At 31.9% G+C, this 51,835-nt stretch overlaps 1 protein-coding gene and 1 non-coding gene across 10 annotated transcripts; both read right to left on the bottom strand.

Moving 5' to 3' along the window:
- Positions 1 to 10,353: 10,353 nt before the first annotated feature.
- LOC112534328 lies at positions 10,354 to 10,461 on the bottom strand. The gene has a single exon (XR_003078624.2). It is a non-coding gene; the product is annotated as a small nucleolar RNA R71 (small nucleolar RNA).
- A 12,743-nt stretch (positions 10,462 to 23,204) lies between these two features.
- On the bottom strand, positions 23,205 to 40,161 carry LOC8286546 (putative cyclin-B3-1). 9 transcript variants are annotated; one of them, XR_007215604.1, is made up of 28 exons: positions 40,004 to 40,161; positions 39,584 to 39,645; positions 39,435 to 39,492; positions 39,284 to 39,341; positions 39,165 to 39,194; positions 38,668 to 38,725; positions 38,491 to 38,539; positions 38,297 to 38,390; positions 37,260 to 37,317; positions 37,075 to 37,123; positions 36,875 to 36,965; positions 36,418 to 36,472; positions 35,441 to 35,492; positions 35,281 to 35,356; positions 35,083 to 35,112; positions 34,864 to 34,990; positions 34,706 to 34,754; positions 34,538 to 34,631; positions 33,993 to 34,050; positions 26,993 to 27,286; positions 26,793 to 26,915; positions 25,463 to 25,552; positions 25,176 to 25,337; positions 25,022 to 25,081; positions 24,607 to 24,705; positions 24,171 to 24,349; positions 23,652 to 23,844; positions 23,205 to 23,564 (listed from the first exon to the last, which is right to left on the bottom strand). XR_007215604.1 is itself a non-coding variant. In XM_048373308.1 (28 exons), exons 2-27 carry the CDS (start codon positions 39,596 to 39,598, stop codon positions 23,709 to 23,711), a joined length of 2,253 nt encoding a protein of 750 aa, XP_048229265.1. In that variant the 5' UTR covers positions 39,599 to 39,645; positions 40,004 to 40,160; the 3' UTR covers positions 23,205 to 23,564; positions 23,665 to 23,708. The 9 variants fall into 9 exon arrangements, 2 of the variants coding, with proteins under 2 accessions (XP_048229265.1, XP_048229264.1); XR_007215600.1 differs by having other exon boundaries at positions 35,281 to 35,365; positions 40,004 to 40,160; XR_007215605.1 differs by having other exon boundaries at positions 35,281 to 35,365; positions 38,509 to 38,539; positions 40,004 to 40,160.
- Between the last annotated feature and the right edge of the window lie 11,674 nt (positions 40,162 to 51,835).

Below are 51,835 nucleotides of genomic sequence, written 5' to 3'. Positions count from 1 at the left end.
ACACACTATTAAAAGAAAATAATATTGTCTGCGCTCCTACACATAAAAGCTTTTAGCATATCAAAATAACGAAGTTATAAATGAAAATTTTCTCTTCTAAAAACTATATAAAAAATAGTAAGATGTATATATATATATATATATATATATATATATATATATATATATATATATATTGAGTATTTGTTTATATAAATATAATATATTGTTAGCCTAGATGATTTGTCATAAGGCTTTAGTCTTTAATTTTGATCTTAACACTCAAACTGAGCCTAAAACTAATAAATTTTTAAGTGTTGTTTATATAGTAAAGATCATAGTTCAAAATCCAAGTCTATCTAAAAATTATGAGCACACCCCTCAAAGCTCAACCGCGAAAAGCTCAAGTTTAAAGATAGAAGCTATAGCATATTTAGGAAGAAAATCACGATCACACCCATAGAAGTGTAACCGTGAAAAGCAAGAGTTTTAAGGCACAGACTATTTAGTCTTTTGACGCTAGAAATCACGATCATTATCTTTAAGCGTGATCGCGAAATTCATGAAAGTTTGAAGCAGCTAATCCCTGTGTGCCACGTCAGATAGCCATTAGGGACATTTCAAGAATCACGACCGCAACTTGCACTCTGACAGTGCATTTAATGCACTATCTTAAAGCAAAAGACTAAGTGTTTTTTAGAAAATTTGTGTGACAGCTTTTTGAGGTTTTTAAGGTATAAATATCACTTAAATAATCTTAAATGGTTGATCAATAACCTCCAAAAGCCTATAGTTATTGTGCTTTAATTTTTTTTCTTCTTGCATTCAATTTTCAATCTTTGGTTCTTGTAAGAGCTTAAATGCTCATGTAAGGTTTGAGTGTTAGCCTAAATATTTAGGATTAGATTTGAGAGTTAGCCTGGAGAAGACTCTTATAAGGGTTATGTGTGAGCCATAAAACATAAATATAAAGATTTGGTGTGAGCCCTAAATATTAAGTTGGCTATGAGCTCGAAAAAACTCCATTGTAATTAAGTTAGAGTTAGTGAGATACACAATTGGAGATTGGGGAGTGGACATAAGGTTGATTAATACCCGAACCACTATAAATTATGTTTTGTTCTTTCTTATACTTCTTTTATTGTACTCCATAAAATTTTAGTTGGTAATCATTTTCATAGTCACCAATTCAACCCCTCCCCCTTATTGGTTCATAAGGGCAAATAAGTGGTATCAAAGCAAAACTCTTCATCAAGCTTAAATATGAATGTTAAAAATCAAGATGGCCAACAAAGGAATACTCCACCTTAGACCATATTTCGATGGGTCCGATTATGCCCATTGGAAGTACAAGATGAAAATCTATTTGGATAATTATATGGTGGATGTATGAGATTGTGTTAGAAAGGAATGGAGGCCACCAACTAAGTAAGGAGATTTTGTAGACATTCCTCTAGATAAAGACGAATAGGTGGATGCTCATAAGAGAGCAAATGACAATAACAAAAGGATCATGATCATTCTCCTTAGTTCATTATTTAGAGAGGAGTGAGAAAGGTTCAATATCTTCCTACCGCATATAAGATTTGAGAGATCTTAGAAAACTACCATGAGGGTACCAAAGAAGTCAAGTCCAAGAAAATCCAACTCTTGGTGACAAAATATGAGCTCTTTAAGATGAAGCCTAATGAAAGCATCACCGACATGATAAATCGACTTCACATCATCATCAACAACCTAAGAAAGTTGGTTAAGCACTATAAACTTGTTGACATCAATAACAAGATCCTTAAAGCCCTACCTCTAAGGGACTACAGTTCAAGAATGACAAATATAGAAGAGGCAAATGAGGACTTGGGAAATGTGTCAATAATGAGCTTTGAATATAAGAATTAAACGCTCAACTATCCAAAAATCCAACTTTTAAGCTTAAATCTTCAATACAAAGTACTAAAATAAAGATTTTGAGTTCTTAGGAGTAAATGCACGAATAGGAGCTTAAAATAAATGCTCTTACTTGACCTAGAACACTTAAAAATGTTGTTTAAATACTTCTAAGTAAAAATGAGTCGTTGCACCTTCATTAAATGCAAAAATAGTCGTTTCTAAAACTATTATAAATGCAGTTTCACAGCCATGAACAATCTTTCACGGTCGTGAATCATCAGCGCGAAAAACATATTTGAAAAGATGGAACCCGTCACGACTGTGAATAATTTTTCACGAGTGTGAAAGTTGCTTTCACGGTTTAGGAACTTTGGCCGTGAATTCTTTTGTGATTACTTGAAAATCTGAAGAGTCTTCAAAATTCACGGGCGTGAACATCCTCTTCACGGGCATGAACAACCTCTTCACGGCTAGGAAAATTTGTTCACGGTTGGGAAACCATGTTCACAGCTTGTGAACCTTTCCCATGAATCCTTCTATGGATTCTTTAAGTTTCGATTCACGAGTTGGGAACACTCAACATGAACCCTTATGTGGTATCTTTTATTTTTTAGTGGATGCTCAATATGACTAGGAATGCCAACCTCTTTTCACACTTAAAGAAAATTAATGGAGGAAAGGTAAGTTCTAAAAAATGCCAAAATTAAAATGATAGGCAGTAGTTCCATTAGTAAGAAAGACTCTCATTTCATTGATAATGTACTTTTAGTTGACTGTTTGAAGCATAACCTAATGAGTATGAGTCAATTGTGTGACAAAGATAACAAAGTCACTTTTGACTTTAAGGGTTACCATGTCACTTCCTTGAGGAGTGACAATGAAATCTTTAGAGGAGAAAGATTTGGTAATACCTACATAATTACTTTTGACTCTAAGGGTTACTAACGAATTTTTTGAGTGTCTTATGTCTATTAGTAAGGGGTTATGGTTGTGGCATAAGAGGCTTAGATATACAAGCAAGGAACTTCTATATAGCCTCAAGAAGGATGAGTTGGTAGTTAGCTAACCAAAAGTGAAGTTCACAAAGGATAAAACTTGTGGATCTTACCAAATTGAGAAGCAACACAAAGCATCCTTCAAATCTAAAAATTTTGTAAGTACTTATAGACCTCTTCAACTAATTCACATGAACTTATTTAGACCTACTAGAGTTGCTAGCCTATGAGAGAAATATTATGCATTTGTGCCTGTGGATGACTACTCTAGATTTACATGGGTTAGTTTCTTAGCCTATAAGAATGATGCTTTTGAAGCCTTTAAAAGTTTTGCAAGAAAATATCAAAATGAAAAAGGTTTTTGTATTTCCAAAATAAGAAGTGATCATGGAAAAGAATTTGAAAATATTATTATGATAAAAATGGAATTTCACATGATTTTACATTACCTAGAACACCTCAACAAAATGGTGTTGTAAAAAGAAAAAAAAAATATAACTTTTGTTGAGATTAATAGACTATGCTCAATGAGTATGATTTACCCATATACTTTTGGACAGAAGCCATCAATACTTCTCGTTATATAATAAATAGAGTTTTCAAAAAACCTATTTTAAACAAAACTTTTTATGAGCTATGGAATGGAAGAAAATTTAGAATTTTATATTTAACAGCATTTGGTTGCAAATGCTTTATTTTGAACACTAATGACAATCTTGTGAAATTCTCATTCAAAACGGATGAGGACATATTTCTCGGTTATTCCTCCTCTAGTAAAGCTTATAACGTATTTAATAAAAAGCCCATTATGGTAGAAGAGTCTATGAAATGTTGTCCTTGATGAATCTAGTACACCTGAACTTGTGAAAGAATTATTTGGTTATTTTGTAGGGGACTTTAAGAAACTTGATATTAATGGAGATGAACATCAAGAAGAAGGAACTTCTCAAAATTAACTACAAGATAAGGAGCCTTCTCCACCAAAAAGCTTCTCAAGAACTTTGGAATGGAAGGATGAAAGATAGCCAAGACACTAATTACCACATCAACAAATTGCACAAGGATGAAATAGGTAAGCTTATAGATGAAAAAAAAAAGTAGAGTTATGATTGGATCTCAACTTTATCTTACAGCTTTTAGACCCGATATTATGTAGTGTTTGTTTGTTTGGACGATTTCAATCTAATTATAGAGTCTCATTTGCATGTCGTAAAAAGAATTTTGAAATAAGGATACATCTTTTTACATAATCAATTTCTCTAATGCCAATTATATGAAGAGTCTCTTAAATAGGAAAAGCACTATCCAAACTTGTAATTTCTTAGGAGAATGCTTAGTATCTTGATTTGGTAAAAGCAAGTCTCGGTTGCCTTGTCCACCGCTAAAGCAGAGTATGTGGCAGTTAAATATTGTTGTACTCAAATTCATTGGATAAAGCAACAAATCAAGAATTATGGCCAAGTGCTTAATCAAATTCCAATTAAGTGTGATAACACTAGTGTAATAAACTTGTATAAGAGCCCTATTCAACACTTTAGAAGTAAACACATAGACATTAAGACTCACATTTTAAGAGATCATGTGCAAAATGATAATGTAGTGTTAGAATTTATTGACATTAATAACCAATTTGTTGATATTTTCACTAAGTCTCCTAGTGAAAAAAGTTTGAATTTTATAAAGAGAAAATACGGTATACTTGATGGAAATTATCTTGAATGATTTGTATGTGTGATTGTCTTCATGTGTTTATGTTTTGAATGGAAGTTATCTTGAATGAATTGTATGTGTGATTGCGTATTATATTTATGTAATAGGCAAAATTCCTCTTAAAAAATAAGATACTCTAAAAAAGAATTCTTTAAAACAACCTTCTTCAGTCCAACCAATTAAATCTTAGATTGACATAGTTATAGAAGATAATTAAGAAAAGGTAAAAAGCCAATTCATATCTAAAGAATTTCAAATCCAATAAGGGATGAAATCTCTATCCACCTTGCTAGAGTTACTACTAGCAATTCAAAAGCTATTACAGGCCTAGGCTGTAACAACACAATTAGGTAAAAATTCCTTCTCTAGGGAAAGGATCTTCTTTAAGAAAAGTAAACTCTTTTGTAAAGCATCTCCAACAAGCTCTTAAATCATGTTCCTGCTCTATTATAGGGAGTATATTGAAAAATTAAAACTCCAAGAGAATCCTAACTTATCCTCCTTCTTTCAAATTTTCTATGAGCCATATTTTCTCTTAAATTCAAGAGGAGAGAAAATGGCTCTTAAGAATATTTTATTATTTTGCTATTTTTTTATAAGAGCCATATTTTCTCTCATTTTTAGTGGAAAAGATTCATTATTGCCCTTAATATTCGAGTCGAGGAGTAGGTATGCCCCTCAACTAATTTTTGGTTCAAATAAATTGTAAATTAAATTTTTAGTATTATATGAGCCCCTCATTTAACTGAGGCCATAAACAATAGAAATGTTAGTTTATATGTGTTGAAGTGTCAAAAACTGGGGCCCATTTTCTCTGTCTATATGTCTTTGTTGCTTGGCTTGACTTCGACACTCTCTTCTGTTTACTATCGAAACTTTGGAAAGAAAGTCAGTTTGCAACAGAAGTCTACTTACATGAAAAGTGAAAAGCTTGATTTTTATGTTTAATTTTACAACAAAATCAAAATACCTAGAATAAACTAAGTAATTAAGCTTACTCAAGCATGTTGACTGAGCAAAAAAAAGGTAATTGATTCATTAATATCTTCACTTTCATGAACTTTGCTTAGCCGCCAAACATGATAAAGAAAACTAAGTCAAAAAATATCAAAATGCTGGTAGCACATGTAGAAAATGCAAAAAGAAAAACAAGAAAAATAAGTAAAAGATCCAAAGACTAGATTCAATACTCAAATAGAAAAGATAATAACACCCAAAGATAAAAAAATAAATACATAAAAAGTAAAATAAAATGAGCAGAACAAATAGTAAAAAAAGATCTAATGTTTGGAGGCAAAAAATAGTAAAACCTTTGGACTATTGGAAATGAAGTTACTTCCTTAGTTCAATGAATTCATCGACTACTAAATTTACCAAATGAATTGTTGTGAGAATTCTTAATTCATGAGTTATAGGGAAGGACTTATGTCACCATAAACAGAGACAAAAGCAAGTGTTGGGTTCAAGGCTGGTGTTAAAGATTATAAATTAACTTATTATACTCTTGAATATGAAACCAAAGATACTAATATCTTGAACCGAGTAGCATGGGGCATGTGGAATCCTGTGTGAACCAGCAAGGACCACCTTGCAAGGCTAAATACTCCTGGATTGACCGATAATGAAGTAGTACCGTGAGGGAAGGGTGAAAAGAACCCCATAAAAAAAAGAGGAGCAAAGAAAGAAAATTCAAAAAAAAAAATAGCCTTAAGAAATAAATAAAAAATAGATACTTGACAAAGATCTGCATTTCATGTGATAGAAAACTTTCTTTCTTTACAAGGTTAAAGTCCTAAAATTTTCCAAGAAAATATTCTCTTTTAAAAAAAAAGAGAGAAAACAAAGGAAAAAGAGAGTTTTTTTCTTCTTCTTTCCTCTCCAAAATTTTATTTATGAATGGAAAAAAATTATTTTTAATTCATAAATTTTGAAAAAAGTCGCTTATCCAATTAAATGAAATAAAATATTTATTTAAATCATTAAAAAGTATTAATTACGGATTTGAATATTCTAACTTAAGTACTTTTCATTTTTTTAATCTTACCATAAATATTTTACCATGTTGCAGGTTAATTATTGACCAAGGTATGAAATTGACATTTTATTGTCCTACCACTCACCTTAGTGGATTAGGTGCAAAATGTTATTTGCTAAGGAAGAACTGGGTATGACAATATAATTTCTACAATGGAAAAAAGAGAACATAAGAGGGTGGTAGTGCCTACAAAAGTAACCAAGCAACAACGACGAAAAGAAAGAGAAATTGGAACCTATTTATTGACACCTCAGCATATATAAACAGACATTTCTGCTATCTCAGTTAAATGAGGGTCTAATATAACACTAAAAACTTAATTTACAGTTTATTGGCCCAAAAATTAGTGAAGGGGCATATATGCTCATTGACCCAAATATTAAGGGCAAATATGAACCTGTTTCCTTTTTCTATTAATCTATATATATATATATATATATATATATATATATATATATATATATATATATTAAGACCTAATTTTTTTTGACATGTGTATTTAATTTTTTACACATATATATTTTATTTTGACATGTGTACTTATATTTAACATATGGAATTCAAGTTTATATATGATTTTATATTTCTCTATTAATCTATTAATTAATAAATTACATTTCTAATTAAATACTAACTCTAATACTAAACAATAGGACATTAATTAAATTTTAATATTATATTAACTAATAAATAATTTTTCAATCGGATAATGATATTAATTCTATTTTAAGAAATAACATATTAATTATATTTTAATATTATATTAACTAATAAATTAATTTTCTAATTGAATAATAATTCTTATTCTAAAAAATAATATTTTTAATATTATATTTAATAATAAATTATTTTTATTATATAATAAATCTTTAATCCAAAAATAGTAATGTCAATTATTGATCGTATTAATTCATATAATACTAGCATTAATTAATAATTATGTTTAGAATATTATTATACTATAGTACTAATAAAATCTTAAAGTTTTAAAAAAAAAATTAAAAGATTTAAAAATAGGCAGTTTGCTTATATTTTTAAAATATTATTAATTAATATTAAAGATTAAAATTTTTGTTAAATTGTTTCTATCAATTTCATTTTATAATCCAAATAATAATACCGGTTGCACAACGTACGGATAAATGACTAGTAAAAAGTAAATAGAAAGTAAAATAGTATATTAATCTTTTACAACTCAATAGAAAAATATACAACGAATATTATTGAAGATGCGCTTAAAATAATTTCCAATTTAGAATACAAACACAAAAGGAATATTTAAAATATTCTAACTCTATAATAGGATATAATTTTTTTCCATTTGAATTCTCTTACAGCAATTTTAAAAGTTTAATTTCCCCTAGCATTTCACCTATAGGATTTAACTAAAACCCAACCCTACTTTACAACAGTTCTTGAGGTCACAAATCACCCTCTTCAAACATTTCTACATACAAGAAAACTGTTCTGATCATACCTGAAAAAACCTTAAACATTATCCATCCAAAACAACGGGATCGTGAAAAAATAAAGCTTAAACCATCGTAGTACCTAAAGTTATTGAGACTACCAACACGTTCAAAATCACAAGAATAGCTATTCTTCTGTTAATTCTACCCAAAACTAAAGATTGATGTTTCGAATTTTTCTTTCTTAGTTTACTCAATGTTAGAGCTATTTTGGAATACTTCAAAAAATCGTAATCTGAAGTGTCTATCAAAGATAACTATGTGCTCACCCATTTTCTTATTTTGTTCAAAATTTTGGATACCTTAAGTATGCGTAAGAAATTATGAATATTATTGATCGGTCCAAATTATGTATAGATATTTAAGGGTATTTTAAAGCTTTAATGATATATTTCTATATATAAAATGGTGAAAATATGTGATTTTGCCTCACTTAATGTTAATTGTCTATTTTCAGGAATATTAGCAAAAAGAGGAAAATATATAGCTAAAAGAAGTTTAATGGGACATATTCGTGTCAATGCCCAATATTAAGACGCATGGACTGCTAATTATGAGGCCCAATGGATATTTTAGTCATTTTGTATAATTATTAGGATTTATATTAAGAGTTATTTATGAGATAGTATTTAGTGGAGATTAAGATACTTAAAGTCTTATCTATTAGATAGACTTATATTAGTATACTCATCTCTAGAGATATTTATTTAGAGGAGGACTCTCCTCTATATAAATCTCTGCAAAACCCTAAAGAAAGGAGGAAGAATGAGGGGAGTTTTCTCCTACTTACTCTCTACACCTGCCACTATTATTCTCTCCATAATTCTCTACAATTTTTCATACACTTTAGTTTTAGTTTTCATTATTCTTTGAGGATCTAAGGAGCTTTTCAAGAAGTGGAGACTGAGGACCAATCTTCTTCCTACTTGAAGAAATTCTGGATCTTGAGGGAGCTTTTTATTTTATTGTTTTATATTTTTCTATTTAATACCATGATCATTAGGTTAAATATGTTATGCTAGTTTTTATAAGTGTTTAATTTAGTCTTTTTACTTTGTATGAACCTTGTTATTTATTTATTTAATGAATGATTTCTTTACCTTCATATCTTTATTAGTTTCAGTTATTATTGTTAGTTAACCATCATAATAATTTAGCAATAGTAATTGTTATGAAAATCTTTAGGTTTAAAAGTATTAGATACATCATCTTTACTTGAATCTATGTTGGTATAAAAAACCTAAATTGCATTATTAGCTTGAGTGATTTAGAGAAAAGGCACATCACCATCTCATTCATTAGATCGGGCTTAAAGTAAAACAAGGAGATTACTAAGTAAATGGCTAGATTAAATACTATTTTTAGCATATAATTTTAGATCATAAGCATTTGCATTTGCATTGCATATTTATTTATTATTTAGTTACTTTACTTTATGACCATTATCCTCTCAAACATATGATTTAGAGTGTTTAGATTTACTTTTATTATTTTGTGTTGATAAGTAGTCTTTATAATAAGTGGCCTCATAGTTCCTTGAGAGATCGACCTCGTGGTGAACTTACCCTTACTATAGGAACGGTTCGTGCACTTGCGAGTACTAAAAAAGACACATCAAGTTTTGGCGCCGTTGCCAAGGAACTGTGTCCAAATTTATTATATTGATTGATTATCAAAAGTGTCTTGTGTTTGTTAGTTTGTTTTGTGTTTTGTGATTTATTTTGTTTATGTGTCTTTGTTTTGTTTGTTTGTTTTGTATTTTTTTTGGTTTTGTTTCTGTGTTTTTGTTTTGTTTGTAAATTTTATTTTTAATATGAAATTTTCTTTTGTTTTGTATGCCTAGCAGGAAACAACTAGAAGAAGAATCAATAGAAGAAGTTGATATCATGGCAAACCCACCAAGAGAAGTAGGAGCTGAAAGGCGAATGGCTATGAAAGATTATACACTACCTACAATTGGTAACACTACTTCATGCATAGTTTTAGGTGATACATCTAGGAATTATGAACTTAAGAACATTCATTTTAATATATTTCCTTCATTTTATGGTATACCTAGTGAGGATGCATTAACATTCATTAGAGAATTTTATGCCATAGTTCATACTTTCCCATTATCTGGACTTAATGAGGATCAACTAAGAATGAGGTGTTTCCCTTATTCATTGAAAGAAATAGCAAAGGCTTGGTTAATGACCTTGCCTCCTAATTCTTTGAGAAATTTGAATAAAATTTATCAAAAGTTTATAAGTAGATTTTATTCACAACAAAAGACAAAAGAATTAAGAGGTGAAATTTCTAATTTTTATCAAGAGAATGTTGAATCTTTTCATGAAGCATGTGATCGCTTCAAATCATTTTTATTACAATGTCCACACCATGGATTCCTACTCCCAATAACTAACCAATCATTTTATGATGGGTTGACACACCAATATCAATGTATAGTTGATAATGTAGCTGGGGGTGTTATGTTAGAAAGGACACCTAATGAGGTTTATAATATCTTTGAGATGTTAGGAGCCAATTCTCAACAAAAGAGTGTGAGGACAAAGAGAATAGAAGTAAATGAAGTGGTAGCTAATAGTGAGATGACCATGCAATTGGCTAAATTGACTAAGCAAGTTAATATGCTTACTTCAATAAAAAAAACTCACTAAATAAGGAGGTATGTGGTATTTATGGTATTTATGGTTATAGTACTAATGTTTGTTCATCTTTTAATAATTACAGAGAAAATATGTATGACCAAACAAATTTGATGGATTCTTACCAACCTATGCATCCTATGAATGATCCTTATTCCAACACATATAATACAGGTTGGAGAAACCATCCAAATTTTTCTTGGAAATACAATGACCAAAACCCACCACAATTATTAAGAAATCAAAGTCAACCTCATTACCAAGGCCAATATTCTCAATTCCAAGTTTGGAAGAAACACTTCAATCATTTATGATGGCTTCTCATGATAGGATGGAGAGGAATGAGAAAAAGACAGATTCCATTGAGGCTTCACTAAAACGTTTAGAAGCTCAAATGGAATAAATTGTTGAAGAGCTCAATAAAGAGGAACTATCAAGTCAACCTGAACAAGCCAATTCCATTACTACTATTAGAAAATGTGAGGTTGTTGATGATAATATTGCTATGGAAACTGAAAGGAATTCTTCTTCTTATGCAGGTATACCTAAAAATGATAGATTAGTGCAAATCAATAAGGAAAGCATACAAAAGGAAGAAAAAATAGAGCCTAATCTTAGGCTTGAGAAGAAAGAAAAGGAAGCATTTTCTGGACCTGAATTTCATAAGGCAGCTCAGCCTTATAGACCACCTATTTCTTTTCTAAACCAACCAAAAGATAGCAAAAAGGAAAAAATATTTTTTGAAAATATTGAGATATTTTCTAAAGTTAATACTAATTTACCTTTGTTGGATGTTATCAGGAATAAACTAATTTATGCAAAATTCTTTGAAGAGTTGAACACCAACAAAAGGCGATATGCGAACAACGAAAAAGTACAAGTAGCAAGTGTAATGCTTCAACATCAATTGCCCCTTAAGATGAAGGATCCTGTTAGCTTCACCATTAATGTTACAAAAGGTGAAAAAAAAGGATACAAAAGTCATGTTAGATTTGAGAGCAAGCATCAACTTGATGCTGCATTCGATGTATGAACTACTTGGCTTGGGAGAGTTGAAGTCTACCACTATGTCTCTACAATTTGCAGACAGATCAATAAAATATCCTAGATATATAGTGGAAGACTTGCTAGTACAAGTAGGTAAGTTAATAATTCCAGTTGATTTTGTAGTACTTGACATAGAAAATACACCACCAAGGGATAAAGAGCAAACCATACTCCTTGGTAGACCTTTCATGGCAACTACAAGAACTGTGATTAATGTGCATGATGGAAAACTTACCATGACAGTTTTAGAAGAAACTGTGGAACTTAAAGTGTTTGATTCTCTAACTTTATATCCTAAATTTACTATTGATAAGTGTTCATATAATTATTTAGATTCTCTTGTTTATGAACAATTATATAATGATATTCCATTCTTAATTGACAAGAGTTTTCATAACACTTTAGATGTTCGCATAAATAGTATGAAGCCATACTTGAAAAGAATGGCTTATGACGAAAAGGTGGAGTGCGCGGATGAACACCCACCATGAGCATAATCAGGAATGTCTAGCTACAGGCAATAAACTTAGCAATTGTATTTTTATTTTTATGCATTTAAGTTATTTTTTATTTCTATTTTTTTATTTTTTTAATTATTTATTTATTTATTATTTTTTTCTATTTTTTATTTATTTTATGTTTATCTTGTAGGCTTATATCTGATCCCCAAAAAGGCAATATGTCTCCATGACAAGCAATTAAAGCTCCAACAAAAAAAATAAAAAATTGAGCGAGCCACGTTCGCGTGAATTTTTACATGGAGCGCGGTCGCGGAACTCTCTGTGAGGAAGCCAGCCGCGGCAGCTCCAGATGCATCTTTGTCGTGAGAGGCTGCCGCGAGGAGGCCGCCACCGGGACCTCGCGGGGCCATGACCACATGCCCGCGGCAGGCGGCCCGCAGAAAGGCGCACATGCATGGGCCCGAAGCATCGGCAAGCAGCGCGCATGCACTACGAATGGGCCCGCAGCATAGACACGCAGCACGAACAAACGGGCCCACAGTGTAGGCAAACGCGGCAACAGCTTAACGACGCAACCCACGTGGCAACAGTAAAAAAAAACTTTTTTGTTTGAAAAAAATTAAAATAATTAAATCCAAGAAATTGGGATTAGTTATGAATTATTTTTAGTTAAAATACCCTCTTTTAAAATTAAATATTTATTTATCTCCTCCACATAAATAGTCATATCATTGATCTATGACTTTATTTTAAATTTTATTCTAGAATTTATATTTATTTATTAGGATCTAACTTTTAATTATCTTAGGATTTAATCTTTCTAGTATAGTTTATTATTTTTAATTCTTCATTACTTTTAAATTTTGGTTTCTTTATTTCTTTTATAATTATCAATGATGTGTGTTCAAGTGTGCTTCTAAGGTTTAGATGGTGGAGATTGGAATTCAAGTTCATGGCTTACTATGCATTGCAAAATTCCAAGGGAGTATTCTATCTTTTTACTCTTTTTTTATTCTTTATTTTTCTATATGCAATGACATTGAGGGCAATGTCAAATTTAAGTGTGGGGGAGGGAAATAGAATATTTCTTCGATTAACTTTATACGTCATATGCCATGAGAATTAGCAACTTTGATTAATCTTTTGTAAAATTTTAAATTTTTCCACTCAGCTTTTTCTTATCGTTCTATATAAGAGTCAATAAAAGAATGCTATTATGTTAAGATTCTTGAACTCTTGAGTTAGTTTTTAACATGTATAAATATAAACTCATGAGTTATTTGCACTTAAATGATATAGTGTTCATCTTTGTATATGGACATGATGAATAGTTTAGTAACATTCGACATGGATATGATTAGAAGTGTATGATTTAGATTATGATTTTCTTATTATTAAATTGGTTTGCCTAAGTTTGTGAGATATGATATGGGCAAGTTTAAAGCTCTAAGTTTAATAACTCTACTCCGCTAATTTTAGTTGCTTAGTAACCGGAGATCTTCATGACCAATGTTGATTTTCGCGTAAAAAGGAAATTAAGATTATGAGTATGCAAAGCATCTTGATGTATGTTCTGTTGAGTAACCAGGTGCATTCATTACCCATGTTTGTATTTGCGTAAAAAGACATAACATCTCAAGAAAGAAAGAAGTACCCCAAGTATCAAAAATTAAAATCCAAGGGGTATAAAGAAAAGAAAAGAAAAGAAAAGAAAAAGTATAAGAGCTTCAAAAGTAAGTAATAAATGCCTATTGATCTCTTGTTTTTGAATGAAGGTTTTGCCTTTTTGAATAGGTTATAATAATTTGGATTATGCATCATAGTTGTATCCTTTGAAGATGAGTTAGACTATTTATTGTGAAACAGGTGTGAAGGATTGGATGCTTGAGTCTTTTGATTAACAATGATTGAGTTTATATTTTTAAAGAAAATTATTATGACTCAAATGTTCTTGGGTTGACATGATCTTTGCATTAGTGAGATTCTTTTGAATAATATCTTTAAGCTGAGTAGGGATGTTTTTCATAATTTTTGCAAAAGTTAATTCTCAGCTGCTATTTACTTGAGGACAAGTAAAAGTTTAAGTGTGGGAGTATTTGATCGGTCCAAATTATGTATAGATATTTAAGGATATTTTAAAGCTTTAATGATATATTTCTATATATAAAATGGTGAAAATATGTGATTTTGCCTCACTTAAGCTTAATTGTTTATTTTCAGGAATATTAGCAAAAAGAGGAAAATATGGAGCTAAAAGAAGCTTAATGGGACATATTCGTGTCAAAGCCCAAGATTAAGACGCATGGACTGCTAATTATGAGGCCCAAGGGATATTTTAGTCATTTTGTATAATTATTAGGATTTATATTAAGAGTTATTTATGGGATAGTATTTAGTGGAGATTAAAATACTTAAAGTTTTATCTATTAGATAGACTTATATTAGTATACTTATCTCTAGTGTAACACCCGGAATTTTTATATATTTAATAATGAGTTTTTATTTAAGTTAATTTTAGCCTCATTATTATTGGGTTTAATTTAAAATGATTATATTTTGGTTATTCAAATTTTTCCAAATGCATATTTATATAAGTAAAATTATATATTGGAAATTTATTTTGGAATAAGGATTGAAAGTATAATTTTATTTTTATGGGGCTTTAATGGAAATTTGTGAGTTTGGTATTTTCGTAAATAAATATGTCGGTCAGGGGTATTTTTGTAATTGTGTATTTTCAGTAATTCTAATTTGGCCCAAATTAAATAGTTAAGGGCTTAATTGATAGGCTAAAAAGAAGTTTGGGGGTCAAATTTAAATTCTGCAGGATGAAATTGTAAGTAATTAAGAAAGTTGAGGGACCAAATTGTAATAAGGAAAAGTTCGGGGGCCTAATGTCGATATTGAAAGAAAAAGAAGTCGGGGAAGAAGAAAGGAGGAGAGAGAGAGTGCGGCGTCGGGAAGAGAGAGAAGGGGGCGTTGCAGGCGTCGGCCGTCGGCGTGGGCGTTGGGCGGCCAGGCGGCAGCGGCAGCGGCTCCAGCGGCGTGAGGCGGATTGGCGTGTGGCGGCTTCCGGCCGTTCGGCCTTTCGGCCGATCTTGGTGGCGATCGGCTCCCCTTGGAGAGCTTCCCTTTTGGCGGTAGCGGCGTCGGTTTGGTGGCCGGGAGGAGAGTTCCAGTAGTGGAGGCAGCCGCATTTTGGGCTTTTCCGTGAGCTCCGGCGGAGGATGGACAATCGGAGGACATATCCCGACTCTCCTCATCTCAAGCTTCGCGATGGCACCGGTTTCGTGGCGATCGGGCTTCGTTTGTGAATCGACGGTCGAGATCGTCCGCAAATTTCTCCGGATGGTCGGGTGTCAGATCGGAAAATCGAAATCGGGGATCGTCATCAGCGCGTCGTTGTGAGTCCGATGGTGTGTTCGGATCGTCGATCGGACTAGGGTCGGCCGAAAGCGTCTTGGTAATTTTCTTTAGCCCGTTATTTTTTTTTTAGAAATTCTTAGTTTAATTGTGTCTTTTGGTTTATATTGAGTATTTGATGATTTTTGTAAGTCAAAAATATTTGTCTGTCAGTTGCCTGCCTTGAGTTTTGTGCTGTGTGGCGGGGTCGGGAAATAGTGAAGTTTGGGGACCCGACTCCCGTTGTTTTAATTGTTGGATATTTGGAGTGTTTTTCCGGTAGGTCCTGGACCCGTTTTTACGGGGGGTAATGTTCGTGTTGTAGGGGAGGTTCACTGAATTTCGGTAGTTCCGAGTCGAGATTCTTAGGCAGTCCTAGGAATCTAGACCTAGGATCTATTGTAATTGTTTCATCGTTTTGATAAATTGTTTTCCGTGATTAGATGATCATCATTCGGCTCGCTCCTACCGAGACACCTAAGTCGAGCTAGGAGGTCGCCCTAATTCTGTGAGTTAAAGTCATATATCGTTTACGCACGTGTCATGCATAAAATTTGATTTGCTCTGTGAATATTTATTTGCAATTTCAATTTTCATTCAATTATTATTATTATCATTTGAATGATGCTTTTAATTACTATTTAAATATGTTTTTCCTTTATTACCAATTTTAATATTGCATGATGACTCGGGATGGGACGTGAGTAGAACATAGGAGTTGGATGAGTGTCCAATATAATATGAGAGAGATAAGAAAAGGGTAAAGAGGTAAAAATTTTAAGAAAGAAAGATTAGGACTGCCACGGTGAGCATCGCTCTCTGGGCTTAGTAGAGTGTGGTTAGGAGTAAAGGTCCCTGGTCGAGCATTGCTCTCGGGGCGGCTTATTTGGAAATTTAAGTGACCGGAGGTAAGGTCCCCGGTCGAGCATTGCTCTCGGGGCGCCCGATCTTATTGGATTAAGAGAGCCGAATGGCTACTAGATTTCTTATTTGGATATTTAAGTGACCCGGTGGAGGTAAGGTCCCCGGTCGAGCTTTGCTCTCGGGGGCGCCAGTCTTATTGGATAAGAGAGCCAAAAGGCTAAGGGCCGAGAGTTAAGTGACCGGAGGTAAGGTCCTAGTCGAGCTTTGCTCTCGGGGCGCCAGTCTTATTGGATAAGAGAGCCAAAAGGCTAAGGCCGAGAGTTAAGTGGACCGGAGGTAAGGTCCCCGGTCGAGCTTTGCTCTCGGGGCGCCCGATCCTATTGGAATGAGAGGTTTGAGATGATAGAGTTGAGGTTAGTTGAGACATAAGTGTTGAAATAATCGAGATTTTAGAGTTGGGATTAGAGTTCTCTGAAGTACTCATCCCGTTGCATGTGGAATAAATTTTGTTTAAGCATGGCATGACACATATGTTTTAACATGACACGTATGGTTCGCGTGATTTATTAATTATTTTAAAATTAAATGAATGTGACATTGAGATATTTGAAACTGTTTTAGATGTATGATTTTAACTCACTCTAGACCGAGTCTCCATTTATTGTTTTTCGATTGACTTAGTTCTCTCATGACTCTTATTCGATGGCAAGAACTCCTTCATCATCGGGTGAAGTATTTGATTTGGTATGTAAAATGGTAAATCTTAGATTCTCCATGAGTAGTAATTAGTATATGTATCGGTTGTAAATTTTCCGAGCTTGGGTCTCGCCTAGTATTTTCCGGTAGAATCAAGTAATTTTATAACGTGTAACTATTAAGATAATTTATGGTTTTAATAATATAAATTTGAGTTGAGATTTGTTTAAATCAGTGAGTGTCAGGCTTACTACGGGTTTCGGTGGCCTTAAGCCTACCCATTCCCTAGTGCCGGTCACGGGCCCACGGGTGGGGTCGTGACATCTAGAGATATTTATTTAGAGGAGGACTCTTCTCTATATAAATCTCTGCAAAACCCTAAAGAAAGGAGGAAGAATGAGGGGAGTTTTCTCTTACTTGCTCTCTACACCTGCCACTATTATTCTCTCCATAATTCTCTACAGTTTTTCATAAACACTTTAGTTTTAGTTTTCATTGTTCTTTGAGGATCTAAGGAGCTTTTCAAGAAGTGGAGACTGAGGACCAATCTTCCTCCTACTTGAAGAAATTCTGAATCTTGATGGAGCTTTTTATTTTATTGTTTTATGTCTTTCTATTTAATACCATGATCATTAGGTTAAATATGTTATGCTAGTTTTCATAAGTGTTTAGTTTAGTCTTTTTACTTTGTATGAACCTTGTTATTTATTTATTTAATGAATGATTTCTTTACCTTCATATCTTTATTAATTTCAGTTATTATTGTTAGTTAACCATCATATTAATTTAGCAATAGTAATTGTTATGAAAATCTTTAGGTTTAAAAGTATTAGAAACATCATCTTTACTTAAATCTATGTTGGTATAAGAAACCTAAATTGCATCATTAGCTTGAGTGATTTAGAAGAAAAGGCACATCACCATCTCATTCATTAGATCAGGCTTAAAGTAAAACAAGGAGATTACTAAGTAAACGGCTAGATTAAATACTATTTTTAGCATATAATTTTAGATCATAAGCATTTGCATTTGCATTGCATATTTATTTATTATTTAGTTACTTTACTTTATGACCATTATCCTCTTAAACATATGATTTAGAGTTTTTAGATTTACTTTTATTGTTTTGTGTTGATAAGTAGTCTTTATAATAAGTGGCCTCATAGTTCCTTGAGAGATCGACCTCGTGGTGAACTTACCCTTACTATAGGAACGGTTTGTGCAATTGCGAGTACTAAAAAAGACACATCAATTATCGAAATGACAACATTAGTCTTTCTACAAGATTCAAAATATGATGATGGGATGCATTTCAAGTCCTAAAAAAATTTCATAAAATTTATTATCTAAAGTTGTCAGGTTCATATTACGTATATAAAATTAAGCATTTTAGTAGTTTATTTATATGTTTTATATACATAATATGTAGAAATATGTGTCAAAAATAGTTTTAATTGGACTGCGGCTGTAAAAAGTTCGGAATTAAGACCGTGGACTACCAATATTAGGCCTAGCCGAATTCATCAAGGCCCACAAAGGAGAAATTAATTAGTTATGGTGTAATTAAGGATAGTTATCTTTTAGTTGTCTATTTTGTTTAGGATAATGAAGAGGATAACTATAGTAGTATTATGCTGAAAGGATTCTAAAAAGGAAATCTCTATAAGAAGTAATGGTTAATTAAACAAGATGGGGGAATCTATTATTATTCTCTCTGCGAATTCCCTACAGTTTATCTTCTACATGTAGTTAGTTTTTGCATTGTTCTTTCAAGAATTAGAGAAGTTTTTCAGGATGTGGAGAGTGAGGATCAATCTTCTTCATTTTTTGAAAAACTTTTGAATTTTGAGGGAGTTTTAATTTTTTTATTTTATATATATTATATCTTTCTATTTAATTACAATGACCATTAGATTAAATATGTCAGATTAAGTTCCATAAGTATTTAGTTTATCTTTTTATTTATGTATGAACTTTATATATTATGGGTTTAATGAATGACTTTTTGACCATCATATCAATTTAATAATAATATTTATTATGAAAATCTTATCTTTAGGTTAAAATTATTAGAAACACTATCATTACTTTAATCTATGTTGGTATAAAAAAATCTAGGTTGTATTATTAGTTTGAATGACTTAGAAAAAATGCACAACACCATCTTATTTATTAGATTTGGACTTGAGGGAAGTAAGGAAATTACTAAGTATAAACTAGACTAAATGTTATTTTATCATATAGTTTATATTAATCATTCTAGTTGCATATTTATTTTCTAGTTATTTAATTTTTTTCTTAAACTTTAAAATCATTTTCAAAAAATTGATTTAAAGTGTTTAGATTTATTTTTAATATTTTGTATGATAGTTAGTCTTTATAAAATATGCTCTACAATTTCTTGTGAGATTAACTTCGTAGTGAACTTGCATGTATTATCATTCGATTTGTAGACTTACGACTACTAACTTGAAAATATCATCTAGCCCCAAACATCCAAACCGTAAGCCCCTTTTGCATGTGTAAAATTCAAATGATTATTGCAAAATAAATGACAACCATCGATAAATCAATCATCCACTTGACTGCTTTCATATTCTACCATTAATCCCCAAAAATTGATAAAAAAAAGGAAAAAATTGAATCTGTAACTCTTGATAAGGTTAAAGATTGATTGGAACATAAGTTAACACAATACTTTCATCTCTATGCGTGGCTTGAGGGTAAATGATGGGAAAAATATTAGGATTTTATCATGTTTGGTTATTTAATATTTTGAAGGAGAAAAAATAGTAATTTCTTCATTCTCTTTAGAGGAAGTTTAAGGTGTATAAAGACTCACCATAATAAAAGAATTTAAATGTTTACGGTTTCCTAACTTTTTTCTTTTTACCCATAATTTTAGTATATATATACTAAACCTATTAAATTTGATGTATCTAACTAATTTTATTGCTATATGGAAATTTTACTAATGTCCTAAAATTAATCTCATTCATTTATAAAAAAAAAAATCTTAAAATCTAGTTATCTTTTATTTTTTAATTAAGACTCAGATGTCTTACAACTAGAATTAAATACTCCTTCCATTTATAAAAAGAAAAAATAATAATAAACATTTTCTTTCCCTTTTTAAATATACTAAAATAAAAAAAAAAATAAGTTTCTCCTTCCAATCCATTTGGTCCTTTCTCTTTTCATTGAAATATTATTCAAATGAACAAATCTTGAATAATTATCAAATTTCAAATTCCAAAACTTAAAACTCTCAAATTGACAAAAATCGGTAATCATAAAATGTTAATGGTAATAATATTTATAAATTTAGGTTTAATAATGGCAACCTAGCAAATAGAAATTTTATTGCAGAGAGTATATATTTTTGTTTTTCAAATTTTCACATCCGTACATTGGCTTTCATACCCTTAAACTCGGAAATCATCTTACAAACTTCCATGAGTTCACCCATTACTTAAATCTTCACTTTCGCATGCACATAAAGTTGTATGGGGAATTTCAATGTTTGGCATGTAATAAACAAAAATATAAAATAATTACAGAAGTACCGGTAAAAGTTACTAACAACTTAAACACCCTAAGACTTCACTTTTTCTATAAAAATACCAAATTTTAATTTCTTGAAAGAAAACTCCAGTATAAAATACAAGATTCAAGAATCAAATACCGAAAACTAGTTGCAACAATCAATTAATATAAGAAATCGACTAACATTGATTTCAAAAGAGATTCAGCATAAAATTCATTATTCACAAAGAATATTAAAAGATATAACTTTTGAATCTCTCACAAAATCTCTAGATTCAATAATACATATTTAGTTTTTGTAAAATATTGTTACATTTCAGTCAATTTTAGTCAAATTACATTAATCTATGATTTATTTTACTAATTTAAGGATTTGAAAATACGTTGGATAGATGTTGAAGAAAAACATTATATGTTTAATATACTTTTTGATAAAAACTGAAACTAAATCACATTAAATTTTATGAAATATAAATTCATTTTAAGTTATTTTGTGATATTAGTAATAAAAAATAAATAAAACATCTACAAAAATTATTTTGTAAATTTAAAAATTTGGAAATATGTTAAGAATATCATATTTAAAAAAATAAAAAATAAACTGTGACAAGGTGAAAAAGTATATATTGAATATTATATTGAAGACAAAAAAATATGTCTAGTTTGACTGAATAAAGTACATATTGATTTTTAATTATGCTTATGTTTAAATACTAATAATATGAATTATCAATTTTCTTGAATATTAAAGTTTTAAATGAATAATTTAATCAATAGTTACAATATTTTGCAAATATTTTAAAAAAGCTAAAAAGAATGTGAACATAAATAATTATAAAATATAAACAAAAATAACATTAAAAGGTATATATTCAACCCAAAATAGTATACATTATGTTAGATATCTCAAACTTGTCCAAATGAAACAGAATGCTAATTAAAAAAAATTCAACAAAAAAAGATATACATCTGCAAAATAATAATAGATTTTAGGTATTTAAAATTTTTTTAAAACGAAACAGAATGCAGTTTAGAAAATATGCTTAGTCTAATCTACACCCAAAAATTCAATCTGACATGCCCGAAATAAGACATGTCCAAATCCAAATTTTAATAGATAAATTAAATGTTCAAACATAAATCGACCTAAAATTAAAATTACCCATTCTGAAACGACTCAAACTTGAAACAGTTCGAGACCGAAGTAATCCAAAATCCGAGTGGCCTGAGATCGAAACAACTCACGCTCAAAACAATCAAAAATTAAAAATAACCCGAATCAAAATAGTCCAAACCCAAACCCAAGACTAATACTGATCCGAGATTCAATAATACCCAAAGTTATAACTGACACAATCTGATTCAACAAATTTTTATTAAAATAAAAATAACAATTTTATGACATTTAATTATCATATATAATTACTTTGACATCTAATTATCATATATAATTAATATAAAATAATATATATGATTACTTTTTATGTTAATATAAAACTTTAAATATAACAATTAAACTAATAATTTTAAACACTTTCTTTTAAAAAAATTAAGTGAATTTTTGGCGCTAAAACTACTTTAAATTTAATATTTTTTAATTTATGTAATTAAATTAATTATACTTAAAATTAATAAATTTATTTCGATTCGATACGTCCACCTACGAGACGAAAGCCAGAGACTCACCTTTGGCTTTCGTCTCGGTAGATGTATTATTCTACATTTTCTTTTTTATTTCTATCCAAAAAAAAAAATACTTTTCTTATAATCGACTTCGGGAACCTCGAGTTCCATTTCATTTCCCCGGGTTTCCTGAGTTCACTACAACAATTTCAAAAAAAACTCCGAACGAGATGTATTTCATTTATTCCAATTCTGACTATTCTCCGATCGGCTTGTTTTTTTTATATGACGCAAAATATAATCCACCTTTAGTACAAAAGAAAAAATTTGAACTCTCAATCTTCAACTAGAGAATTTTAAGAAAATTAAATATATATATATATATATATATATATATATATATATATATATATATATATATATATTGTATTGGATAAATGATAAAAAATAAAAAATTAGAAAAATTAATTTGAAAATTTAAAATAAATTGAATAATTAATCTAAAATCCGATCGAAATTCGAGACAAATCAAACTAGATTTTATCCAAACTCAATCTAGCCTGAATCCAAAATTAGGAAAACTAAATATTGCCCAAACTCGAAATTATCCAAATCTGAGAAAATTCGATCTAAAATAGCCAAAACCAAAATGATCCGAAATCCAAAACGTTCTAATCCGAAATCCAAAACGTTCTAATCCGAACCCAACTCAATCTGCACATTTGTCTAGAAATAAATATGCCAAAATTCGTTTAACAGAAAATCAGGCCAAATTGAAAAGCTAAGCAAGATTTAAAAATGTTATAATCAAATTATAACATATTGCATTTAAGGAATAAAAAGAAAAAAAAATGATACCTCGTCTCACCCAAATTATATACACACAAATATACAAATACACACTTGCCAACTAAACTAAGTTGGAAGTTTTCTCTCAGGTTTTAATTCATGAATGCGTTACGTATAGAAAGACAAGGACGTGTCGTCACATATCAACACATAAAATTCACAACTGTCCTATACCCTTCAGATGAACTGAAATTTATCACTCATTGGCTTTCTAGTAAAAACCACAAACACATAAGCAGCAGCAGAAATCTAACACTTGCTGATTTCCAGTAATAAAAAATTAACTATAGTAGATTAGTAAGATCAAGGATTGGAACCACACAGCATAACTATAGTAGATTAGTTAAAAGTTCCTGCAAAACATTGAGCACCATGGAATGCTCAGTTCGATGGGTGCCTATAATTTATAAAAACACCACGCACGAGAGGAAAAGATTTACCTGTTTCACATACCGTAATGCTTTTACATAATTGAAATATGTATCCACACGTTCAAATCAAAGAGGAAGTTTGTCCAAAGGCTTTAATGCGGCAACACTACTGAGATCAGGACTCATGTACTTCTCGTATGTTACTTTCAAACGCGAAATCCTTGCAGCTTTTTGAAATCCTAATATCATTTCTGCACAGTCCCTACACAAGTAAGGGTGAACCTTTATATTCATCGTCAACTAAAACCAACATTAGAACAGTCATGTACAAGGTAAGGGCTAGCTACTGAATAATCACATCACCCAAGTGATGATGGCTTGTCCTAATTCTGTTTTACCAGCAAGTCCCTATTAGTCAGAGAGCAATAAACAATTTCTGCAAATTTATTCCTAACTGTGCTGTGGTTCTCAATCTGAAACACAAGAATGTCTTTTTGTGGGTTGTCCACAGACCTTTGAAGAAACAATTAAAGAAAAGTCCTAAAAACAGTGTTCATGATTGGCAAGTTGAAACTTGACATATGATACCTGATTTGGGAGACCTCAAAGCGTGCATGTTTGGCAAGCAGAGGAGTCCAAGCTGGAGCTAATAGCAATGTAGACCGAGCAACATATATAGCAGATGCACATAGCATAGAAGGCTTGAAGTTCAAAGCTTCATATTCAACCAAGCAGAGCTCAAGGAGATAGAATGCCAAATGTTCAAGCTGGCAGTGACAATTCAAAAAGTAATATTTTAGATTCAAATATATTGGATGTGATCTAGATAAACATAAATTTTTTATCTCTCATATTATTGACCACCTGATTATCAAATTTTAAATAAGAATCTGATCACTCCATTATAAAGCAAGAAACAGAAATTGAATATGAATTCAAGTATCTGACAGGTGCACTCCATAGGACCCTAATCAATAATAGTTCATCAAACCAAATTTAGTAGTTAAAACCTTTCATCACATACCTTCAGGTCAGATTGAGCAGCCTTGAGAAACCTTAACATAAAGACATATGGAGTCGGTGCATTTAGACGAAACTTCAATTTCTTCAGAATAAGCTTTTCCTGGAATGCAAGCCAACATGATTTACAATCAGCCAACACCAGAAATAAACCAGCTTTCAGAAACAGAACAGAAGTTTATGCAATATGCAATAGAGCACAAGACAAATGCACAAAGAAACTTCAACAAATCTCCCTCTCCAACTCCTTCCAACCAGCCCACCACACCCCCCCAACCCCAACCCCCAACAGCAACCACCCAAGAGGAGCAAACATACAAGAGGAAGCACTCCTTAATACCAGTTCTATAATAAAATATTAGTTTTCTGGATCTAAATTCGCATGAAATGAAAAAAATAAGCAATAAAGAAACACATACCATGAGAAGCATTTGATCTCTCGTATATAACTCAGCTGAGATGCTAAGTAAATCTTTTATCTGCATTGAGCATGCAGAAAAGACGAATAAGCAAGTTATATATATGTAGATAAACCTACACATACACATTTGAAACTAGCATAACAATTTTTACCCTAGGATGCCAGAAGTCCTCATATTTTGATGCCAACAACAGTGCTGTAAGACCAACCAACTGCATTTCATTCTTCTTAATTTGGACTTGACATAGATATTGATCTAACAGTGTGACCATGAGATAAAGTGTTTCTGGCATTAACTCAAATTTAAAATGTACCTGTAACCAGAGTACAAAACAAATTATCAGCAGGTATATATGTATAGCAAGCAAACCTCAATTAAAAGAAATTCTTTTAGAAAAAAGAAAAGTATAAACAAATGAGTTCAGAGGCGGATTTATACTTCAATAAGCCAGTTGATCAATATGCCCCGCATTTGAGGAGTAATTTCTGTCTGAATTAACATGTAATTTGCTAGAGACAAGTTATGTGTCTGCAATTACAACGCACATTAAAACATGCAAAAAACATCAAGTCATTCAGGTTGAGAGTTAAATAATCAATATAGGAACTATGAAAGAGTAAAATTGCACTTTCTTAAATAACTATGAGAGATGGTGGCCAGCACCTAACCAAAATCAAAAAGTAGCAAATGAACTGGACTGCATTAAGCATGCAAGATCCCATCAAAACCAAGTATGATACAAACAAACAAAAGAGAGAGAACCACAAAGAAGTTGATAAATAGAGAATTGAAGATAAAATAATCGCAGAATGCATATATAAACACCTGAATTTTGGTTATTTAGTCACTTGAACACTTTAACTTTTAATTTAACCTAACAAACACTTTATTTTTATAATCTGTTAAACACCTTTACTTTTCAATTTAACCTAACAAATACTTGAACTTTATTTTTTGATAACATTTAAACACTTATGAGCAGTCATGTGGAAGTATTGAATGAAGCTACATGTCAAAAAAGTGTTTAAATATCACAAAAAAAAAAAAAAATAAGTTGGGATGTTTATTAGGTTATATCGAAAATTAAGGTGTTAGAACGACCAAATGGACAAAGTTCAAGTGTGCAAATATGTATGTGGCCTAAAATAATATAGTCATTGGTGCAAAATGTATGAAGTAATGAAACGAAATTGGCATTTATATATCTGCATTTGTTATGTGTATCAGATGTACATTCCAACCCAAATGACATGTTAAATTGCAATCAAAGAGACTAATCGGCTATAGCTAAGTGAACACAGCTTTCTGCTAACTGAAAAGAGCTTCCTCCTTTCCCTTGCATTGGTTGTTCAAAAAATATCCCTACCAACATTTATTAGGAAAGAATGAACTATTACGCTCCCATGTTAATCAAGAAGTATTTCTTTTTCCCTTAACTAAAACAAATAAGTTCCAAAACCAGATCCACAATGAAAAGTAACGCATATTTTATCTATTAATGACTAAAATTCTCAAATATGTTGAGCAAGATTAGAATTTGGTTGAAGGTAGACAACAAAGACTTAGTGATATATAAAGGTAGCACCCGCAATTTCAACCAAAGCTATGGAAACTCTTATTCAAAGATGTTTCAAGATCCATGGCAAAAAAATAGAATGCTAATTAGTACTCAAGAACACACATGTATATTCAAGCTGAAGCTAGCCAGAAGGGTAAAACATGATTTAAAAATTACAGACAAAATGATAAGGATAAAATAAATGAGTACCTCTGACACCCAATAAAAGTGATAGATTTCATCAACGTATTCAGCAACTTCCAGTTGATTACAGTTATCATCTATGCATGGAACATTTTCCTGCTTGACAACTTCACCATATTCCACCAATAACTGCAAATAACTGATCTAATCAAATAAATTCAACAAAAAATGAATTGAACAATGTAACATTAAAGCAAGGCCCAGACCTTTGATTTTGCCATTAATGAAGATGTATAAGATCTCCTACGATCAAATTTTCTCTGAACAATTGGATTAAATTTCTTTGTAATTAACGCGTTGTTCCTGTCAGATGGCCGTTCTTGAATGGCTTCATGAAAAATCACTACAGGAATGTGTTCCAGAAGAGAAGATTTCAGAGATTCCTTCTTTTTCATAGAAGAGATTCCAGCAATCGAAATGGATTTGCCTGTAGCTGATGTGCGCTTAGATCTTGAAGACCTATTAGCATTGGACACACTGATTGAAGTCTTTATTATGGGCTGGATCATGGAATACAGCAAAAGGGTAAAGATTGATAACTATGTAAGTATAAAAAATGTGTTTTAGCTACAGTATTTGTAAAAGTAAGAATACAACAGATAAAAGGAAAGATTTCACACACATATGAAGTAATTGCTAGTGCATGTCTTTCAAGCATAGCTAAAGCCATTATTATTGATCAAGTGTTTGTTAATGGTGCATCTAGAAGTAGCATAAGATATTACAACTGCATGGCTTTAACTGCTGATTTTTTTTTTTCATATATTCCATGGGCCTTGGTACACTCACTAGTAGCAATATAACTCAATATCAGCCAATGTAGTAATAATGTCGAGAAAGATGTGAAATCACTCAAATAAGTAGGATATTAAGATTTAATGCATACAATGAAACAAATGAATAACAGTAAAAGTGAATAAAGGTAAAGTTACATATATTTGGCCAAAAGATCGTCAAATTGTTGCAAGTTCATAAGCCAACATATGCCTCTAGTCCAGCAATGAATATCCTATCCAATAAATTAATACCGAAGCAGAACATCTAATACCATAAACTTAAGGTTCACATAAAATCTTTGGTGTCATTTTGGAGAAATTTGATCATAAATCCATTGTGATTCAGTTAAAACTTTTGGTGAGTTTTACAAGTATAGCCAATCTTTAAACTTTTGTTATCAAATGTAGCCAAACTTGGAAAGGCATATGCTAAACTCATCAAATTGTTAACCTTGCATACATCCAAGAAAATTTCAATAGTAGCATGATTCTAATATATATATAAATAAGTGTAAAATCTCAAGAAAATTATAATCATGTAAAAGAATATTTAAAAATAAAAATTAAAGAAAATGAATATCCAATCTTTCCATCAGTCTTTCTTCTCTGCTCCTCCCTACCTCCCAAAAAAGATATGGTAATGGAATGTTCTCGAGGATAAGCATTTTGAGTTTTTCCTTTAACATCTATCTAAACTTGTCTGTAATTGACACAAATTCTAAATGTCATGTTTATAATGAAGTTGAAAGTATTGGCCATAATTTTAAATTTGACGAAAAGTCTATGTAGTCACTAGCCCTCCTATTACCTATTATTTTATGAATGCAATATCCCAAGCATTTTGTCCAATATTTGCACCAGTTTAGTCCAACATATTCTTTTGCTTTGCCGAACATTTCCATTTAATAAGACTTGCTAATAAGAATAGTGTTCTTTCAAATACTAAGTATACATCAAAATAGAGTTGAATAACAAGGAAAGTCTTTTTTCAATTACTCCCTCTCAATTATTCCTACTGGTAAGAAATTTTTCATAATAATATGAGTTATGGTAGATGAAAGAAAGATAAGGGGTAGACCAAAATTACTATGAAGAAAGATGATATAAATGGTCAACTCGCCTTACATCTTTATGAAGATATAGTCCAAAATCATTCAGAATGGAGAAATATACCCCATATAGTGACACCAATTAATTTGGGATTAAAACTTAGTTAAGTTGAATTAAGTTAAGTATTGACATAATCATTCGCACTGGTATATGCATTAACAAGAGAAGACTTCAAAGAACTAGTCTGTGAAACAAATGGTAATCACCCAAACAAACAAAGTTGCTTAATCAAGTTAATGAATAATGCATTATGCAAGTTGTTAGAACTATTTCATATTTAATTAGGAGTGTACAATTATACATAATAGGAGAATAATTAAGGATTTACTTAGGAGTTAGTATTTGATTTGAATTCTTATATTAGAGATATAACTTGTATATATAGGTGTAACAATCGTTGATGAATATATAGACAGAGAATTACTTTTCACATTGAATATCTAAGTTTAAGTTCACATGGTATCAGAGCAGTGAAAGAATTATGGAATTCTTTTTTCTTCTCTTACTGCCTAATGAAGCAGCCAACACTGTATTTTTGGGTCAGCAAGCTAGGGCTTCTCGAGTCCCCTTTCTCTAGTGGTTTGTTATTCTCACCGCATGCACTAAAGGAAGTGCCAGCCGCCGATCGCCCTTCCCCTGAAGTTTCGTCACCAAAGGTCCTGTGCGTGGACCACATGCGCCGCCGAAAGCCTTCTGCCATAGATCCACACGCCGGCACGTGAAGGCGCGTCCCTTGCCGAATTTTGCTCCGATTTGTCTGAAACAGCTCGCCTCGACTTCCATGACATATTCCTCTACCTGTTTTGATCAGCATCTATTCGGTGTGGGATCTAGTTTGGGACGGGTTTGATTTCTCAAAACAAATTGCAGCTGTATTGTGGTTTTTTATTCTATTATTAGGTTGTTTTTCTAATATGGAGGAGAAAAAGTCAGTTGTTGTGTCTGATTTCGTTCCTGTGATATCTAAAATCATAGAACATAAACTCAATAGATCTAATTATTTAGATTGGAATAAATTTGCCCGGCTTTATTTGCGGAGTATTTCTATGGATAATCACTTAACTGATGACTCATATAATAATGATTCAAAAGCCTCATGGTTGCGAGATGATGCTCGTTTATTTTTGCAAATACATAATTCTATTGATAATGAGGTGGTTGGGCTAATTAATCATTGTAAATTTGTGAAAGAATTGATGAATTATTTGGAGTTTGTGTATTCTGACAAGGGAAATATCAAACGCATTTATGAGGTATGTCAAGCCTTTTATCGTAGAGAAAAAGGTGATAAAACTCTCACTGACTACTTTATGAATTTTAAGAAGACTTGTGAGGAACTTAATATGTTACTTCCACTTAGTAGTAATGTAAAAGTTCAGCAAGCTCAGAGAGAAAAGATGACAGTTATGAGCTTCTTGCCTGGTCTTCCTTCCAAGTTTGAGGGTGACAAATCTCAAATCCTGTCTAGCCCTAAGATATCTTCGCTGTAGGAAGCTTTCAGTAGAGTACTTCGCACAGAAAATTTAGCACATGTTCAATCTAATAGTGCTCTTGTCGACCGCACCTCTGAATATGAAAGACAACCATATAAGAAAGAGGGGAACTCTAGTAATCCTAGTACAAGGACAAGATTCAGGAAGTGTTGTCTGTTACTATTGTCATAAGCCAGGACATGTTAAGAAGGATTGTAGAAGGTTGCAGCGGAAGAATCGGCCAAACCAGTCAAAACTAGTCAGCCCATGTTGCATTTACTAATGATACTCCTGAATCTATTCTAGTATCTGCAGATGAGTATGCTAAATTTTCACAATACCAGTAATCTCTAAAGTCTTCATCTACTTCTATTACTGCTATCGCTAATTCAGGTAAAATGAACAAATGTCTTGTTTACTCATCTTCCAAATGGGTCATTGATTCTTATGCCACAGATCACATGACAGGTAACTCTAGTCTATTTTTTTCTTTTAAATCACATACTCCTAGCACTACAATTACTTTAGCAGATGGGTCTGCATCTCGTGTTCTAAGGTCTGACACAATTATTTCAACACCTTCAATTCCTTTGCAATCTGTTCTAAATTTACCTGATTTGTCTTTTGATTTAATCTCTATCTGTAAACTTACTCGTTCTCTTAACTGTTGTATCTCATTCTTTCTTGATTTCTATCTATTCCAGGATATTATGACGAAGAAGATTATTGGTACAGGACATGGATCGAGAGGTCTTTACATTCTTAAGACACAAGTACCAAAGTCTATAGCGTGTTCTGGAGTCGTGACCCTATTTGAAGCACATTGTCAGTTGGGTCATCCCTCATTACATATATTAAAAATATTTTGCCCTCAGTTTTCTAATCTATCTTCATTAGATTGTGAGTCTTGCTAATTTGCTAAACACCATCTTCAGAATTTAAGTCCTAGAGTCAATAAACGAGCTAATGCTCCTTTTGAGTTAGTCAATTCAGATGTTTGGGAACCTTGTCCAGTTGTGTCTAAAACTAGTTTTAAGTAGTTTGTTACCTTTGTTGATGATTATTCTCAAATGACATGGTTCTATTTGATGAAAAATCGTTCAGAATTGTTCTCTTTATCGCTTTTTGTGCTGAGATCAAGATACAATTTTATGTGTCTGTTCAAATTTTATGAAGTGATAATGCTAAAGAATGCTTATTAGAATGCTTCCAAAATTATATGATTCAACATGGCATTATTCATCAAACGTCTTGTGTAGATACACCGTCTCAGAATTGGGTTGCTGAAAGAAAAAATAGACATCTTCTTGAGACTGCTAGAGCTTTGTTGTTCAAATGCAAGTCCTTAAACATTTTTGGGGTGATGCAGTTTCTACAGCTTGTTTCTTGATTAATCGTATGTCATCATCTGTTCTTTCAGATAAGACTCCTTTTTGTGTTCTCTTTCCTAACAAGTCATTATTTCCTATTGAACCTAGGATATTTAGTTGTACTTGTTTTGTTTGGGATGTTCGACCTCAGGTTACAAAACTTGATCCCAAATCTCTCAAATGTATCTTTCTTGGGTACTCTCGTGTACAAAAAGGCTATAGATGTTATTGTCCTAGTCTTAATAAATATCTTGTGTCAGTTGGTGTTACCTTTCTAGAACAAACACCATTTGCCTCATCTTTAGGTTCTGTCCATCAGGGGGAGGATGTTGATTTACTAATTTATACTGTTATTGATCTTCCTCCCTCTGCTCCGATTAAGTCTCCTATAACACAAGTTTATTCTCGTCGTCAACAACCTCGCGATTCTGCTTTAGATCCTGTTCCTATTCTTGTTCTAAGTCCTCCTGCTCCATGTCCTGTGCCAATTCCTTTGTCATCAGATCCGGCTTCTAGTTCTAGTGATGATCTTCCTATTGCCTTACGTAAAGGTACACGTCAATGCACTTATCCGGTATCCTATTTTGTGTCATATAATCATTTATCACCATCCTCTTGTTCTTTTATTGCTTCTCTAAATTCGATTTCTACTCCTAAAACTGTTCGTGAAGCTCTATCTCACCTTGGATAACGTAATGCTATGATTGAAGAGATGAATGCTTTAGATGAAAATGGTACTTGGACATTGGTAAATTTGCCTGCAGGTAAAAAGGCTATTGAATGTAAATGGGTATTTACAGTTGAAGTTAATCCAGATGGGACTGTTGCTAGGTTAAAAGCTCAACTTGTTGCTAAGGGATATGCTCAAACATATGGGGTTGATTATTCTGACACTTTTTTTCCTGTTGCTAAACTTACTTCTGTCAGATTATTCATTTGTCTAGTAGCCACATATAATTGCCCCCTTCATCAGTTAAACATTAAAAATATATTTCTTCATGGTGACCTTTCAGGAGGAAGTTTATATGGAGCAACCACCTAGCTTTGTTGCTCAGGAGGTGTATGGGAAAGTTTGTCGTCTTTATAAATCCTTATATAGATTGAAACAAAGTCTCCGGGCCTGGTTTGGAAAGTTTAGTCAAGCTATTAAGCAATTTGGCATGAAGAAAAGCAAGTCGGATCATTCTGTTTTCTATAAGCAGTCTGCAGTTGGTATTATCTTATTGGTTGTTTATGTTGATGACATTGTCATTACTAGAAGTGATACCAGTGGGATTTCATCACTTAAATCTTTTCTTCATGGTCAATTTCATACAAAGGATTTAGGGGCTCTAAAGTATTCTTTTAGGTGTTGAAGTAACGAGTAAGAAACGAATTTTCTTATCTCAAAGGAAGTATGTATTTGACGTATAATTCGAGACAGGGAAATTGAGGGCTAAGCCATGTAGTACTCCAATGGTTCCTAATTTGCAGCTTACAAAAGATGGTGAATTATTTGAAGATCCTGAGAGATACAAAAGATAAGTTGGAAAGTTAAACTATCTCACTGTGACTCATCCTGATATTGCCTATTCTGTCAGCGTGGTAAGTCATTATATGTCTTCTCCAACTGTCAATCACTGGAAAGCTGTAGAGCAAATTTTGTATTACTTGAAAGGAGCACCTGGGCAAGGAATCCTGTATAGCAACCATGGTCATGCTAAGATTGAATGTTTTTCAAATGCTGACTGGGCAGGGTGCAAAGAAGATCGAAGATCTACTTCATGCTATTGTGTGTTTGTTGGAGGAAATTTGGTTTCGTGAAAAAGTAAGAAGCAAAACGTTGTCTCACGTTCGAGTGCACAATCAGAGTATAGAACCATAGCCAAGTCTGTGTGAGATAATATGGATATATCAGCTCCTAACTGAAGTGGGTCTTAAGATTTCAGTACCAGCTGAGTTATAGTGTGACAACCAAGTTGCACTTCATATTGCACCTAATCCAGTCTTTCATGAACGAACTAAGCATATTGAGATTGATTGTCATTTTGTTCGTGAAAAAATTCAGCAGGGATTGGTTTCTACAGGATATGTGAAAACAGGAGAACAGTTGAGAGATATCTCCATAAAGGCCCTGAACGGGGTTAGGGTTGATTATTTCTGTAACAAGCTGGGCATAATCAATATTTATGCTCCAGCTTGAGAGGGAGTGTTACAACTATTTCATATTAATTAGGAGTGCACAGCTATACATAATAGGATAATAATTAGGGATTTATTTAGGAGTTAGTATTTGATTTGAATTCTTATATTAGAGATATAACTTGTATATATAGGTGTAACAATCGTTGATGAATATATAGAGAGAACTACTTTTCACACTGAATATCTAAGTTTAAGTTCACAGGTAAAGCAAACGTGAACAGAAAACTGGTCAAAAAGAAAAACCATAGTATCTTTGGGAAAATTAACAAAGGAAATATATTAGAAATGCCTTACCTTGATAACCTTCTTAGACCAACAATGAGCATTCACATTAGTTTGATCCTTGGCAGCCCTAGTTAAAATATGCAAGTTATTTAATTTCTAGCATTGTACAATAAGAACACATTAAAAAACAACAAAAAAATTGTAAGCGGTGGTTCATCTGGGTATTAATGATAAGTTTTCAGTCTCAAAATAAAGTACAATCTAGGTAATTTTTAAGTAGTTTTCTTTAGGATGGTATACTGTGACAGGATTTTAGGATGTTAGACTTATTATTACAAAGAAAATACATAATATAATACAAGGTAAAGAACAATTTAAGGAAAAAGTGAAAGCTAGAGGTGATTTACGTTATTTTTCTTGTGATGTATGTTGTCATAGACTGATAGTGAGATGTCAAATTCAACTTATGAGAAACAAAATATTACTTATTCATTTAGAGTTTAAGAAAGAATACTAAAGCTTTTCGCATAAATGAAATTTAAAGAATTAATAAATACAAATATCTGCAAACTAATAAATTGAATTTAAAAAAATTGCATATAATTATAAATTACATTTTTATGAAGCCATCACTCGCTCTATTCCTCTGAAGGTAGCGCCTACAAGTGCTCACTTGTGTTACTACATGCTTATTCATTTTAGCCTTACCTGAAGCCAAAAAGAAAAATGAGAAAACACACATGCACTATACATACATAGATTAGTGAGCCTTATGCCCTTACCAGACAACCCCTTATTTCTTTTAACTTGCTTTGGGCCTTCTTCATTGTTCTACAAGCAAAAAATAGAGAGAAAGAGAAGAATATCAAAATGAATTTTAAATTAAATGAGCAAATAAATCCACAATTAGAAAATAAAATCCAGATAGTTCTACAATTACATAGTGGTTGCCAGTCTTTTTCTCTTTTCTAATTGTGTTAAAAAATACTGCATACAATAAGTTTACATCAACCTTTGTATAACAAGAATCTGCTTGGTTCGTTGTAACTAAGACTGGTAGAGACTTCCTTCAAGTAGACATGGATAACAGAAGTCACATCAACAATATATGTGTCATAAATAAAGTTGAAACTAGAAAATGATGCACAAATTCACAAACCTCACTGATCCAACTGAATTCTTTGTCGTCCTGACAAGAATACATAATTAGAACTTCTTCACAAACAAAATTCAATGAGCATTTCGCAACATAAGAGAGTTATACAATGCGTCATTACTACTAATCAGATTTCACGTCCATCATATAGTACCAATATTACATTTGATATAAGAAAATCAAAATCAAAATTGCAAATACCTTTTGTTATTAATGGCAGATTCATTGTCAAGATTCTTAGTGTTGATCCTTAGAGCATTGTAAAAGGAAATTAAGTCTTTAACACCTAGGTACAAAACCAGTTAGTAGCTGATGTAATGCTTAATTAAAAAATCACGATAATATACTTATAGCAAGTTACCTTTCCTTGTAGCTTGAGAGTTACCAACTCTATGATTTATACTCATTCTCCCCTAATTTAAGAAAATAACATTAACCATCAGTACAAAATTATAGGGAAAAGAATTTATAAACTATGAGGAAATAGTGAATTTACTAGAAATGACCATAATTTTTTATGATCCAATTAATGTAATTTAGGGAAATTGATCATAAAAACCAAGAGAAAGTTTTATGCGAACTCAAAATAGAGACTACCTAAAAACAAAATGGATACCTCATATAGTCAAGCCTTCTGGAAATCAAATTGAAGAACCTAAATCACAAAATTAATTCTAGCAAAATTTCGGATATTTGAACAATATCTAATAATTCACTTGGCATTAAACGAGACACCTTTAATTTGAAAAGCCAAGATTGATGAAATAATATTAATATGACAACAACGAGACTTTACACATCTTCATCAATAATATATATCAATACATCCTTCATATCCATATTTTTTAAAATAAAAGAACAAATATAAATATTTATCTGCATATAACCATTACAACAATTCATAAAACAAAAGTTATTAGCATTCTTATAGTAATTAAGGTGACTAAAACTTGATTCCTGGAACAATGTTGAAGTAAACAACCGGTCATGACTTTCATACATGAAAAGGTAATATTTATAAATATAAAAATTCATATATGTATATGAATGTGCAAGTTTTTCTGTTCTGAAACATGATTTGAAGAATATCATATTTGATTTCAAGTCTGTATGCATTTTGACTCATTTATATGTTACTAACTTGTACAAGTTTCGAGTCAATGCACCATTTTAACAACAATGCTTCACTAGTTCAACAATGCATTCGATAGGATGTCCCAAAAAGAATATGTAATCATTGCAGGTTTAGCTTTATAAAAGAAACAGAAAAGCAGTACATACAATGAAATGAAATAGGAAAAGAAATTATCCCGTGTTTATATGTTTGGTTTTACATACCAGTGAACATCTTCTTGAGATATTCACAGTCCTAGAACCTGGATCCACAGAAATCCTAAGAATACAGAAAGTAAACAAAAACTAGTCAATGGGACAAAGAGAACTACCATTTCTTTTGTTAAATTTCTTTTTCAATTTTCCTTGAAACTCAAAGTTAGAATGTGAGAATAAGAAAAATGTATTTCCAGCAAACATGCATCTCTTAACGGTCAGTTTGAATTCCACAAACTAATTTTTAATGCCAAGTTTAACAATAATCAACAGCCCTTATAAAACAATTAAGCTTTTCATACAATTTAATATTAATAAAGATTCTTGTACCCATGCAAACAATAGAAGTGTATCTATCATCATCCTGTGTAACTTGTGAACAATACACATCCAAATAGTGGACATAAGTCCTCATCTCAAATAATAAAAGATAATTAAGCATGCCACTTCAAATGGAGACACTTACATTGATTTGGAGCCATCATGCTTAACATTCCTTGAGAATGTGGTTTGCTTGTTACTTAAATCAACCAATGGTTTTCTTCTGACGTTGACATCTTGATTTGCCAAAATGATTCAATTTAAAGTTCAAATGATGTTTCGAAAGACATACAACTTGATAATCGAAGCTCCAAATTGTAGATTAAAATTAAATTTAAATCATACCAGAACTCACAGACTTCCATTCGATCTTCACTCCAAATTTTGAATCCCCCTTCACATCAAAAGTTATAGATGAGAATAAGAGTGAGCACCTAAAACTGCATCATGTTTAAAGAGACTATTTGCATCCCAGAACATAAATTAAAACTAGGAAGCAAGCATCAGTAAAAGAATGAAAGCCGAATTACCTTTGAATCACTTGCATTCGTCAGAGGAGCTCCTTTTTTATGTGGGCCTAATATCCTTCTATAGAATATTATTCAATGATAACATTAGAAAAGTATAAAATACGAAAAGGAAACAATTATTTTTGACCTAATCCTCTGGTAGTTTAATGAACAAAAATTGAAGGATAAAAAAAGATGACAAATTTGAGATGGAAATCTTATGTCAGGATATAAACTCAATACAACCAATAGCTGCATGACTCTAATTAGGTGATATAGATTTCCATTTTCAAAAAATAAAAGAACATGGTTCCTGCCTTCTATGTTCCATTTACCTATCCTGAGTAAGCAAAAGACTCTTTTAAATCGAGAGTTAAACAATTCCTTGGTATAGAAAGATGAAATTATAATTCCTATAATCTTAAAGGCCAAACAACATTACCTGCAAGCCCATATTCAAATTTTTGTGTTACCTCTTAACAAGTATCTTTTATTGTCTATACAATCTTTTTACCTTAATTGTCTATATAAAATTCTTAACATGGGTCAAGAAAATGTAGCTAAAACATGGAATTCTTGGAGAGATTATGATTTCATAAGTAAAGAAAAGAGCTCGAGAAAGAAAATAGTGTGGTCCCATCCAGTTCAGAAATAGTTGGTTCAGTTTTCATATCTAGGCAATAGGACAAAGAAAATAGCCATTTCTTTTCTTAAATTTCCTTTTCAATATTCCTAGAAACTCAAAGTGAGACTTTGAAGAATATAAAGTGAGTATTTCCAGCAAACATACATCTTTAGATGCTCAATCTGAAGTCCACAAAGTAATCTTTTATGCCAAGATTAATAAAAGCAGCTGCTCTTATAAAATAATTAAGCTTTTATACAATTTAATCTTAATTAAAATTCTTGGGGAATTGTTACCCTTGAAAACGAAAAAAGTATCTCTTATCATCCCATATAATTTGCAAAACAAATCACATGCAAACAATTGATATAACTCCTCTTCTCAAATAAAGAATTAAGCATGCCACTTCAAATGGACTAATGGAGCCACTTACAGTGGTTTGAAGCCATCAACATTCCTCGAGAATGCGCTTTGCTTGTTACTTAAATCAGCCAATGGTTTTCTTCGGACATTGACATCTTGAATTGCTGAGAAGATCCAATTATAATGTTGAAATAATGGTTCAAAAGACATATAACTTGATAATTGAAGCTACAAATCGTATATTAAATTAAATTTAAATTATACCAGAACTAACAGACTTGCCTTTGGTCTTCACTTCAAATTTTGAACCCCCCTTCACATTAAAAGTTATAGATAAGAATAAAAGTACCTAACACTGCATCGTGTTTAAGGAAACTATTTGCACCCCTAAACACTATTAAAACTAGGAAGCATCAATAAAAGAATGAAAGCATAAATTACCTTTAAATCACTTGCAGTTGTCGGAAGGGCTCCTATTTTAAGGGGTACAGATATCCTTCTGTGGAATTTTATTCAATAATAACATTAGAAAAATACAAAATACCAACAAAAAAAAAATTGAGACTTCTATGTCAGAATATAAGTTCAACCAGTAGTTCTGCAACTAAATAACTGGTAAAAAAGATTTCCATTTTCAAAAACATAAAAGAACAATCCCAAGATATAGAATTCAATTATCTCTCAATTATACTAAATGTCTTAGGAGCAACATGATTCTGCCTTCTATTTTCTAATCGCAGATCCCGAACAAGTAAAGCCTGTTTTAAGTCAAGAACTGAACAGTCCTTAGAAGAGAAAGGATAAAATGATGATTCTCATAATCTTGGAAACCAAACAACGTAACCTACAAACCCAGATTTTGATTCTTATCTTAACTCTATATTTAACAAGTATTTTTAATGACCCGTGTAATATGTAAAGCCTTAAGCATTTCATACCTTGCAGACACAGCACTCTCTCGAATAGATCTGTCAAAAAGAAGATAGAAATTATTATCCTTAACTATCCACAGCCAATAATGAAATATATACAAAGAGACACCTCAAGTTACACTTACAGTCTACTGACATCAACTTTAATCTTTTCATTATCCGGATAAACCTTAAAATTCCTAACTGTATTGAGAGAAAAATAATTAGTTATAGAAAACAATTCAAGAATGAGATCTAAAACTATAAATGAATTAACTGAAAGGAAGTTAATGAAACCTTTCTCGTCAGTCCTATGACACTCAGTGGCTGGATTGACTCCCAATTGAACTTTTCCCTACAAATTTTATAAGAGACCACAAACTTAACAAACGAAACAACAAAAAAGATTTTAATTGACTGGATTAATAAATGGGTCTTTTATATACCTTGGCAGCTACCATTTCGGTCTCTTCCCACTATACGTTATTACTGTGCAGCTGATTGCATTCTATCAAAAGTAACAAAAAAATGTAAAGCTACATTAATAATATCATGTCAAACATTACTTTAGAAACAGAATACGCGTCAATGTGTGATTTTCTTTTTCTTTTTTGCGTTTCTCTAAAGCAATGTTGATTACATCAATCAAGAACCTAATGTCTACCCTAAGAAGAAAGATTAAGACCAATAATTACTGACTTTTTAAAGTTTGGCCCCTTCTCGTAAACCCTAATCTGTACCTTAAGTAAAAGATTTTTAGGGATTTGTACTTAAATAGAAATTGAATTGAGCGACATAAGCTTACATCAAGACTGTGAAGATGAAGAATAAGAGAAAGAAGGAATTATGGTGGGGTTAGATGATACCTTTCACTACCGCAATTTTCCAAGAATTTGAGTTTTCTCTTTAACGTTCTTCAAAACGGGAAACTGTGTCGTTTTTTGTTTTTTTCTAAAGCAGATGGCCCTTTCTCTGTTAGGCTGCCCGCCTCTTCTGTCTTCACAATTTGATTTCAAAAATTACTGGTGTCATTACGTTTATACCCTCAAATCATTCTTTTATATTTTCTTGGAATTCTTTGGTACATATCCTAATCATTTTTATACTCAAAAAATTTTTTTAAAAAAATATTGTAAATGATAAGATTATTTTAAAAAAACGTTTACAAATAGTATATCTTTTAATGATTTTTATGGTGATTAATTTTAACTATATATTTAGTATATGTCTGGTATATGTTTAGTATTTATTCAATAATATTAATTTGATTGCAGATTCATCCATTAGAGAGGCTGATATATACATAATTAGTATTTAAAATTATGCTTTAGCATCAAATTTACATATTTTAATATATAATTAGTATCTGAATTATCTTTTAGTATTTATTTTAAATTTTTAGTATTAACTTCATATATTTTAATATCTATTTAATATATATATGGTATATAATCAATATTTAAAACCAATATCTAAAATTTTTGTATTTATTTTATATATGTTCATATATATTTAATATATAATATAAAATTTTTATATATATACTTATAATTAGCTAGAAATTTTTTCTATCATATTATTTTAGGATATTTAATAAATAGATAGTATTTAAGATTATATTTTAGTATTTATTTCAAAATTTTGTGTCAATTTCACATAATACTATTATTTAAAATTTATATATTAAATTATCTTTTACTATTTTATATTTTTGATATTTATTTAGTATACTTTTAGGATTTAATATTAGAAAAAATAGTTTATGTCAGTACTCATTTTCCGTATCTAGATATTAAGACAATTACAAAAACTCTATGATGAAAGTTAATACATTTCTCAAGTCCTGAAAAATTGAGGATGGGCGAATCTAAGTTAGGGTTGAGAATAATTGAACCAAAATTACTTTTTCTAAAATCAATTTGGACTCAGTTGGCAGAAAAATTAAGTTTTAAGGTTGAATCAGCAGTTTTGGCAAGTTTAGGGATTAAATTACTAACATTTTTCAAACTTTTTGCTCACAAAGCCAATCAGCTCTGCATACAGCCGAATTGGTTCTACACACTTAGCATAGAGCCGAATCGGCTCTGTGCGGAGTCAGTCGGCTCTACACTGTGCCAATTGACTATTTTTCAAGATTCTATGCCATTTTTCATACTTTTTTGACTTAGAACGTTGAAATTGATGAAAAGAAATTTCTAGAAGTGATTTGTGATAATTATTGGATATTTTTAGTGATAATTATTTGAATATAAAAGATTTTATTTTATTTTATTAGATATTAATATGATAAAAAGGAAAGATAGTCGATAATTTTTATTTTAAATAATTAACACTTATCTAATAAATCTAAGGTTTTCTAACCCTAGTGCTATAAATAGAAAAATATGACCTAGGGTTAGCTATATTCATTAAAAAATAGACTAGCAACCTAGGAGAATTCACAAACATTTATTAAAATATAGAGTTTTAGGAAACAAAGAGAGCAACTCACTAAGAAAGAGCTTTAAATTAGAAAAGTATCTTTAGAACGATAGAAGATTTTTCTAAATCCTAGACAACACTGTATTTTCGTCCACTCTTCAATTCAACCACCTCATCATCTCCAAAGACTCGTAGATCAATATTCAACGGTGACAATATGAGGGATCCCAAAATCCAATATTATCAATATCCTCATCTTCACAAATTGGTTCTTTTATTTTATGTTTTGGAAACATGATTAGCAATGGTTTTTTAGTTATTAATGTATGATTCACATGATTAAATTAGGGTTTCCCTTGAATTAATATTTTTTTTATTGAATTTTGAATTTGATAATATGTTTTCTTTAAGGTTTTGAATATGATGATTGGAATAATTAGGGTGATATGTTAGATTTATTCTTTTGATTATGTGATCAAATTGAATTCTAGAGTTGTACGATTGAAATCTTGGATTTGCCATGTGAAGTCTTACTTTCCTTATATCAGTTCTTTTTTATTTTCTAGGATTTGTATTAATTTTATGTTTTCTGGTTTAGTTTGATTTGTTTTGTTATGATTTTTGCTTCTTTTTCGAGTTTTAATCATGTTTTTATCTCTTGTGGATGTTAGATCGACTTTTAGGCGAGGGAGAATTGAGAAAAGATGCAAAATTGGTCGTTACTAAGCCCAAGAGCCGATAAGCTCTATGCAATACCGATTCGGCTATGTGCAGTGCCGATTTGGCTCTGCGCTAAGCCAATCGGCTGTGTGCAGTGTTGATTCAGCTCTACACCAATTTTGGGCCCTATTTTTGGATTTTTATGCAATTTTTTATAAGTTTTACAAATTGTAATTTAGTTTACTCGTTTTTCTTAAGTTTATTAGTTGTAGGAATAATTGTAATAGTTAGATTTACTACTTTCTTTATATTGTTTAATTGTCTTATTTTGATGGCAGATAACTATTATATGAATGTTAACTAAAATTGGACATCTAGACTTAGGTCCTAAAACTTGGACTTTGGCCTGCAATTTATAATCCATTAGGTAACATATTTGTAAGTTTGGACTTAAATTAAATCCAATTAGACTTGGTGGACTTTGTCATGTTTATTAATTAATCAACTCACTTAGAATATAATCACTGAATCAGATCTTGGCATGTAAGATATAGCCCGTGTAGGTTAAAGACTTGGTAATTAGAGCATAATTTGTAATTGAGCTAGACTAAGTGGGCCTCTTTGTACATAATTGAATAGTTAATATAGGCTAACAATATAATTAGGAATTGAACTAAACCTAAAATAGGCTAGACTTAGGTGTACCTCACACGTTGTGGTACTTGATGTGTTAAAAATATTATGTTGCATTTATAGGGAATAACTTGTTAAATAATAAAATTAAAAATTAAGATACACAAATGAGGAAGTTGCTTCTGGATCTATCTGTGGATGTGGCGAAGCTTTCTTATGGAATCTAGTACACCACTCAAATTAGTAAAAGTGTCTTGGAGAATTACCCAAGTAGCTACTCTCATCTTCGCGCTAGTCTCTGTGATTAGTTAGCATGTTCCTATTAGGTTGAAAAGTCTTGTAATGCCATAGTCGCTAGAGACACTTGGGTGCGCGCCTGAAATCGCTACCCACAATGACGACTCCACTAGGGATAATAAAAGCTTATTCTAGTGTATGTTTATCTTTAATTTTATTATTTAGCGAGTGATTCTTACATCATTATACTTTCACACATTATGCACTTTGGTCCCTGTAGCCCCAATAGTGTTGGTTAGTAGTTCTTTGGTTCCACTCGAATTTTAAAATTACGACACTGGCTAACAATCACTCATAAGTAATAAGCAAGTCTTCTTCGTTGCATGGACCCTTGAACGGGGAGACGAGCAAATGAATGACGCCTTTTGCTTGTGGGAGCCATTTATCCTTACCGAAGACCCAACACATGGTAATGACAGTAGCAATCTCCCTTAGTTACCCAATTGGTTGCTATTTGAGATGTTTCTCCTTATAAGTACTTTAGCCCACATATTAAAAAGCCTTGGCCTAAGAACATGTGGAATTAGGCCCCAGGTCTAAAATATGCAGGCTTTATACTTATATTGGAAAACATCACATTGTTTGCTTTAATCTGCTTTGAGAGCTTATGGCATGCACATTGGGCCTACTATCCCCCATTGATAGATATTCCAAGACCAAAAATCCTAGAAAATAGAGACTTAACTCGAACCGTGTTTAGGAATAATAAGGTTGGAAGGATGGTTGTAATATACTTTGTGTATTCTTTGACTTTGATGTGTTGGATAGCTTTTCTAATATGCATTACACGTGCATCATGCATCTCATGCATCACATTAACCCTATGCTTTGAAGCCATTTTAGATTATCATCCTTAGTTTGGATAAGACAAGAAGAGTGTTAAAAGGACCCATTTTACCAACAATCGAGGCAATACTAGACAAGAGCCCAAGAAGTCCACTACTTTCAAAGATGGTCCACAAACAAGGCATTGATGTTATCAAGACTACAATCATGGCTGACTTAAGGATTATGATCCGAGAGGAACTCCAGCAAGCTTTGAATGAGATTTTTAGGAAATAGACTATCCAAAGGATCGTTAATGCCCCTGCAATAACTACTCGTGATGAAGACGCATATGGTGAGTACCTCTAGAATTTAGATGACTACATGCTAGAACAAGCTAAGAAAGAGTCGGCTCTTACTGCAAAAGCTGTTGCAAAATCTAAAATTCTACAAATTCTAACTAAAAGGCTCAATAAGATGCAAGATATTCTAAAATATCAAGGTTTAGATTCAACTTTTGATTTTGATGAATTGATATTGATTAGAGAAGTCAGGTTGCCTCCCAAATCTCATATGCCTAAATGCAAAAATTTAATGGAAATGAAAATCCAAAGGTGCACTTAAAGCAATATGCTACTATCATGAGTACTACTCATTTGGCTAAGACCCAAATCATAAAGTTATTTATACTATCATTAGAAAGGCTAGCTGCGAACTGGTACCGTGGGTTGGAAAAGCCTATCAAGTTTGGTTGGAAAAAGCTTTATGATACTTTTGTGCAACAATATAACTATAATACTCAGCTACAAGTCTCTATAAGAGATTTAGAATCGATAGAGCAAAAGCCTAATGAATCTTTTTATGATTTCTTGACTAGATAGAGAAACAAAGCAATTTTAATGAAAAACAGGCCTTTTGAAAAGGATCAAATTTGGATGATAGTCTGAAATATTCTCCCATATTGGATGGAAAAGCTGCAAATGATGAATTCCAAGACCTTTACGAGCTTGTACTGGCTTACAAGTAGAAGAAATTGAAAATGCTAAAGCTGATTGGAGCATGAAAAACTATGAAGATACAGAGATTGAAAAGCTACCATTTGAAGTTGATGAAACTCCACAAGATTCAGCTCTTGATTTGTTTTAAAAAACATGATTATGCTCTTAAGATCAATGATATAACTTTGATTTTTGCTTGTTTTATGATGTTTATCTTAATGGTATTTTGCATGACAATGATTTCTACATGAGTATGTTTGACATTAATTTTATTCGAATTGATTTATTTAATGTAGGCACAAATGATATCCTAGATACATTTCTATATCACATAATATAACTCTTGAAGAGAGGAAAAAGTGAGAGAATAAGAAAGAAAAGAGGAGAAAAAGAAAAGGAGATAGTATTTGATATAAGGTAATAGAATTATTCATCAGACTAGGGGTAAAGCAAGAAGGCCGAGTTCATCCCTTATCACATTACAACCTTGAGAACAACAAGGATCTCCAAGGATAGAAGATAGTAAAGTTTAGTGTTCTAATCCTGAAATATGAAAGACCCATTGCATTTGACTCTAAAAGATAATTTAGATTGAGTTATAAACTTTCATATCAAAAGATTAAGCCTAAGATGCTCAAAGAAGTTCAAATCTCAAGGGCAATAATTTCATAAGTCAATCTGGATCACGTTAGATACTATCTTTAAAAAAATAAAAAAATAGAAAGACAGATCTTGCTGAATAGAGGACATGTACAGGTTAGTCAGGTAAAAGTTAAATAAAGTGAGAAGAGAAAAAATACTCGATTAGAAAATCCGAATGGGCTAGTTGATAATAAGAGTACTATTATGTGAAATAGAAAATGTACCAATTTGTGCTTGTATTAAATGAATGAAATTTAATTAGAATTTTTGTTAACTTTGAGCATTAGTTTTTATTTCTTATACATTACCAGAAGGAGAAAACATAATAAGAAGAAAAATCTATGAGATTTGGATAAAAGCACAACAAATTGGCAGAACTAGAATCTTTCAGCTTTCATTCAAGAAATCTTATCTCAAAGGAAGTCTTGAAATCAGTAGAATCATCTGCAAGCTTGACAAAAGAGGGTGCAAGTACTCGAGTAATCAAATTTGCAAAAAGAGAAAAAGAAAAAAGAGAAAATCAAGAAAACTATGAAGAAAAGAAAATGCTAAGTCGAAAACCCGAAAGGGCAGCTTAGGCAAAAATATAGTCTGCTAAGTTAGAAAACCGAGAGGGCAGCTTAGGCAAAAGTAAAGACATTAGCCTACTAAGTTGAAAATCTAAAAAGACAGCTTAGACAAAAATTAAGGCATAAGAAAAGAAAAGAGATTTGGTTGCTATTTACATGAGATTACGGCAAAGCCAACTATCATTGCATAAGTATTAATACAACCCCCATGCAAAATTATTTAGTCTTTGCATGCTTGAGTTATCTCTAGATCTGCATTTTCTGTCATCACCATGACTTTCAAATCTTTGATATGAATCAATTATAACTTCGACCATTAGGCTCCATACTATGTGCCCGAAGAGCAAGCAATTGAACTCTCAAAGTGTTGATGCTGATGGGCACCAAAATGCCTCATTCCAAACTGAAGGATGATTTTTAGAAATGCATTACATGTCATACATAACATGCATATCATGCACCCTCATTCTTTTTCCTTAATAAACACTTTGTACACTTGTATATGTGCCACTAACCTGTAATAGGAAAAGAAAAAAAAATACTCGATCTAGCTATAAGAAGTGTTGATCTACACTTATTTTACTTTTCAAAGTGGAAGCTCACAAGTTTATATCCCGAAGTAGAATATGATTAGCTCAGTCCCCAAAATGGAAAATCTGAAAGGGAAATATCCACCAGTTTATTTCCCGAAGTGGAAGATCACAAGCCTATTCCCTAAAGTGGAGAACTAATTCAAATTCTAAAGAACAAGTGTACTTATTCAAGCAGAAGATTTTGAAGTGTATAACCAATTTATTCCTCGAAGTAGAAGATGCCGGAGTGAGAAAGTCATCAATTCACATCCCGAAGTGAAAGTTATCCAAGAGAGTAAAGCACATACCAATTCAACACTTGAAGCGGAAATCACCATTCTTCTCCCAAAGTGAAAATCACAGTTCTTTATTTCCTGAAGTGGAAATTACAATATAATTACATCCTAAAGTGGCAAGTAGCTAGAGGGAAGTCTTTGCAAAGGTAAAATTAACGAGTGTAGTTCCCAAATCGACGAGTGTGGTTCCCAAATTGATGGGTGTGGCTCTTACATTAAACGGGTGTTGTTCCCAAGTCCTTAGGTGTGGTTTCCAAATCAATGAGCGTGGTTCCCAGATCACTAGGCGTTGTTCTTAAGTCATCGGGTGTGGTACCAAATTCAACGAGCGTGATTTCCAAATCAATGGGCATGGTCCCCAAATCATCGGGTGTGGTTCCTAAGTCATCGAGCGTGGTACCCAAATCAACGAGCATGGTCCCCAAACCATCGGGCGTGATTCCCAAATCGTCGGGCGTGGTTCCCAAGTTATCAAGTATGATGCCCAAATTGTTGAGCGTGGTTCCTAAATCAGACGAGTGTGCTTCCTAAGTCAATGGTCATGCTTTCATAAGGTTTAAACAAGAAAAATTTACACTAATGCTTAAAAAACCGAAATATCATCATATATAGACTCTAATAAAAATATGCTGAAAAGCTAATAAATTTATTTTTATACTACCCATGGAACATAACATGTGCTTTAAGTTCAAAAATAACAGATCCAAAAGCCAAAAAATCGCTGCAATTCAATCTAAAAAAAATCGCAAAATAAAAAAACTCAACCGAAAATTCGACAACAATCTATAATAAAATAATATAATTAAAAGAAAAGAAACTTTTTAATGTGAAAACATGTAATCCAAGCTTATATATCTATCTTTTTAATTTCGTGTTGTTTTAAAATAATTGCATTAAAATCCTTCAAAAATAAGTACATTATATGATTCTTTTAAGTATTTAAATGTTGAATAAGATGGTTATAGAATTTAACTTCTCAGATCTAAAGATAAGTAATGAAATCTATACTGCAGAAAACCTAGAAAAAGGTGTATAACGAGTATATAGAGGTATATTATAAATAAATCTTTGAAATTTTAGAAAAAAAAATTAAATTCATGTGTTATTGATATATATCCTATAAAGTATTTGTACATTGACTATCATATTGATATAAGTAAAAAAAAAGAATAAATCACTAATAGATTATAGAAAAAAAGTTTCAAACAAAATATTAAACAAATTTTAAAATTTACAATGAAGATAGAAGTATACAATAAGTATATATTAAAAGATTCTAGTAATTTAATTTAAAAGTCATGTGTGATTGATATATAACTTGCAAATTAATTGACTATTACATTAATCAAAATATAAAAATAAGAAATAAATCAATAATACATTATAAAAGGAATTAGAGCAAAAGTTAAAGCTGGCCTGTTAGATTGAAAACCTGTAAAAGGTGATCTAGGCAAAAATAAAGACAAAAGTAGCTCATTAAATTGAAGATCCGAATAGAGCGATTTACGCAAAAATCAAAGCATGAAAAAAAAGAAATGATAACAAAAAAGAAAAAAATAAAAATGAAGGGTATAAGAGTAATAAACACTTGAAGGATGAGTAATCTGCTTTAGAGACAGTCACTCTCCCTCCTCAAATTATGACCAAGTTCAATGGAAGCATAGTTAAAACCAAAGGGGCGATGGGGGAAGAATCTGACGTCATGCAGGCTTAAACAATGCTGACACATCTTCTAGGCTTAACTCGCTGCATAGAGGGGCTATATCTCGTATTTAAACTGTCGATCATAAAGGTATTTCTCATGGTAGCATATGTTTAAAATGGCTCTGTCTTAGATGCATCTATCCACGATGTATGCTTCATTGCTATCAAGTAAGCGATAATTCAAATGTAGTACAAGTAAGAGTATCCATTTAATACTGCATAGATTCAAGCATCCACTGAACAAAAATAACAACAGATGGATCAGATAGCAGCAACACTGCCGTCATCAAGCAATTCTTCTTACCGCCTGACCAAGCAAACACACACATATTTATTAAGCCATCACTATACATCATGCATACATTCATTCATGAGTAAACAGGACTTGATGTGAAGTGCCTCACGACCACGACTCAGATAGTCCACTGCTGCTCAAGTAATCAAAGCATCGCCTCTTAGGCTAAATTCATATTATTCATTTATTCTCGGTAACCCAAGCATAAGATAGCATTCTTGAAGCCAAGTTCTCTTTGTAAATAATTGTCTCATTCATCTTCATTTTGTTCACTCTCTAAAGCAAGGGGACAAAGCCGCTTGTGCTACCAAAACATTCATCATTCAGAAGCATTTACACCTATGTGACGAGATGGTGTCTCTTGAAACATGCGCATACAGTGAGGTGGTGCCTCCTATCCTACCATGCAACTTGAGCAAATAGTAAGATAGTGCCTCCTATCTTAGGGATAGGATGGTCTCTTCCCTATAAGGGCTCGTTTATCGCTGTAGCAAAGCGGTGCTTCCTGCCTCAACAAGTAGCAAGATGGTATCTCCTACGACCTTAACAAATAGTGAGATGGTGTCTCCCAGAATCCAAGCAGATAGCAAGGTGGTGCCTCCTAATATGGGGGCAAGATGGTTTCTTCCCTACAGGGGCTCATTTACCAACAGCGAAGTGGTGCTTCTTATTTCAGCAAATTAGCAAGATGGTGTCTGCCAAAAGTCCTCTTAGGTAGTGAGGTGGCGCCTCTAGTCCTACAAATTCAACAAAGTAGCAAGATGATATCTCCTACGACTTCAAACAGTGAGATGTTGTCTCCTAGAATTCTTTTAGGCGATGAGGTGGTGCCTTTTGCCCTACCAACCAATCAAAGTTGCAAGATGGTGTCTTCCACAATAGAGCAGTCTTTTTCACAACATGTATAAAGTAGCAAGGTGGTGCCTCCTATCTCGAAGGAAAGATGACATCTTCTTTACAACATAACATCAATCACAAACTATTATTACTTAATTTTTGCTCGCTTCATTATGAAAGCCTTATGACTAGACTAGGATAAGTTTGGTATAGTGAACTTTGAGTAGCAAAGGGAGGAAACTCTGAAAGGCACCTAAGAACACTCAGAACCTCTAGAATGGATCGACAAGAGAAAACCCTCTGAACCCCTAAAAATATAAAACTGGAGCCCAAAAACCTCACCCGGCTCAAAATCTAGGTTGGTTGCCTCAAATTCACTAGTGAGGCTAAGCCTACGAGGAGAGAGGCTAATTCTACATGGAGAGAGGCTAAGCCCATGTGGGCTAAGCGAATACCCACATAGGTTTATCCTACAGAAGACTATCTACATCAATTTTCGAGCCTTTGACAGCTGAAATTCCTTGTGCCAACATTGAAAACACCCCTAAACCCTTAAAAGACTCACATCCTTGACCATTCTTTTTCATCAACCAATCACCAACCACCTTTCTAAACCCTTAGAACTCTCACTTTATCATTTGTAACCATCTTATTTCTACCCAAAAACCCTAGTGACAAATATATACACTCATACACTCTCAATCACATTTGAAACCGTAGCCCCCCACATTGTTCCAACAATATTTCTTCTTTCATAATACACCAAAAGCTTTAAAGGTTCCCCTTTTGATTTTTTCCATACACATACACCTCCAAAATATCCATTATCCAGACCTATTCCTTAAAACACATATTGGATCACCAAAACACCTTCAAAACCATTTCGAGTCATCCCTTTTGAGCCACCCCAACAACCTATTACATAAAACTACTTTCAAACCATCACCTTTTCTCATAAAAAACACTAAAAATCCTATTTTTACCAACTTTATCCTCCACCACTCAAAGTTCCACTTCTCACCCTTGAATCTTCAAAGGTAATGCCTCGAGTGTTGAAAATTCGGAGTGGCATTAGTTTTGGTTATATTTTATGCTCTTAATATCTTACTTTTTACTTATGAGTTAATGTTTGGGTGTTAAGTTTGTTAAAGAAACTCCATTTTCTCCTTTAGAAAGCTCCTATGTAGGCTTTCGCTTAGCCCATATGGGCTAAGTCTTACCCCACGCACGGTAAGCTTCCAAAAGCTTCAAAATTTTATTTTTTGCATATTCGAATAATTTAAGGTATAAAATATGTGCTTACTTGATGCTAATATTTTTAAGCATGCAAACCTTTTGTCTAACACGTTCTAGAGTAGATTTAAAGGTTATTTAGCATGGTTTATTTTGTTTAGACTAATACATGCTTAGGTGTTTAACTATGCTTAGCTATGCTTAATATGTGTGATTAGCAACACATTTAGGGTTAAATGATCATATTTAATTTTTTTTGTTTGAAAGTGATTTGGGTTAAGTCATATGTATAAAGTTAGCATTTTTACCATGATTTAGTTACTTTAAAAGTTGAATTTGTCATTTTGTGTTCGTATTGCTTTAGTTGATGTCTTGAGTGCCTAAACTAACTTTTTATCTTCATAGTACAGGTTTGGCCCTTTGGAGTTTGCTTAATCCTCTCTAATAAGGGTTCACTAGGTTTAGATTTAATTTAGGACGAATTATATGCTTATATGTTTACATGTTTGTGTGTGACTATTGTTAATTAATATATTAGATAATCAATTGGTAATTGTTTATCTAGTTTGTATCTCTTTAATTCCTTCCTTCCCATTCTTTGTATTGAATTTAATGATTGTTTGGTATTCTTAGATTACCTCACATGCTAAAGGTAAACCAGATTAGGCTAATTGATCACTCATATGCTTATTGAAATGAATTAACTCACTAATGTGAGTTCCCGCCTTCCATCTTGCATTCACCTAATTAACCTAAGATAAAATTAATCTGGCATG

The sequence above is a fragment of the Ricinus communis genome, chromosome 4 (genome assembly GCF_019578655.1).
Source record: "Ricinus communis isolate WT05 ecotype wild-type chromosome 4, ASM1957865v1, whole genome shotgun sequence".
Classification (NCBI taxonomy): Eukaryota; Viridiplantae; Streptophyta; class Magnoliopsida; order Malpighiales; family Euphorbiaceae; genus Ricinus; species Ricinus communis.
The sequence above is the reverse complement of the archived record's forward strand: the minus strand, read 5'-3'. Positions and strand labels throughout refer to the sequence as shown.

Excerpts from the sequence above, each read along its gene's own strand:
- LOC8286546 (XM_048373307.1), bottom strand. Across the intron at positions 38,540-38,667 it reads CAACTGCAAGTGATTTAAAG|GGGGGTTCAAAATTTGAAGT; the intron begins GTAATTTATGCT and ends TTTAATGTGAAG. Across the intron at positions 24,350-24,606 it reads CTGCTCAATCTGACCTGAAG|CTTGAACATTTGGCATTCTA; the intron begins GTATGTGATGAA and ends TGTCACTGCCAG.